The sequence below is a fragment of the Salminus brasiliensis genome, chromosome 7 (assembly GCF_030463535.1).
Source record: "Salminus brasiliensis chromosome 7, fSalBra1.hap2, whole genome shotgun sequence".
NCBI classification, from domain to species: Eukaryota; Metazoa; Chordata; class Actinopteri; order Characiformes; family Bryconidae; genus Salminus; species Salminus brasiliensis.
The window spans coordinates 21,818,357-21,889,081 of NC_132884.1; the positions used below are offsets into that span (position 1 = coordinate 21,818,357).

Sequence of the window (70,725 nt, forward strand, 5' to 3'; positions counted from 1 at the left end):
AAGCCTTTCAACACTCCACTGGCATCCGAATGCACTTATGATGGCCAACGATTTGTGGACCTCTGCTGTTTGCGTGTGAAAGGGAAACCAATGGGGGCCAGAAGCCTTTAGAGAGACTGAACAAGGGTCCAGCCAAGAACCCTGAGAATTGTGGAGGATTTGAGGTGAAGCATGTGGCCTTCAGCCAGGATGGCCCATCCAGTCCAAAGACAGGGAGGGAGGGATGAAGCAATGGAATCTGGCAGACTGCACATGTGAATTTGGAAACCTTACATACTCAGTCGCATGCTGCATGTGATAAAGGTCTACATCTAGATTACTGCTTAAATTGCCCTTAATTTTCGTGCTGAACCAAAATGAGTCTTGACTAGTTGATGAGCGGATACTGACTCGAACCCAACAACAATCAACCAGAGACTGAAAAACACCTGCTAAGTTATGTTAGGGAAACGCTACCTTGCAAAAGCTTTGAGGTTTAGTAAACTGTATGTAAGGCTGTGGCTGTGTTTGAAATAGACTACAACAAGTTGCTGGCAGTGATTGGAGGAATTAGGAAATGAGGCGGGTCTTGCCGAGGGTAGACTCGCCCCTTGCCTTGTACATTACATGGTATTTGTCGCATAGTTAAAATTATACAACAGTTAGTTCTGACCACACAATCTGGTTGGTTGAGAAGCATTTTAATTGTGATGATGGTGATGATGAATCGTGAACCGATAGAGCTGAGCTAAACCAAAGTCCTTACAGACTAGTCTGTTCACTCAGCGTCCATCTTTGCAACGCTGCCCTGCAGTAATTTCTAGTAACATAAGACCAGGCTCCCATCTCTATGAATGAGGAGAGATCAAAATATTGTTCGTCTTGTCCTGAATATTGTGCTTGCACACATCTTCATATTCAGGGGGGCTTTCCCCACTAACACGTCAACCCTCCTCTGCTCGCGGTGTGACTAGCAAGCTGACTGGCTCTTTTTGTTGAAGGATGGGACTTTATCTGTAAACAGATGCCATGTTGAGCATTACAAAAACTCCCATTCATATTTTAATACAAATAAAAGTAAATAATAAATAGTTAATTTATTAACTATCTATTATTTTAATATACTGTATAACAATATATTTATTTATATAATTTAGCTTCTCTGCTAAACACAAAGCCCAAAGTCCTTTATTAGGGTAGAAATATGACACCAGATAAATCCAACTTCACTGCAAGCTTCATGAAACTGAACTGAAATACAGCTATATGTGCCAAAACAGGTTTTGACAAGTTTTCAGAACCTGACATGCAAAAACCTCGGCAAACACTAGGGACTTCTCATATCATCACTACTTAAACAAGCTCAAAAGCTTACAGGAGATCAGATGACCATTGCTACAGGCGTTATGGTCAATCCACAATTGTTTGTTTCCCATCAGACTGATTAAACCAGTGCAAATAGCCAGAACCAGTTTCAATTCTCTGAATGAGAAGTTCCATGGTGCATCATCATGCTGAAGTAGACATTATAAGATGGGTAAATTGTGGCCATGGAGGGATGCACATGGTCAGTTACAATACTCAAACAGGCCATGGCATTCAACTAATGATTGATTGGTATTAATGGGTCCAAGTTTGCCAAGAAAACATTCTTGACACCTTTACACCACCTCCACCAGCCTGGACTGTTGACACAAATCAGACTGGGTTCATGGATTCATGCATATTTATAATTGCCACCAAATTCTGACCCTACCATCTGCATGCCTCAGGTTCTGTTCTTGGCTGACAGAAGTGGAACTGGTCTTCTGCTGTTGTAGCCCATCCGCCTGGAGGTTTGATGTGGTGTTGTGCATTCTGAAATGCGTTTCTGCACACCATAAGTGCACAGAGTGGTTATCTGAGTTACTGTAGCCTTTCTGTTAGCTCCAACCAGTGTAGCCATCCTCCGTTGACCTCATATCAACAATGGTGTTTCTTGCACCATTCTGAGCTAAATTGTTGAGACTTGTTGAGCTGACGATCTTAGATTGGTGGATATTGAAATACTACTTTTAATCATTCTAATGGTTGATGTGAACATTACCTGAAGCTGCTGAAAATGTATGATTTCATGCAATGCACTGCTGCCACTACAGTGGCATGAATCAGTAGGTGTACAGGTGTTGCCTCAAAATTGCTTGGTGAGTGTATACAAGAAATTCTGTCTGAACCCAACCAAACCAAGGCCCTTCAGAATCTTCATGTGATCTTGGGAGGGGGGGGTCCCCTATGGGTTCTTATATTGTTTGTTTGGTTTGTTCACTGGTGCTGGTTGCTCACTTGCTAATTCTGGGTAAGCTGGTGCACGGAGAAAGGAGAAGGCCCTTGTAAAAGCCCAGCAGGAAGTACCTTCAAAAGCCCCTCACATCATCACTCCCATCCTGCAGCGGACTGACAGACGTACAACAGGCCTTGTTAAAAACAAGTAGGCCCATGCAACGTGTCATTCCAAACTACAACATGAAACGGCGCCGTGGGCTAAAATATCAGCCAGCACCAGCCGGTTCACAAACTACAGGTAGCAAACTGTCAGCGATCACTGCAGATTCGAAATAGCAAGACGGGACAGAGCCTTTTCATCATCAAGCCATGCATGCCTTCTTCCTCTCCTGTTCATTGGCTGCGGTGACTAACGGTGTGTATTGATTTCTTCTTATGGGTCTATCTCCTTTAAGGCCCCAAAGGAGCCACCTGCTCTGAGTGGAGTTTTTGATCGTCCTAATTTAAAACAGTCTTTGTTTTCTTCGCTCAGAATTGATGTTCCTTACGGTTCTGGGATGCCTATGGTGGAATGTTTGTGATGTGATCTCAAAAGGCCTCGTTTTCTCTTTCCCGCTCTCTGTCTCTCGCTCCAGATTTTTGGATGGTTCTTTGGCAGCCCGTGACGTGTCGTCCAATAAGATGAGAGAGGTGCCTCAGGCTCAAAGCCCAGAGGAGAGCAGGGATTTAAGAAAGCAGCATAATTCTTACACATACAGATGTGTGCATGAGCAATGTGTGCGTGTGCCTATGTGTGTGTGCTAGCTTTAAGCTCATGTTTTCATTTTGGCTTCCAACATTTTTGGAAGCCATCTGTGCAAACATTTAGGGAACACCTCAGAAGAGCCTGTCAGAGAAAGAGAGGGAGAGAGAGAGGAAGACACAGAGAGAAGGAAAGAGACAGGCTGTTGCTGCTGGAGACGAGGAATGCACCCTTGAGTAAAGAATAAATATGTGAGTAAAAAGACAAAAACTGTACAGTACATGCACTGTGTGCGTGTGTGTGTGTGTTTGGTTCTGTTGAGTGAGACATAAATCCTGTGGTAGTTTGTCCTCCATCAGTATGTGTGTATGTGTGGAGGATTCCTGTGCTGGGTTTTGGCTGGGGCTCAGGGTACAGCCTGTACTCGGCCGCAGAGGAGGCTGAGTCATGACAACTTTAAACACTCAGGGCAACCAGCCACGGACTGAACACACAAACAAGTCCATCACTCTCCCACTACAACTCTCCCTCTCTCTCCCTTTCCCCCTCTCTCTGTCTGGCTGTCTCTCTCTCTGTTACTCTCTCCTGCACGTCTGAACATCGGGGAACGCATGCTTGAGGTATTTGTACAAAAGTGTTGTGCGTCATACACACCTCCCTCCCTCTTTCTTTCCTCAATCTCTCTATATCTGCACCCCCCCCCCCTTTTTCTCTTTCTCTGCCTGCCTGTCTCTCTGACTCTCTCTTTCATTTTCAGTTCTGACTTAAGTCTGTGGTGTTCTTTTTGGAATAAGGTTAGTCTGATGTTTGGAGGAGTAAAGGTAAGGTATTCAGCCCCAAGAACACTGTTCCAGCTGTTAAGCATGGTGGTGGTAGCATCATGCTCTCGGGCTGTTTTGCTGCCAGTGAAACTGGTACATTACACAAAGTGGATGGAATAATGAAGAAGGACTACCTCAGCATAAAAAGTGTTTTTTTTTTTTACACAGCAAAAAGAAATAAACCATTGTTTAGTTCATCCGGGCCAAGATCACCTCTTTTGATCGGCCCAATTTTTGGTTCTTTGGTCTGCTAAAAAATGTATGATTTTATGCACTGCTGCAACATTTGTGCCTGATTAGACAATTGCATGAATGAGTAGGTGTACATGTGTTCCTTCAAAACTGGGTGATCCATGGGTTCTTATACTGTTTGTTTAGTTATTGAATGGTGCTGGTTGCTCACTTGCTAATTCTAGGTAGGCTCTCTGGTTAAGGTGATTGGAGAAAGGAGATGGTCCAACAGGAAGCACCTTCAGAAGCCCCGCCTGCAAATGAACCAAACCATGGATTAGTTGTTCTGGGCCAAGATCACCTCTTTTGGTTGGCCCATTTTTGGTCCGGACCATGGTTCACTTTTCAAACCTGCTATTTTGGTTCGGACCACACTGAAATGTCTGAAGATCCGGACCAAACAAGGTAGATGTTAAAGCACCCTAGTTCTGTTTAAGAAAAAGAACAGTAAAAAAAAAATAAAATAAAATGATGAAGGTATATTATAATCTGACCAGCAAATCCTGATATTTAGATATCTATTCCAATTTTTTGATATTTTATTTTCTTAAACGCTGGTGTTTTGTCTTATCATTAATAAAATAATAAGCTTTAAAAATGGCTTTTACTGATTACCTTCACATTTGAATGGTTTCAGAGCCTTAAATAAATATAAAGTGTCACACTGTAGAAACAAAGTGAAAGCCAATAGGTGCTAAACCTGAATTAACAGCTTCACTTTAGAGCAAAAAAAGAAAACCACTAAAAATACTATAAAGGTAGGAGTAAGTGACTTTTAATTTGTTTAAACACAAAAACTCAAACTCAATTTTTTTCTCTTAAAATACAAGATGTACTTCTCCTTCAGGCTTGTATGTACTGTTGAAGTCATTTAACAGCCATTTTCAAGTCTGTCATCTCAAAATACTGGCTTAATCCCTCAACGTTATGGGCTCCGAATCATGGATCAGTGGACTCCGGCGCTGCCAATATGACCCTAGGATCGTTTATTCAAATCCCAGGTCATACTGCCTGCCATCAGCAGCCAGAGCTCGAGAGAATTGGCCATGTTGTCTACGGGTGAGTAGATGGCTCTTTCACTCCCTACATCACTTCAGTGTAATGTTGACTGGCATGGTCATCTGGTAGCTGATGCATCATACCCTGCGCTTTCCTCCGAGCATGTTGGTTGCCTGGTGACGTTGCATCAGTGGCAGTTCAAAAAGAGGTGGTGGTTGACTGTGCTTGTGTCGGAGGAGGCATGTCATTCCTCACCCCATTAGTGTCAGGGGCATTGGAGCATTACATGTGATAGGGGGAAAGTACTAACTATAGGGGGAGAATACTGAGTGAGTTGGGTAACTGGCTACCTAAAATTTAAAGGAAAATTGGGTAAAATAATAATAATAATAATAATAATATATGTCACAATCTTGCTTGTGTTTTGTGATGTTTTCCAGATTGCTGATATGAATATTGTATTTAAGAGCCAGTATCGGCACTAATCCTGATACAGTAACACCAGTAATTATCTTTTTTTCTGTAAGTGTATCCTTTACTTTTTCCTCAGGTTCTTCCACACTTATAGTAACATCATTCTTCTAATGCTCTTTCCCTGTGGCTTGCACTCCTGTTGTATTCCCACTCTCTCCCTTTCCATTAGCAGGAATGCTAACTGGTGTCCATTAGCATTGTGAGACTTCACTAAGTTACCATGTTGATGGGTTCCTGAAACGTTGCTGTTTATAAACAAAGATGTAGGTGGAGGTTCAGGGCCCTACTGTTCCTGATTATTTGAGCATTTTTAGTGTTTTTCTCTCTGTTGCTATGGGAACATACTGTTTTGTTTTTTTAACCCCTGTGTAAAATAAATGCACTACAAAGCTTTCCAGTCGGAGGGTGACGTCAACACTGCCACTTGTATCCAGCGTGACATGGGTATGGGGTTAACTAAATGTAGTGTCTGGCATCTTGCAGTTCACACAAACAAGATCTAGGTAGGTAGAAGCCTAGATCTAGAAGGTAACCACATACATTTGGCCACTGTTAAGAGGAAACCTCATATCGCTGTTTTTGGCAGTTTGATTTCTCTCACTCTTTTTTTCTCTCTCTGTCTCCCTCTTCCTTTTTCCCCTTTTGTTCATAAATTGAAAGCAGGTAGTTCCATGTATGCCCTCTAGGCATTTAAAGCTCCAGGAGTGAACCTTGAAGCACCAGGATCATTAGGCCAAAGCTGTGGAATATTTCTGAATGTCTGAGCCAGTATATTTTCTTCACACACACAGTACATGTACTGTACAGATAATATACTATCACACATTTTAATGTTTTTAGTGGGGGTCATGGGTGATTGGTGCTTGACCTCTTGTTGGTAGTCACAGTGGTGGCAGTGGTGGCTCAGCGATTAGAGCACCGGGCTAGTGATGATGCTTCTAAGTTCAGCCATGTCACTCCTCTGCTGCATTCTCCTCACTGGCTTCCTGTAGCTGATGCCCACATCAACTTCAAAACCCTGATGCTGGCCTACAAAGCCAAGAATGGACCAGCCCCTCCATACTTGATGGCAATGGTCAAAAGCTGATCTGTACCAAGAGCTCGACTTGATCTGCCATCCTTTAAAATCCACAAAAGACAAGCATCAAGACTTTTTTTCTGACCTGGCACCAAAGTGGTTGAACAAACTTCCCGTGGGAGTCACTCGCTGTTATAAAATGCAGACTGAAGATCCATCTCTTCCAAAAGTACTTGGGCAAAGTGTAGTGTCGAGTGAAGAAGAACATCTTCTTAATGCCTTAAATGTAAATGTAATGATGGGGCTGTGGGTTTGATACCTGGGCTCGACAAGCTGCCACTGTTTACCCTCTCTTCTCCCTGGGCGCCACAGCGATGGCTGCCCACCGCTCCGGGACATGTGCTCACTGTCACTGTGTGTGTTTGATCACTAGTGTGTGTGTGTGTGTTTACTGCACGGATGGGTGAAATGCGGAGGCCAAAACCCATATGTGTCCAACACAAATGGTGAATATGGTTTCACAAATGGTCTTGTCTTGTCAATGAATGAGCTTCTCTGCAGTTCTGATTGCACATTGTATATGTCTGTTTGAATCAACCTGCGATACCTTGGTAGCCTTAGCCTGCTTTTTTGTTGAAAGACCTTCTTTAGGTATAGCCCATAGGCCTACAACCTTTCTACAACTTTAAGATGTCTTCTTGAACACACAGAAAGACTGACATTTACTGTATCCACAAACAACTACACAACTTCATGCTCTTGGAAGGACAGATCACTGTCTCAGATTCTGAACCTGGATGTCCACCTTGCTTCTTTTTCATTTTGTTCCTTCAGCCTGAAAGAAATAATGAGACAGGCTACTGTAGTGAGTTTGGTGTTTGAGTTTGGGGGTCATACTTTCTACAGGCGAGTCAAATCCAAAACCCTATGAGATTAGTTTCAATATTAAAAGAGCCTCTTTCCCGGGACCTGCAGGAAGCACAGCAATAAATGCAGCATGTGTTTCTGGATATTTCCGTCCCTTCATCACAGCCTCGTCCCATAGGAGATAAACCTATATGAGTCAGCAGAGCAACTCCGATATTGCAACCTGAGGAGATTTTTGGTGTATTACGGTTTCACGTTGTCACACAGAGCTTGCTTTTGATTTCATCTTCTTCATACTGACCAATATCCACACTAATAGAAATTGTAGAGTGCTTATTGTGGCCAGCAATCTTAAAACCCCCTGGACTTAAAAGCAGACGCTGCACATTCATAAACTGCTCACCCTTAACACCTGTACTAATCTTATTGAAAGTAGTCCAGGTACAATGTCTGTGGATCACACATACTGTATAAACCTGCAGTGGCAGCTTCATTTCAACGAAATATGTTTTCTCTTTTAATAGACTTAGTAAACAGTTGCTGTTTTTCATTGAAAATAAACCACCCCTGATACTTCTATGGGCGTGTAATATGAGAGACATTTGTTCTAAATATTCAAAATAAACAACTGATTGTCTGTTTATGAACACTGCATTTTAACACATTTTAACACTGGCTTTGATTTCTCACTCAGGAAAGAGTTACAATTTCATAGAGAACGGACAAACAGAAATCGTAGTACTTTATCTTCAATAACACGTTAATAGTGTTTTTTCCCTTATACTGTAGAGCTACCATGAAAAGGTTGTGGGAACACTACGCTGTTCTTTGTGTTTCTAAAAAACAATGCTTATCTTTCATCTAAATATAGATTCATTTCAATTTTGTCAAAAAACAAACTAAACTAAATTCTAATAAAAAAGTTACTATTCTTTTCTGACAGAGCCGATACCTTTATATATTTGTAGTTCCAGTAATACTATATATAGTAATGTTTGTCTACCAGTTTGTCTACTAAAGAGTTTGCCCCTTCGATCTACCCTTCTTAAGATAAAATAATCCTTTTTTTAGTCCCACAGTGGGGAAATTCGCACTGTTTTTAATTGTTCTTTCTCATACGCACACCACTGCACCATAAATTTAACACAAATATTTTTGCACATTACAAATGATACCTCAGCGGTTCTCAACGTGCAACTACATCTCAGACTGGCCTCGAGAGGAGTTTGTACATAGGTGACTAAAAGACAGTATTTGTACGAAACAGCTGGACTCAACCCAGGGACATTAAAAACAAACAATTGAATAAACCAAACAGAGAATGTTACCTACACCTAAACCAAATACTAACCTAAATATATGCTAAATTTAACCTAAACTTAACCTTAACCATGGTAGGATATGAAAATCATACTGTTACTGCAGGAGCAAAACAGCGACAACAGTGGACAGGAGCTCCTTGTGCACCGTTAAATATGTATGATTATGTTTGGGCAAATGTTACCAATTTATTTTGTGTGAATATATGTATGATGTATGATTGCGAACAAAAAAATATAGTGTGTATTTCACTACATTTTAAACTAGAACATAACTTTTCACTTTTCAGGCCTATTCCCTAATGTTTATGTTTGTGCAATTTACAATCTGCAACAAACAGAATCCACAAATCCTACAAATAGGTCCATTTTTATGGCTATGGTAAAACAGGGAGGCAAAAAATCTTTAGGTAAAGACAACACAGATAAAGTTAATCTATTGCTCTGCTCTACTACTATGAGGTAATGTCTGTCTCATCTACCATAATAGTGACCCATGATGTTTTTGCTACCTATTCTTTTATTGCTTCTGTGATGGTGTTAGCAACGGCAGTGATTAGATCAATTTGAATTGGACTACTGAATTTGGATTGGAGGCCCCAACAAAACTGATGTAGTATGTGTTAGCTTAAGTCACTCATGTTATTAGGTAAGTCATGTTCTTTAAGCAGGGAAAGCATCTCTCTGTCTATTATTATGAGTTTTTACCTTTATCATGACCCCAAAATATGTGTTTCCTCAAACACATCATGCAGTCCATAAGGCTCTTAAAGATTTGCTAAGCGAATGAGTGATCAAATGTTCTGTCAAATGTTTTAGTTTAATAACACAGTGCAGGTGTGAAGGTGATTCTAGGTACAATTTATAAAAAGAAAGATACTCTTTCAAGCTGGATTTAGCTATCCCAAATAGCAGAAAATCACAGCAGAACTGCTTCTGATGCTGTAGGCTAGCCCTTAACCAGGCATACATCATATAGTTTGTCTCAGAAAAGATACAGACAGAACCTTTGCCTTTCTGGCTAAAATGTATAGATGAAGTTGGCTTGCTAAAGTACAGCAAGTTTCTTTTTGAAGGGTAGGCGTGATGAAGTGGGTTCTTTGGAGTGATGCCATGAAAGAACCCCCCAAAAAACGTTCAGTGAATGGTTCTTTAGAGAAACCTTCTGGTAAATGGGATGTGTGAGTGTGAAGAACATTTTTAAAGCTGAAAGAACCTCAGAAGAAAGTCCTTAACAATTACTATAAGGAATGATTTGAGCAGTGCCATAGAAGAACCACCAACCATTTTTGGAAAGAACAATAACAACAAAATAAGTGTAAGTGTGGAGAACGTAATGTAAATGTAAAGGTTCTGTACCATTTAAGGGTTCTCCAAAGAACATTTACATGATGTGTATGTCCTTTAAAACCTCTTTAAACTTCCGCATCTTATATATCAGAAGGTTTCTCTCCATTTACAAGTTTTTTTAGAACCAAAAGTGGTGCAAAGGCCCATTTTTGACACCTTAAAGTAAAGATCTACTCAAGAATCTTCATTTTTAAGAGTGTGTATGTAAATTGTGTTGTGAATGTAGCATGTTGTGAACAGGTACTAAGACGAGTTTCAAAAGCTTGATAATTATATGGTGAAAATATGCGGTTCTGATGGTCACTCTGTGTTAGCTTGTGATACTGTATGATGATGTTGCCCTGTTGGTGATTTGAGCTTGAATACCTGGAGTTATCACATTCACTCAGACTGATTTGCAGCATTCCACAAACATGATGGAGATGGAGAGTGAGGGGGGAGCTCGGAGAGAACATGAGAGGTGTCATTTCTCATCGCCCGGGGCAACATCATTGGTCAGAACACAATCCGACAAGCATGTCAGAGCAATCTCCTCAGCGCCCATATCTCTGACTGCCCTGGCACTGCCGGCCTGCGCTTCAACCCTGCACCAGGTCCTGGAGGGAGGGGAGCTGGGGGCTTAGCGAGAGTAACAATCCCGGCCTGCTCGCCTCACCTGCTCCAGACCACTTCGGACCCTGTAATCCCCCACCGGCACAAGCACAAACAAACTCTGCAATCAAATCTAATTTCCGGAATCAATTCTCCTAACAAATTGAAAAATCTCCTCTTTTCCCCCCATCCCTACATTTTCTTCTGTTCTGGCAAACAATGCGCATGAGTCCTAATGGAAAAAGTAGGTCATTTGGGGGCTATTTTTAGAGCCCAGTGCGCACTCTTTTACAAACGGGCAACCAGAGACTCAATTTCTGGATGAGACATCACCCGAGCACATCAGGCAAACAGACAGCGAGCCGAGATATATTCAATTTGCCGGCAAGCCGGGCGAACTATTAATCCGGTTTCAAACTTTAATGCCCTCCTGCAGGGATGAGAGGCCGTGTCAGAGTGTGTGTGAGTGCGTGTGCGTGTGTGAGGAAGGGGTTTGCCTTGTGGATTGTCTTTGATGAGTGGGTCGAGGAGACGTGTAAGGATTTGCTAAACCCTCTGTTTCTAACTGGATCCCTGTTTCATCAGCCTGCCAGCCACCTTCTCCCCCCATTTCCTGCTGACATATGTTATAATAACTCCTGCACTTACTTTGTTTAAAGAGGAGACACTCCGAGCAGTGTTCAAGCACGACCAGAACACCATACAATCAAATATTTGATGGAAAATGAAGACATAAGGCATAACCCCTGGAAAATCTTCGTTAGCTTGGGGTCCAGTTTTAGGCCTCTGGTATTTTGACCTCTGCTCTGAGAATTACACTAGAAGCGTGGTATTGTACAAGGCTGTGGGAATTTGACTGCAGTCAGTCACTAGAGCATCAGTGAGGTCTGATAAAGATAGTGGATGATTGGTCCTGGATCACAAACTCCACTCCAATCTATCCTAAAAGTACAAGAGCTCCATCACTTGAGGGAATGCAGTTCCGCTGCTTCGCAACCCAGTCATTGGCCTCAGGCTTCTGTGCTGCAGAACGCCCCATTCTGCTAAATGTGTGCTCAGTTGCTGCACTTTAGTATTCACCAATCAGAAGTGGTGTCTGGACACTTTTGGACATTAAGTAGTGTATGTCTAGATAGGTGATCAGAACCTTGAAGCACACTGTAGAATAAGTATGATGTATGCATACGTCAGAAAACTACTATCATGTAATCACCTTCACCAACTAACCCTTTAAATTTGACCTTGTACAAAGACCGAAAACACCACATTGTGCCCTAATAGAGAAACACTCGAAACTCGAAGTCATCCAAAGTGGTTTGATGTTAAATACTCAACTGAATAGAAACCTAAAAGGTGAGTATACGAACCAAACGCTCAAAGCAGTCACTTAGTGCTTCTAAAGCTCTGCACAAAGCAAAAATAAGTGTAGGAATGCCCCAGGACATGGCACCAGCCCACTGCAAGGTGCCCCACACACTTATTCATTCCCATTTAAGGCCAATTTAGCATAGCAAATTCACCTGAGGTGGAAGGAAATCTGAGTATCCACATACAGTGACTAGTGCAAGGTTCGAACCCACAACCCAAGGCCGCTGGGACTGTGCAACTGGGCCAACAACAATATACATGATATGTGCAAAAGTATTTAGACACCTGCTCTGCTTATTCATGGCTTCTTCTAAAATCAAGTGTTTTAACAAAACAAAACCAAAGAGTTTATCCTGCTTTTCCTTGAGCAGGGAAGTGTTTCTGCTAGACTTTGGAGCAATACTGTGAGGGTTTGATCGCATTCAGTGACAAGCGTGTTAATAAGGTCAGGATGTTGGATGATCCTCACACCACCTCATGCCAAAAGTATTGAATGGAGCCCCATCATTCCAGAGAACAGGCGAGCTCTGAGAGTCGAGTGTGGTGGCACACACTCACATAGCCTACAAACAACAATGGATAATGGAGATAGGTCTTTTGATTTCTCTGCTCTGGGTTGTATACACACCAGTGTTTCAGTGCAGGTAAGTGGAGCAGTGTGTTACACGCGGTTTCGGCCGTTTAGTAAGTCGTCCGCCGCCATTCCACCCAGCCCCAGACAGCAGTCCAAACACACGGAAAGCAGGCCCAGCAGAGCGGAACGTCGGCCTCCAGCCAAGCACAAAACACACTGTAATCCTATAGGCATTGCGCGGCTAATAAGCCAGCGTCCTCGGATGACTCCAGAGGTGCAATTTCAGCATCAAAAGAGTCGTTTGGAGGAATTCTTGGATGACTGCAGCCACGGCCGTGCACACAAAAGGCACCGGGGCAAATGGGGTTTCTGTTGAGCTTTTGCATTGCTCAAAAAGCCTGCCCTGTCCTCACGTAGCCCACTGAACTGATGAGCCTTCAGTCAGGATGGGCTCTCAAAGCAGAAGCAGCAGAGCAGAGTCGGGCAGTGGAGCTGCAGGGAAAAGTGTTTGAGGGGAACAGTTACTGTAACCTCAGCACAGAGAAATCTGCTTAATTGTTTGTGGCATTCACACACAATGTTGAGAGCAGGTGCGTGGGTGTGTGTAGAGTTTACTACAGCAACCCAATGGGGTTATGAGCACACAAAAACACAGACACAACAAAAGCAGCTTAACAGTGAAGGCAGTGGACAGGTGTGTGGAACCATCTGGAAGAGGGACAGAATAAGGGTCAGTGCTTGGGGCCCACCTGAGGGAAAATACACACATGCACACACGCATCTCATAGCAGGTCAACCACTAATCGCAGGGGTGCACTTAAACAAACCCCTCTTGAGGAAAACTACCTCACAAAACCTCCCTCTGCTTAATAGCCGTTTAGTTCAGTTTCCTTCCCATTTGACCCCTGAAAGGTATTTGTTTTAGCCATAAAAAAAGAAATCAGCCTTCTGGAAGAATCATACAAAAGTGAAGTGGGCTTATGCAAGAAAGAAAGAGCGCGTGGTTTATGTAGGCAGGAGGCTCTCCGACTCCCCGCTGGATTTTCTGAGCTGGAAAAACCACTCCAGAGAAGAAATGTGGGGCAAAGCAATAAGGAGGCGGCCACAAGGAAATGAGGCCGAAATCAGGACCTTAAGACAAAATCTGATCAAAAATTCTTGAAAAAAAAAGGGTTAAGAGGTCAGGCATGAGTGCAGCTTTTAGACGATAGTGTATTACCTGTATTGAGGAAAGATGCTGAGGAGCACAGCATATGCAGATAAGTCATTGATAGGAAACTGTAGGTCCAGGCCACAGTATACACAAGTCACACCAAGACAACACATAATCAATTACCAATGCGTGGAAGTGTGGAAGATCCACTTGACCCGAGAAGCTCTACTTCATTAGAAGAGGTAAAGTTATGGTGTAGGGGGCAGTAGGGTAAACTGCACTCTCCGGAAATGATCTGGAACTCTCTCCTGAGGGAATGCTGAGTGCAGTGAGAAGTCAAAGACAACACTTCAGCTTTAAAGGAACATCATGTAGCAACAACTTCTTTAAATAACAGCTTTAAAATCATTTGAGGATAAACTGAAGAAGAATGTCGTCTCTGTCAATGTCGGAATGCCAGCAACTCTACCACCTCAGTCCACATGCTTTTTCCACATGCTTATTCTGTACCTCTCAAGTTGTCAACAAATGCATGTGTAAAGCTGTCCATGAGGGGGCACACAAAGCACAATTAGAATTTTCAGCAGTGGAGTAAAAGTGAAATACACTCTACAGCTGTAGGGGGAGCCCAGGAGCAAAATCTATATAATTTCTTGCATGGAGCTACTTTAAGTTTCCCAGTACCCCAAACACAGCTGTTTTGTCAACTGCAAAGGTCTTTGCAAGGCCACTTTGGAACTAAGGTGTTAGGATGTACAATTTACCTACTCATCTTTAACTGACAATGATGCATCCTGCCTCATCACAGCTCCACTTTTTCACATTTTAATATGCTTGATATTGGATGAGTGACTTTGGATTTATGATTGCAGTTTGCTGATGAAACAGACAGACAAAACAGACTTCAATATTGCACAACTGGGCAGCGACAGCTGTTTCAGACAAATACTTCAGATTCCAACATCCAGCATGCAGATTCCAATGCAGAGTTGCAAAAGATGGGATTCTACGGCACAAGCTTATAAAGTGTTAGTAAAGTGTTCACTGTTCTGCAAGTAAAGCCAGGTAGATAATAATAAATGTAAGGGAAATAGAGAAACAGATGGACAGGGCCTCCGTTGAGGGCCTCAAGTCCAGACTAATAATCCAGTAAATGGCAAGGTGCCAATCTTTCAAGCTGCCTGAGAAGTTAAAGAATGTAAAGGCACCCCTCTAAATCTGGTGGCTGTTGCACAGTTCCTTTCTTGATTCAGAATTGAAGTGAAACACACAGGAACATTCCTGGTGAGGAACTGTGTACTACAGCAGAGTTGTATGTTAAAAAAAAGATCTTCCCAGCCCTGTTTTGCCATAAAAAGTTAAATATGCGGGGCCGATTTCCTCAACTCTCCCTCAACTCTTTCATCCTTGCTGAGCAAGCTTATCATGAGAGCTCACAGCAATCTATATGTCATCCAACATTTTGACAAGAGAGTATCATTAGTAATGTAAAGTTATGCTCCACGCATGGATTCCTTTGACCTACCTACATCTCTCCCACAGCAGCCTCTCAACAAATCAAAGCACATCATCACGGCAGTGGTTTGATCCATTGAGGTCAATGAGAGTCAACGTTCATGGCTGCAGGCAGCACTGTAGGATTTTACAGACGCACTTGAGCAGATGCCCCAGCGTCTCGGAGCGTGGTGGTGGGTTAATCTTGATGGGACACTGCCACCTTGTGACGAGAATGGACTGCACTGATACACTGCTGAGGCTTCTTTCTCTCTCTCTCTCTCTGTATGTATGTCAGAACTGACCGTGGCTGTAGAATGCACTCCCTGATCTTTAATGACTGCGTCTTGACTGCAGTGTTCAGCACAGGCCTCATAATGTGGCTGTGTTGAGGTCAGTGTGGGAATCAAAAGCTGCAAGACATCTTTCATGTAGATGTTGACATCCCCATTCACCCATTCAGTGGCTTTGTGTGAATACTGAAACAGTGAGAGCTGGAAAGTGTGTCAGGGTTTTTCTATTCTTTAATCTTTTGATCTAAATGGTAACAGAGTGTTCTTTTAATATCGGTGAGATGTCTCCTCAGGAGATTTGGTCCTCACGTACAATCGCCTTCCTTGGGAAACCTTTCATATTAAAAGAAGAGGGGAAAAAAAAAGAAAAGGTAGATTGTAGGTTTCAGTGGAAAATGTTCCACTGGTATTTCCACTAATGGCAATGACGCATTCAAAGCAGTACTTAAAGCATTTTTCAGCCTAATTGAACCGCTGAACATCTGTATTACCATGGAAAAGCATTTCCGTCTCTCTGTACCCTGCATTTAGAAAAGAACCGAAAACCTGTTGACACACTTTTAATAGAAGCCAATGAGCAGAAGCCTTATTTCTTTAAGAGACTAGTAAGACACATGCCTTTGACTCAGTTATTGTTTCCTTGTGCTGCATTTGACCTAATTCAGCACCTGCAGGCTATTTCTGATGTCACGCAGCCCTGTAAGCCATTTGTGTCTTACTTGGACTGGCGGACAGTGAGGAGATGCAGTTGTCTGCGGTCATTTGAAAGATGCCCCTGTGGGCTCAGAGCAGCATGGCCGGGGTCAAGTGGCTCAGGACCTCGCTCTCTGGAGACTGCGCGTGTGCCTCCTCACGCAATCCAGCTGGCCTGCCGCTGCTCCGGTGATGTGAAGCAGATGATTGGTCTCCAGCTGAATGAGCACCCTTTAGATCCTGCAGACTGAAAGGACAAAGAGGCAGGTGAGTGAGCGGTCAGGACACTTGGAGCAGAATGGAGATGGCAGAGGTCTAAGGCGTCCAAGACTTATTATTCAGTCGTTATTTGGAAGACTTCCTGTTTAGTAACTACTACAAGATATTACTATACAGTAACTACTTCAGATTATCACGATCATGAAAAGCTGGAGTGTTCCATGTTAGTCCATGGAATGCGATTTTTTATCAAGCCATTTTGGACCATTTGTATTGGTCCATTTATCATGACATTTGCACAGCTTGTGTTTGAAATGTATGTACAACACCCTTCACAAAATGCTGTTGTTCCGACAGTGAAGACACTGGTTAAGGTACTTAAAGGGGTTAAACTGCATGCTAGTCATTCGATTATAAATCATAAGACTTATTTTTTTCATTAATAACTATGTGGATTGACCTGTCCATCGCTCCAAATAATGTGCATTGCACCACGCATTTTTTAAAAAAGGGGCTTCCAGAGTGATGCAACTGTCTAAACGTACTATCATTGGGGGATCGCAAATATGTTCCCTGGTGATGCCACAGCCATCTATATCTGAGGGTCTAAAGATATATATATATATATTATTTATTATACCCATATATTTAATATGATATATATATATATAATATATAAAATTGATGGTGGCCTGGTGGGAACAATTGCCTTCCCTCTTCTACCATCACTCAGAGTGCTGCTAGCCAATGTGGACATTAAGCATTCTCCTCCAAGCGTGTCAAGCTGCATAATAAAGGTGAGTTAGCAGCAGTTTGAAAAGCTGTGACGATGTTTCACTTGCCCCAGTGGAAGCACCCCCCCCCATCTCGTATGTTTAGCATGGAATTGGATGAAATTGACCAGGGCTCAAAAAAAAAATGGTTACAAATAAAAAAGGAGGTTCTGTACACCCCCACAACTCCTGTGCAATATGCTGGCAAAAGACCTAAGGCTAATGTACCGCTGCTTCACATAAGAGGTTAACCATGGTATTGCTTCATGTCTAGTTTGCAACACAATTTACTGCAATAGTTATTGTATTTCCTGGAGGCCGTTCCTGGAAGTAGTGACAGTGTTTTATGGTCACTGGTGTTTAAAACATTCTCCTCCTTCTTTGCTGTGAAATTCTGAGAAATATTGCAGCAAAAGCAGCACTCTGTCCACCTCCACTTCATTCCTCAATGCCAGTATGGATGACTGTACACTCCCACAGGGACACACACACACACTTGGAAAAAAATGCTGAATCATGTTGTAATGCACTCTCATTCAGAAAGGCCTGTCTCAGCAGGTTGCTGTATCTGTGCTTAGAGAGCAGCTTTTAAATCATGTCTCCAGACAGAGTTGGGAGTTGGGCTTGGTTGCATCATGCGACCGCTGTGAAGCACACTGTTAAACAGGCGGTGTGTGTTGTGTATGGCTTCTTGTTGGAAGAGTGGTGTTACTGCTGTACATTTGGAGGTTTTTCCAGCTCATCGCTCCTCTGACCATAACACTACCAGTCCAGCATTGTCGGCTGGGCAGGAATGCCACACGGTCATCCACCAGAGATACACTGATCCACACACACACACACACACACACACACACACACACATCAAACACCAAACACCATGCTTATACTGTCTGCTATGCACACCCATAACAAACTCATGACCACATACCATAATCTACACACACACACACACACACTTTTACAAACATGCACAGTGCTTTCCATCTTTCACTAAACCCCACCCGTAAATGCCTTCTTTCCAGTCATAGCTCGACATACAGGTGCCACAGAAGCTCTACTGTGCTATGCTAAAGTATTTAAAATGGGACTTGCCATATTTAAATACATTTCCATATTTTATGAACTATTAAGACAAAGCATAAATCAGTATTTTTTACTTTTTTAAATCAATGCACCTCTCTGTTTGCACAGAATCTGTGTACATTGTCCACTCCTGCACATCACAATCAATCACACACAAGCATACACAATTTCATCATGTCCTTAAGCTTTATGCCTCTGCATAGTGTCAGTAGGCTTCCCAGTCCTGCCTGTTCTCAAACTGTCTGGACTCCAATTCCCATAATGCACCTGTCAAAGTTTTTTCTACACCAATTACCATAAATCAGTTTCCACATCATTGGCAACTGAATACTAATCATGTTCACCTGTTCGCCTGTGCATATGGCTGTGTCCTGTGGAGGTAGCTAGCTGACTTGATGACTTGCTGTCCACACTGCCTCAGAAGGCGGTGTAGTGATGAAGGTCCCAGTAAGAATACGTCCTGATGTTGCCCAGGTCAGCTAGGACAGCTCACTGCTAGATATGTCTTCATTATCCATTAGCATTTCTCCCAATTAAGTAGATGGACAATTCAGACATGACTCACAATCCTGTCTGAGTAGGCAGCATTTAGTCCATTTCAGACACAGCCTATAAGCCTGTTTGTTTGGTAACCTCTATGCAAACTAATGTTTCTCTCATGTTTCTGCCTCTCCATGTTTTGACCTCTCTATATATCTCGTTTTTGCCTTAGCCCCCTTTCGCTGAGTTCGCTTGTATTTGTTACCTGATTTTGACCTCAGCCTGTTCACTCGCTCTGCCTTCATGCCTTTACCCTCTAGCTATGTATTGACTGTCCTGGTTCTGACTCTGCTCTGTTTTGACTACTCTGATTTGGATTGCCCTTTTTAAAATAATAAACCTTCTGGTTTATCTGACCTTTGCAAGCGCCTGATTCTGTGACAAGTCGTTACACATGGCCACTAAACTGCTGTTGTTGGGAAGCAATTGTCCCAAAACACTTCTGATTCACACAAAACCTCTTCCCATGCAGGGGAGGACAGTGCACAACCTCAAATATTTTATACATGAAAGTACACTTGTTCAAACGTTTGTGGATACCCCTTCTAATTAATGCATTCAGCTACTTTATGTTGCACATATTGCTGACACAGATGTGTAATGCACACACACAGTTTGTCTAGTCCATGTAGAGGAGTATTGCCAATAGAAGCAGATAAACATGGAGCAGATGTGCATGACATCAAAGACGGTGAAAGTATTTTCCCAAATCAAAATAAAAAAAAAATCATTAAAAATGGTTGAAAACATAAATTAAATTGTTTATTTTCATGACATATTTAGTACCTGATGAATGTTTAGATTATTAAAATGAACATGGGGGGGGGGGGTATGGAATTCTCACATTGTTTTTTTATTAGGAAATTTAGTCGTATAAAATGTGTAGTATATGGCCGCTGTATTTCAGCATATTTTAAAATGAATCTATACTGCACCCAGCAAGAGGCTGATTACCATAATATAGATCTGACTTCTGTGACTTATGCACATACCTCATTAATCAAACACACTTATCATGAAAAATGTCTTCAGGGTAAATCTGGAGAAACGCCTGTGCAAATGCCATCAAAATTGTGAGGATGTTGCTTTATGAATATGAAAACATGACAAAAGGCATGATTTACTCTGCAGACAGTATCCACGTAGAGTTTGTCCCCAGTTTCAGACATAGCAAGCCAGTTTAATGCGTAGCAGAATGGGTTTAATGTGTATCTGAACCTGACACAAAAGGCTTAGTACATCTGGTCCTCAGTGTTTTGCACACACTCACACATGAAAAGACACAGATGTTGGAGCCCCAGGTGAGACAAGGTTGTATAACATCTGCTGAACCACCGTCTGAAGGTTGGTGCAACAAATATTAATGTAGCCAAGCGTAATTGAATTACACGTTCTCTTCTTCACACAGAGGGAGATGAAGCCCCATTCTGTTGCGCTCAGCACTGGGGCCATTTGAGTGGCAAGTGTGCACATTGATTTTCCAAAGGATCGGGGTTGTTGCTATCAATATAGTAGCTATTTACAACACACACAATACAACAGCAGATTCACATGCAAATGGAAGCCTTTGCAGAATCGCTTCCTTACAACTGAGCGAAGTCTGGAGGAGAATGCAGCAGAATTACGCTCCTGCGTGACTGACAGCGAAGCCAGGACATGACACATTTAATTCCAAATGATCGTGAGGCCATTGTTTTCTGTAGGACAGGGCCGCGATGTGATAGTATTCCCTTATGCACACGCAGCCGAGTAACTCTAATGCAAGTTATGAGCTCCAGACCAAGAAACTCTTAACAACTGTGGTGGGCAGATGGAAGGTCATAGTCCAGCAAGTTCAGAGATTATTCAGTTGCACGGAACGAGCTTTTTACAGCTTTCTGATTCACTGCTCGAAAGCACAGGCATGGGAGGTCACATGTAAACTGTTGTCACTTATTTGAGCCTTTCAAAACATGTTGTGCATGTTTATAGATGTCTTAGACACTAGTTTACTACTGGTTTACGTGGGTAGAGACATTAACTCTGGATATGCTTGTGCAAATGTAAACAACTCTGCCCACACACAAAGATCTCAATCAGACATCAGTGGGTGTGAACTGTGCTCTATGTATGCACAACTGTAGTAAAGGTTTTGCCCTCAACGTTTTTAAAGTGCATCAGGCTTGTTTAGATGTGCCTTTGAAAACGCCTGATGCTTAATGTTATAGTGAGAACGCAGGTAAGGTGTTCTTCTGATGACTTTTCTTGGAAGGTCATGTTTGTGCAGGTGTTGCTGCACAGTAGAACAGTGCACCACCCCTCCAGAGTTTACTAAATCTTCTCGAAATCTTCCTTTTGCAGTCTGGGCTTTAAATTTTATGTAGACCGAGATTTTTGCCACTGCTGGTAGACCTATATGACCCTACACTTTGATACACCTGCACATTCAGCTACTTTCTTTACACTGCGGCCTATGTCATGCCCAAATGCAATCACTCCTTCATTAACATTTGCTTTGCAACTCATTTTCCACACATCCAACAAGACATTCACTGCACTGTTTCACCTCTTCTCAATCTATGAATCCCATTGCACATCACACAGGTATTCATAGTCCGATTATGCATGTGCAATGCAATCTGCAGGAGCCTGAAGTTACTACCACCTTAAACACGCAAGATGACTCATTTCCTGTCTGAGGAGCTTACTATAGCTGTCTGTTCCAGATGCAGGGTCGGGAATGTAACTTTCAAAATGTATTCCATTCCAGATTTCTGGTTACCTGTTCAACAATGTATTCCAAATGATTGCTATATTAAAAGTAACATCTTCTGATTACTTTCTTTTACTTTTTGATACTTGTGTGTTTAAAACCATATATATAAATATAGAGACAAAAAAACATAACATATACATTTCCAAGAACAATCTTTCTTTATTTCATTCTTCATGAAATGTTCAAACATCTGGCTGAAACAGACAGCTTAGACCATCATGAATTCCATGTTCATTTAAAATCTAATCAGATTTATGCTGGTCTGGTTTGTGATTATGCTGGTTTGTCTAGCAGGGCAGTGTGTAAAGGGCTGCTGGCTTTTTTAGGTTATGTAAAAAATAAACAAAACAGAAGGTTTCATCATGTCAGTGAAGATGCAGCATGCAATTTATTGCCATTGATATATTACTACAAAAACACATTACACTTAAAGACACCTGCACACTCACATAGCAACATAAAGCAACACAGCAGTGCCCGCAATCAGCTAATCATATAGCAGCGCTAGCTACATGGATTCAACTATTTTCTTACCTTCAAATGTTTCTTTAAGTTTGAGTGGAGAATATTTACTGCTGGAAGGCAGAATTTACGCTGGACACTGATGTTCCTTTACTTTTAGTTTTCAAACATGAGCTTCTTTTGCAATTTCCGTTTCTATTTTACAGCACGCTAAAAAAAATTGAGCCTAAGATGCTCCACCGAGGGGCGCTGTAACGCTCAACTAGGTCTGTTTGTGCCATTAGAAAAGATAAGAAAGTAGTCGCCACAATCAACATCAGCGACACCATTGTTTTACAAACAGGCTGGCCTACTCGATTAAAAATAAACATGGTAAGAGACAAACATGGTGATCCTTTTTAAGCTGTAATTAAGGATTGGGGTGGAACGAGGGTTTTAAACCAGTAACACAATGAAAGCCAAAAATGGTTCAATGCTTCACACAGCTCTACTACACCACCTGTTGTGCAAATAAAAATAATACACCACCATTGCTTGTTTCACTTGTGTGTGTTGATATGCTTTGTCCAAACTAAAGCTGAGCACCATGCAGTAATGTCGGCATGTTTTTCTTATTTTAATTAAATGCTTAATTAAAATCACCTGAGAGCTTATTTATTTTTTTCTCCTTGTTTACAAAATAATCACATTTGATACTGTGAAAAAGACCATTGTTAAAAATGCATGTACACCACTGGTGGGCAACAGAGGCCGAAGTCCAGCATAGTTTGTTCATTTCCCTGTTCTAACAGACTAAACCTGGTAATTAACAGGTGAGCTGAATCAGGTGTGGTTGAGCAGGAAAAGCACAAAACCGTGCAGGAATCCAGTCCTCCAGGATCGGAATAACCCACCTCTGATGTAGACTGTCCATCGAACACAGAAAATGTTTTATTATTTTTTTTTTTATTCAAGATAATTTTACACCGTCTCCCATTAAAAACCTTCGACTTTGAGTTTTGGCAGTTTGGAAACAAGACCTGACATCAAATTACTATATGCATGTTTTGTTATATTTCAAATAGAAATTTAACCAAAGACACACATTTTATATTTATTTATATTTAAATTTTATTCAAGTACCCATACTACATTTTATGTTTAGTTCATTGTGCTCAGCTCTACATCGAACTACTCGCTGTTAATTTGAAAGAGACTTAGAACCCATGTTTGGAAATAGTACTACAGTTACTGTTGTTCTCAATCCTGATTACAAAACGCTGTTACAGGGATTCCATTCCTACCCAACCCTGTACAGATGTGAGAGGACAGCATCTCATCCACCTTTAAACCAACACTGCCTGAACTGACCCACTACTCTACCACTAGTTCAACATTTCCAACAACTGCATCTGGCCAACTTCTTGCCCATCTAATGGTATATGGGCCACTAGTAAATGCCAGATGAGACCCAATGCTCGGGCCATGTTAGTGTTGCTCTCAGTCCTAATAGAACATTTGTCAGAATTAAGGTTTGTTTTTAAACTGCAGATTTTTTTTTACAGCTCTGCTCTTATAATGATGGATCCCACTGTTCTCAAAATTCAACAAATCCTAAATAAAAAAACACTGGTGAATGTCAGAATTTTCATGAAAACTTTGTAAATGGGTTTTCAGATTTTCAGAAACCCATTAAGAACAGTTTGCAAAAGCAGATTTTTGGATGCAGTGCAAATTTGAAACCAACCATGTTTTGGCTGATGAACTACTTTTGGGCTAAAGAGAAAATAGTTGTTTTTTAGCTGTTTTTCTTTGAATAACTGTGAATACATTTCATTTGAACTCAGTCAGTGAGTCTTTACATCCAGGTGTGATCATGCTAGCAAAGAGAGGCTGCTTTGCCTGGCCTTCTTCCTAGAAACCTGTGAGCTACGTCAGTCTGACAGATTGCTGTATTAGTGTATTAGAAGCCACACAACAGAAAAGCACTATTAACGCACCATTGTGAAGTGCGGCTTGCAGACTAATAAGACGTGATGACTATTTGGGCCTCAGCCAGATGTTAAGCCTTCTGTAAGCGAGTGCACGATGACTGCTGAGGGTATTAGCTATAAAGATGCTGTGTCTGAAAATAGTGTTGGAAAATATCATGTGTGGGCACAGAACAAAGAACCCATTTCAAATACACCCCCCTTATTCTAAAGGCACTGTTAATATGCCTGTGATGGAGTGGAATTATAAATGCAATGGGTTTATTTAACTTCCATCCAGCGTGTGTGAATAGTTCCCTCTCACGGAGCGGCTCTAGGAGGATCCGTGGCCTCGAAGCGTGTCACGGCAAAGGCGATTAGCGGGAATAGAAATTGACGCCTAAATGGTGAAAGCTTTGGATGCATTGTGGGAGGGAAAGACTATAATTCTCGTGGAACAATCCACAGCATCCCACTCAACAAATTGTTGGAGGTACCATTGGAAGGCTATTGCTGCGTGAGGTAAAGGTATTTTTAGGACAGTGTGGCTGAGCTGGAACATGAGCGTAAAATAGGAGTAGCCAGCACAATGTGTTTGTGGCCAGTATGTCTGAAAAGCATGTAGGACAAATTGTTGTCTAAATCGCTGAAGCTCCATGTCCCTCTCTTCAAAGGCAGGGATGAGTGTGAAGAGAATGCTGTCTAGAAAAATACAGATACCAGCTTTAGGCTCATTGTCCAGCTACAGCTGTGGGTGGTTGAGATGTTCCTTCTTTTCTTTCTGTCTTTCTCTCCTTATTTGCTTCTTAATTTCAGGTACACTCTTAAAAATAAATGTTCCTCAGTGATTCTTGGCTTGGACATACAGTTCTAGGAAAAATCCTAAAAACTAACTGGTGTTAGACTTTTACTTAAAAAAAAGTCCAAGTCCGTAAAAGTCCAGTGGAGCTTCTGGGACAGTTATTTTTTAAACTTTAAAAATGGTCCTTTACACTTTCAATTTACATTGAAAGGTTCACTATATAGGCCTCTTAAACAATACCTGCATATGCTGCCTCTCTATGCTAAAATTGCCTCATCTTCTGTTAGTTTGTTGAAAGATTAGTTTGGCCATGACTGTCTGAGACAATTAGCAGGACTGACATCTCTCTCTCTCTTCATATGTATTTTACTAAGGAGAGGCTTCTGTCTGGACACTCTGCCATAAAGCCCAGATTGGAGGAGTGCTGCAGTGATGATTCGCTGCAGTGATGGTTAGTTTGGTGAGGCTGCCAGCTCTAGGAGGAGTCCTGGTTGTTCCAAACTGTTTCCATTTAAGATTTATGGAGGCCACTGCGCTCCTGGGAACTTTCACTGCAGCAGAAAAGTGATTTAGCCTTCTTCAGATCTGTGCGTCCACACAATCCTGTCTCTGAGCTCCACAGGCAGCTCTTTCCTCCCCATGGCTGTTTTTGCTCTGATTTGCATCTGTGTCAAGTCAAGTCAAATTTATTTGTATAGCGCTTTTTACAACTGTTGTCGTCACAAAGCAGTTTTACATAATTAGTACTTAATAAAGGACAGAGACAGAGAAGAAAGAAGAAAAGGGTCAAAGACCCCCGTGAGCAAGCCAACGGCGACAGTGGCAAGGAAAAACTCCCTCAGAGCTGGAGGACGAAACCTTGGGAGGAACCAAGACTCACAAGGGGGACCCATCCTCCTCTGGCCAGACTATTTAAACATTAATGATAAAAATTACCAAAGCAGATACAACAGAAAGTTGATAGTGGTGTCAGCTGTGAGATCTTATATAGACAGGTGTGTATCTTTTCAAGCGATATCCGAACAACTGAATTTACCACAGATGGACTCCAATCAAGGTATAGACACTCAAAGACATCTAAATCTACTGAATACTACATTTTTAGTTTTTTACTTTCTTAATAAATTTGCAAACAACATTTAAAAAGTCTGTTTTCACTTCTTGAAAATCCTATTCCTGAAGTGAAAGGGTCTGATGACATTGTGAATGCATGCATTGTGCATGTATGTATGTATGTATGTATATATATAGACACACATACATATATAGACCGTAGACCGCCCATTCACATTCTTGTTATAGTAATGTTATTATGGCGCTCATTGAAGATATAAGGGGTGTCAATAAAGGGCAACCAATCATTTACATATTTTTGTCTGAATGCACAGTACCAGCTTGTTTCAGTACAAAGTAATACATCAGCCCTGCCATTCTTTTTTTAAGCCTTCAAAAATGGATCTTATATCGTATCACCTTAAAACAACCTTTTCTTGCACTTTCATTTCAACTCTAGTGGATATGATCCCTCAAACAGGGCCAAAGGTCTGTCTCGGCAAATAAACTGCTGGAGTGTCCTAGGCAGCTGAATACCGTGTCCCTGCTGCTGCTGCTGCATCTGAGGTTGGCCTATTTGTTTTGCTTTTGTCTTTCCTCCACCCACTGGTTAAACTGGCTCACAGAATCACGGAAGCAGGAAATCGTGTGTCATGCACCTGCCTCTAACTAACGCAATCCACTCTTTATGCAGCTTAACTCTCTTCAGTTTCAATAAACTGCTGTTCCCCAGGCTCCGGTAAGCCACCACTTTTCATTGCATTATTATAAAAAAGGTGTTTGAATCTGCTCAGGAATAAAGATGAAGAAGTAATTCAACAACTCTTCCTGAAACACTATATATCTGCATATCTGCACTTTGTACTGCGGTAGGCAGGGTTGTGTGTTGTGGGGAGCGTGCAGAACACATTTTAGTTTCAGTTTTTTTTCTTTCCTGGATGAACTGAAACATGTGTCCGCTCTAGCCATGTGTAGGTCTTCTCCGGGGGGCACGTACTGTAATAGTAACTTGGGAGTTGTAGTGTTTAGTGAGCTTTGGTCCTTGTTCAACATTAAAAGGCACAGCCATTTAGACTCATGGTTTGTGGGTGTATGCCCCCATACATCCGGCTTGTCAGGCAATCAAAACATACCTGTCCTCACAGACAAAAGGATGTCGCAAACAGATGAGGAGTCGTTTAAGGCTGTGCAGCTTGACCAATCGGCCGCAAACCAGTCCACTAAACCAGAGCCGGAGGCCCTTCAGGTTGATTCGAGTGAAGCCGACCCAGCCAGATCTGAGGCTCCAGAAACAGGAGAAAGGACACCAGCCTCCAGTGAAACTGACCAAGCAGGGAGGTGGAGCTCTGCTGTGGATCAGTTCAAGCTCAAGAGATTTTTCGTCCTTCGGGTACTGCAAGACAACATCTCATTCTTGTTAAATCAAAATCTCAACCTGTGCACTCTTTAAAATAAACATGCTTCAGAGATATCTGCCAGCACTTTTCCCCTAAAGAACAATGTTTGGAAAAGAGAAGTGTGAATGTGAAGGACCCTTTATTTGGCTAGAGATTAAAAATCCAGGCCCAGAAATTTAAAATCTGCCCCATGATTTTGTTCCAGTTGCCTGGGCAGCTCTGTTGCTACTCAGATTTTCCAAGATTAGCAAAGAACATTTCCATCTGGTCTGGGTTCTTTAGGCCTTTAAAAGGTTCTTCACACTCATCTTTATTTGAAACATTTTTCTTCATGGAACCAAAAGTGGTTGTTGTATGGCATCCTTCACAGAACCATTTGAAGACCCTTTGTTTTTAAGAGTGTACAGTGGGGAAACTAGAGGTTACTCAATGGTTCTTGGCTTGAACATACAGTTCCAGCACAAAAACCTTTGGCATTATATGCTGTTGACTTCAAAATTTCTAAAAAAAAAAAACAATCTGTTCTTGTAGTTTTTATAGTAATGCAGATAAATAAGCAAATTGACCTTTAGTTCCACAAAATCAGTTACAGGAATAGAATCAATCACATTTTGCGTTTAAGTCCAGCTCAAGTTTTCAATCAATGCCAACACTTCCATTTTTTTATTGAGTAAATTCCCATTGTACATGGTTATCGATTGTATTATAAGATTGTCGCAATGGCAAACTCATTGCGTTCCAATAGTGACCGCGCCTACTGTAAATGTTTACTCACATGATAAACTAACAGTAAGGCCAAAACTCTAGCCTTTTTGTACTTATTTTTGCAGCCTAACACTAGTCTAGAGACAGCTGTGGCAGCTGACCTGAGAATATTTGCTTAGCAAATTCTGAACGTATGGCAGCTCACACACTGAGACATTGTTCAGTGTGCAGAGTGCACTCAAAGTTCAAGAGAAAATGCTGTCACAGGAGCGCTCAGGGGCCTACTGAGCCATTTCTGTTAAAATATTAAAAGGCATTTGTAGTAGAGGCTTGTCATTAAACAGAGCTCAGAGGACACAACCGGCAAGTTGATGTCATATCTTTACTGACTTACTGTTTATCTAAAGCTAATCACTCCCATTTTATTTGCTGCAATTAAGTATGCTGTATTTTGTTCCTGGTTTAGCCTGGAACTCTGGATCATGCCATTGAGGATCTCAAACACCTGGTAAATCAGAAGGAGGACGGCGCTGTGCAGGGTGTTTGGCTGTTGACTGAGTATGTTTTTCACCTGTTTTTATCAGTTACATATGTGGACTAGATTAAGGCCCAGATCTCCTGTTTGTCTGCTTCTGTTTTTTTCCATTGGAAACCCAGGTTTAGTGCTTAGAAGTCACGGTCATGATTCACTAAATGGGGGTAGGGGCCCTTGACTATCCTTAATAGTCTGTTAAAACTGTCACACCCCCACACTGAACAGTTGTCACCCTGGAATGTGGGAGTGTCATGCTTTGCTTGAACATGAAGCACAAAGGTAATGAATGAGTGGGCTAACACAGACTCAAGGTCATTCGTACTGTACCTGGCAGGATTTATGCAGTTATTGAAGCAAGGGTTTTAGAGAAGTAGTGATGCAGACATCTCATTTTTGCTCCTGGGAGCTTTGATGCACTGCACACAGCCAAGAGCTCACATTCACTACCAGTATAATCATACAGTACCCAAAGGAGAATTAATTCATCAGGGATGATTTTTTTTAACAATGCTCTTTTCCAATGAGCTCAACACCAAATGAACACAGCACAGCTCATTTCACAGCTTATTAATCAGTGTTTCTGGGGATACAGGTGTTCTCTGTGGAAGGATGTTGTGGATGGAGGGGCTTCAAGTAGGCCCAAGTTGTAAGACCAAAGCAATGTGTTTGTGTGAAGTACATGAATACCATTAAAACATACATTAGCACATTAAGCTTGATTTACAAAGACCAAAAAATAGTGTAATTGGTCAACTTTCAGTTTGTTTCATAAAACTGAAAAAGTCTTCATGGTCTGTATGACACATTGCAACTATGCAACATTAATAATTTGATCGATTCAGACATCCAAATATTTGGCCCACTTGGCTCTGTGACTGATGTGCATTTTGTTGCTGTGCAGTAATAGAAACTTTTATTTTCCCCAGTCAAACTCAACAAACATTTTGAATTAATGAACACAAATGTAGCTACAGATTGACCCAAAAACATGAATGTCATGAAACAAAGGGTTTCATTTTACTTTGCTCAGGTATTCACTACAAAGTTGTACCTGCATTCATTCAGACTGCCTCTTTTCAGAGAAACAGGAAGATGTTGAGCCAGAAGTCCTGATGTTTTCAGCATAAACATGTTTATAGTAATGCCTTACAACTGGATAAGCCTCATGTCCAAATAAGCTATGCAATTCAGTACTTTTTTCAGTACACACTTTTTACTAGCTTGCATTTGAGGCCCTGTCCACACATAATAATGTTAAACATAACTTTTTTTTTGCATTTTTGGCACATTGTTCTAGTTGACAAAAAAATGCAGGGTTTAATTTACTATACCGACAAAACATTCTGCACTACAAAAACTCTAGGTGTGTGTGGATGATTCAGCGACTAGGGTACAGAGGATCAATAACATGGCATTTTATGTGCCAGTAAAAAATAAAAAAAAAGGAAGAGAGAAATATGCTTTATTTAAAAACACAATCACATGCTACATTTGCAGTGTTCTCATACCATGCATCAAACAATAGCACCAAATACAGAAACACAAGATAACCACACACACCTGCCCAGAATCAAGATATATTAATACAAAAAATAAAAACAAAAAGGTAACTCCTCTTTACTACCATTAACCAAACTACACCAGGCAGTGCTTGCTCTAGCATAGGGAACAGAGCAGGATGTATAGGTGCACCTTTCTTATCTGTTCAAAACCCCAGGTGTTACAATCAAAGCTGTTCTAAAACAGCTTGGATCTATGGGTAAAATACCACCTTAAAAAGAAAAGCACATCCTCAACTCCTCTAAAGTAAAGTTAAGAAGTGCACAAGTACAATACCTAGCCCACAGGCTAAAAAAAGTAATAAAACCACAGCCCATTACATGTCCCTGTAGCAGCCATCTTGATCCCTGTCTTTAAATGGTTGGCTCCTCCCCTCTTACTCCAGCAAGGACTCTCATTGGGCAGTAGGATTCTACCTGCTGAAGGCTAGTGAGCATGACTATCTATGGAGGAGGAGCTAGAGAGAGAAACACACACACAAATACAAAAACCGAGTGCTTGCACATTACACTGTGAATCATCTTTGCATTGTATTTGGGTCTATTTGGGACATTATGCTCGCTTCCTGAAGAAATTCACATCAGCGCCCCCTTGCTTCCTCTAAAAGATTAGCAGAAATGCGGCTGAAGACATGGGGAAAAACTATGTTAGAGGGCTGTATGGTTGGTGTTGTGTAGCGTAGTGGGTAATAACACTGCCTTCTCCTAGGTTGTGACTCTCTGGCCTGGCAAGCACACCACCTTCGCCTACCTATGTAACCTGTTTCAGATGTAAGTCACTCTGGATAAGAGCTCAGCCAAATGCCATAAATGTAAATGCAAAGCAGCTAGCCACTGGTGAAAGATGTGATTCAGCTCACTATGAGGAAAGGTTCTGCATTCATTGAAACATACAAACCACAAAAAATACGAAACACCCTAAAACCAGCATAGCCAAGTCTCTACAACGTACAGATGTTTTTTAGCAGAATTTTTTAGCAGCTGCAGTTACACAATCCTGAAATCCCCCCCCCCCCCACACACACACACACACTTGCTATTCCCTGCCTCTTCTAGTAAATCTGCTTCAGCATATCAGGAAGGCAAACTTACTAATTCCATGTCTTTTATGCTGCTCAAATCAACACACGTGCTCAAATATTTATGTGCCTCCTTTTCCAATACAATCACGGCATGAAACTAACAATCTGCTTGTCTGATAGCGTGGATTGATTCCCGTTACAGTCCGTAGACTGCCAGATGTGTCTGTTTTGGAATTGAACCAAACACGTTAATGGCTTGACACGCTATCCATGCCATTCTTTGTAGTCTTTCACTCATTCCTCGGAGGAAGATTGCACTATAGAGGCTCAGGTTCTGCATTGAGAAACTGTGTTAACTGCCTGTGCTTTCAGAGGACTTCCTCTTCATTACTTCACCATGCACCTTGTCAAACTGCCTGTACTGCCTGTATAACTGCCTGCGCTTTCAGAGGACTTCCTCTTCGTTACTTCACCATGTACCTTGCAAAACACCATGCATCATAACGTCTGTTAGACTTGTGTCACTTACTGAGGGGAAGAAGCTCAGATGTAAATGGCAAACAAATCAGTGTGTGCCGGCCATCAACTCAACATCAAGCTGGCTTATAATGTGATCGCCCTGCGTTACTGTTGCCGAAGCAAGTGCAAGACAAAGAGACCACTTTACACAAGCATCTTGGAGATGCCACACTGTGGAATGGCTGAAGCTAGAGGTCCATTATTGTAGCCTTTGCTCTGTAACTAAGTAAGATGTGCAGGAAATTATTAAAGTGAAATAAACAGGCAGCAAAACAGGGCTGCTGGAGGACGCTTTGCTAAATGCGCTGGCGGATGTCAGCTCCTATCTGTCGGGATGCAGGCTTTCAGGAAACTCTTTTAAGACCTTACCACGTGAGGATGAATAATATATCTCATTTTCCTCGGCCCAACACACACACACACACACACACATACACACACAAAAACTTATTCCCTGCAATGTCTGAGCAGTTCTGTGGCTTGAGTTTGAATACTTGCCATCATGTATGTAGCATATATATTTATGTAATGCCAAAAACCTTTATCTCCAAAATAGCACTTTACAGAAAAAGCAAAAAACTTCATTGACATCACCAGGTGCTGAGTATATTCTTTGATGATGCTTTGCCAAGCCTCTAATGTAACCATCATCAGCTCTTGCATGTTTCAGAGCCTTGTTCCCTTATGTTTCCACTCCAGCATATAGAATGCATGCACAGTTATTTAACACCGGGTCACTGGCAAGAGCTTTTAATTTTTTTACTTTGAAAAACACCTGCATTGGGATCATTATCTTGCTGTAGGATGAAGTGCCAACCAATGAGCAGATAAGAAGTTCCTATATACCCCAGAATTCTTTGTGCTACTGCCTTCAGCAATCAGTCAATGATCAGTGCCAGTGCCAGCCATACATACCCAAGCCATGACACCCCTTCACCAGGTTTCACAGATGAGGGGGTATGCTTTTGATCTTTGGCAGTCCATATTTTGCTCTACTCTGATACAGGTTCATCTTGGTCTCATCTGTCCACAAGACCTTTTCCAGAATTCTGCAGCCTCTTATAAGTACCTTTTTTTTTGCTGTATTCTCATTATTCTGTTTAGTGGTTTTCATCTTGCAGTGTAGCCTCTGTATTTCTGTTCATGTAGTCATCTGCATATAGGTGTCTATGACAAATACAGACCCGTCTCATGAAGGCTGTTTCTAATCTGTCAGACAGATAACTGAGAATTTGTTTGGCTGGCATATTTTTGGGCGGGGCCTGTATAATCTTTTTGTCAAAAATTAGAAAAAACATGGCAAATACAAACAGGGATTTCCATCTTCCACGTAATTCTATATTTTTTTCACTTGTTTGACTCATGCAATTGTTTTCATATGTGATTATTCACATTTTAAATACATGTGTTTTTTCTTTAAGTGTAATTTAAGTGTGGCTCAGCTTTCCACTGTAAGCTTAAGTACCTTAGAAGAAAACATCCTGCTGTGGTTTATGAGAAAGACTGCTGCAGCAGTACCCTGAGGTACAGTCAGTAAATGTCAGCTTTCCCCATCACCATGCCGGCGCACTGACAAACTGAACTCTTCCCTGAGGAAACAGAGTGTAAACTGGCTCCTGCTAATGTAGACACCTTTACTAAAATCTCTAAAGGCTTAGAGCCTTGAAGAACCTTCAATTGATGTAAGGGCTCTTCACCCATTGAACGGTTCTTCACAGTCACACATCTCTATTAGGCTTTTTAGTGAACCAAAAAAATGGTTCTAGCACAAAGAATCTTTTGTAGCACCTTCATGTTTAAGAGTGTAGTTGAGAGTCCGAATTTGCCTTCCGAGCTGTGTGTGTGTGGGTGTGTGTGTGTGTGTGTGTGTGTGGGGGGGGGTCCTGAGGGTTACTCTGTTTACAGTATCACACTCACAGTCCCCCAAGGCACCTCAAGAGAAAATGGGTCAATGTGTTTTAGTGTGTGTGTGTCCTTTCACACCTCTATTCCCTAGACCCTCTAATGTCTGGCTATGTAGCCCTGCATGATGAAGAATCTGCACTTCCAAGTCTTTTTAAGTTTGTTCTGACAGACATTCTATCACTCGGGATGAATCTCTGTATCAATCCGCCTTGCTCACCTGTAACCTAGCAACTACCAGATGGTGTGATTTTTCTTTTAGGTTTAAAATGACAGTTAATGACCCTGCTGTGAAGAACTAACATAACTGTCACACCGTGTCCCGACAGCAAGCGCCGCATGCACAATGCAACCACAAAACCCAGAACTGCCATTACAATGAAGCTCTCTATACTCTCCACCAGCAGCTGAGCACCACTATTGGCAGACACTGTTTCTCTGCTTTCATGTCTTTTATTTATATGTATAGCGTTATATATTCATGAAAACATAGTTACGCTCGCCAAACACAGACAAGGAGAAACTTATAAGAGCTGTATGATCCTCACTGTTTGACTGGAGCAGCTCTTGATTACAGATCAGAGCTATTTTTCTCTGCGGATGTAAGAGTGTAAACCTTCATTTTTAGCAGTTTTGTGTCTTAATTGTCTGAAAATCGAATACACTAACGCTATCAAGATCGCTGAAATAATACACTCAAGGCTGTGCTATACCCTGAATATTTGCATGGGTGTGCTTATCTTGGGCCTAGTGCCTACAACTGCGACACACTCGTACCAAAATCTCCAGTAGTTTTATTTAAAAATGGTGTATGATATACCACCACTGGCCTTCTCACTTGCTCATAGCTCAAGAGCAATATATCTGTAAATTTGAGTTGCTGGGTTTTTATTTATCAGCATAATGCCTGTATTTACACTCAATTATAGTATGATATTGTAATCTGCTTATTTCATTGTTAAGTTGCCACTGAATTGATGATTTCAAACACATGGTATCAGTGAAGGTTCAGAACCCACACTTCCAACAGAATGTCTCTTCTGGATTCAATAGACCTCTAAAGTTATTCTGAAGTCTGTGAGATGCCATGTATTAGGACCCCTGGGTCTGAGCTGAATCACGCTGTAGTAAATATAAGCGTTCTTAACATGTATATCTTTCTCAAAATTGCAACAGAATCCTCTGAATTGCAAGGTGAATTTTGCTATGAGAACTCACACTGCTGCAAACTGCCATCCTCACCAAAATACCTTAAAACAAACCTTTCTCAAATGTGCCTAGTTACATTTCTTTAGCAGTAGTGGAGCACGGCTTCAGTAGGTAGTGTAGTTATATTTTGGTATTTTCTATTAGTAAGTTTAGCTTTTAGGGGCAGCTGTGACCTAAAGGTTAGAGAAGCAGGCTTTGACCAGCAGGAAAAAGGGCTTGATCAGGTTCACATCCGGACACATCAACCGTCACATGTCCTCCAGGCTCCCTGCTGAGAGACACTCCAAGAAAAGATTTAATAGAGCTGGGAAGGTAATAGAGTTGTTTTCCACTCTAAAACTGTCTTGTCTTTTGCATGTTCTTTCTAAATCACACTTTCTTTCTCTCCTCTGCCCCACAGCTCTCCTTAACACACACACTCACCTGCAGCAGTGACAAACTGAAGCTAAATCGCTCGAGAGTGAGAGCTCGCAAGCCGTCCGTGTTTGGTGTTTGTTTCAAAAGAAGGTCATTCATATTCAGGGCTCATGTGTCACTGATTCGTTTTCTGAACTCGTCTTTCTTCCTTGTGTCGGCGGAGCGTTTGGGACCTGAAGATGCAGGCATTCATATTTGATGAGGTTTTTGCCAAAGGCAATTCTTGAAATTTTGAAGCTTTTAGAATATGTACATAATTGAGAGGCTTTTGCGCTTTTGTCTTACCTCAAAATAACTCGCACAAAATCCGCTCTGCTCCGTCAAAATATGCCACCCACAACTGCAGAATTAGACAGACGTGTGCGCAAACTCCTCAAGCAAATGCTGTACAGGCCCCATGAACATTCACTATACGCCCAAGACACCGGTGCTTTCTTAATTTCTAAGAATTATAGTGCAGCCAGCTAAGCGTTTTCCTGTGATCTTATTGTTTTCAGTGATTTATTTTAATGCACGATGTGGATCACTCCTTCTTGGGATCACAGCTTGAGATGTAATTACTCTGTTTGCGCTGAATTTATTCATGACGCCCTAAGCACAAAGCCAAATAGATTGAAACCCTGCGCATTTCTCATGCGTTTAATTCCCCTGGTCCTGTCGCTGATACCCAGGTGCCTAATCCGTCATTCTCTACTTTAATTTTCAGCAGCGTTTTTATTTTGTTTCAGAGTCTTTGCTGAAAACAAGAGCTGGTTGGGTTAACAGGCGGCTTGGTGTGAATATAGGCCAGTGTTGGCGGAGCCAGGCTAATGTATGCAGCTCTGAGAGGAGCTCTGGAGTCAGGCAGGTCCAGCAGGAGCCCACAGAACCCACGCTAATACGCTGAGTACTCTGAGCTTAGCCCTGCTAACTCCTGGTGGAGAAAGAAAGAGTTCTTAAAAGTCTGCCCCTCAACACTTTAAGCTGTTCTTACTAAGATAGGAGTGGTAAGATGTGTTTTCATATGGATGCATAACACCAACAATTTATTAGTATTTCTGTACAATTCAACTGAAATGCATCCAAAGTCATTTTAAGTGTTTTGATTTTAAATGGTTCTTTATTAAAACACTTAACCGCTTGGATTTCTTTAGAGTGAGAGTGTTGGAAACCAGGAGTCCAAATGTCAACAACACAATTATAGGCATTTTATTCACTAAAATAAACATTGAACCACTGTGACATCTGGTTATTATACAGTAGCAAGAAAAAGTTCTTTAGAATTTTAGTTTTCTGCATTAATTTGTCAAAAAATGTAATCTGATCCTCATCCAAGCGAAGCATATTGACAAATATAATGTGCCTAAAATAATGTTTTTTTTGTGTTATTTTATATATTTCACATTATATTTGCCAATACGTTTGACTTAGATGAGAATCAGATCACATCTAATGACAAATGAATACAGAACACCATAAAACTCCAAAGTTATCACATACTTTTTCTTGACACTGTATGCAGGCCTAATGTTGATGGTGAAGTTCCCTTTTGTAAAAATCCCTGCATGGACTGTTCATCATGAATGTACTTAAAATAAAGGTCTTCGGCTAAAACCTTCTATCAAAAACGTTCATGAAACATCAATTTTTAAGATCTATATTTTAGGTCTATATTTAGGTCTATTTTGGGCATTACGCATGCTTTTTTGACATGAAACATTCTAAGGTATTACTGCCCCCTGCTGGGCTGGCATAATGGCAGTGGTGTTTTAGGGCTGTTTTTGCTGCCCCACCTCCAACATTTTTGGTGTTACTGGAATACCAGCTTGAAAGCTGCATGGGACCAGTGCCCCCACTTCTCCTAATTTAGATGACAATGGTTAAACTGAGAGCAGACAGTCTTTTATATTTTTGGGTAGCTGTTTTAATTCCTTGATACCTCTATCTCTCACTATCTCTCTATAACTATCTATCTATCTATCTATCTATCTATCTATCTATCTCAGTTCTATAACTGAACTGAGCTTCCAAATTTCACTGAATCCAACTGGATTTAACTGCAACACTTACTACGACATAAAATGTTGCTCATTTGCACTATGATTATTTGCACAGCTGTACAGATGTTCATTTTCTGTAAATGTTTATATCATCTGTAACTTTCTGTACATAACAGTATGTGTATATATGTCTATTTAGGCTACTTGTGGATACGTAGTGTTTGTGCCTGTATAAGTACAGATTTAAGTACGAAGTACGAAGATCTCTCTTAGCTTCCTCAGCTTGTAGTATTTTTTAAAATTAATTGTTTAGTGTACTTTTCACTGTTAGTGTAATACTTGTTAATAGTCATACTGTCATACTTGTGTTGCTCTCACCCAGTAAAATTCCTTGTATGTGTAACATATTTGGTGAAATAAAGAGATTCTGATTCTGATTCTCTCCCTCGCCCTACCTAGGATTGATCACTGGAACAATGAGAAAGAGCGGTTGGTGTTCATCACGGAGAACTCTCTCCTCATCTGCAAGTATGACTTTATCATGCTGAACTGTGAGCAGATCCAGAGGGTTCCTCTCAACTTTGTGGACCGCATTACCCATGGTGCCTTCACCTTCCCCCCTCGGTCCCTCCTCAAGTGAGTAAATGTCTGTGTCTCTATACCGTCACGTCTTCAGTCAAAGGTCAGAATCCAGCATCGTGCTTAATCTCCATAGAGGCACCCTTTCTCCAGAAGTCGCAATTAGGCTCTTAGCAAAGTGGGGCCTGTGTTCCCCAAATGTCCTAATGCTTTTTGAGCAATTTTACACCTGTTACTCATGGGTAATGAAAGTGCCAGCAGGGTGAAGGCTAGCATGTACTTCCTGAAAGTCATGAAGACATGAAACAAGCCACTGCATCTTTTCCAACTGCCACTAACACAACTGGATCACTGGATAGCTGAACACATTTGGTAGCTACATAGGCTAACAGATGCCCACATGGGGCTGAGTGATGAGGAAGAGTGAGGGCAATCCTACACGTCAGAGAGAGCGAGGCCAATTATGCTCTCTGAAACTTCCAGCTACCACTAGGGATGCCACAGCGCTCTCCCAGCGATCCCAGCAATCTCCCAGCGATCTCCTGATGATGAGTCAATGTTGTCAAGAGTTCATAACAACAAGAGACATAATTAGATAAGAACCAACAGATCTGCACGTACATACATTTAAAACACTATTCACTGCAATGGTTGCTTTGCTAAATGTTGATGAGTATCCTACAGCTTTCACATTTCATGGCTATTATCGGGGCACACTTAAGGTTAGCATGGTGAAGCAAATACAGAACAGGACTTCCAGAAGAACAAAGTTGTGACTTATTTATCTCACCCGTATGAGCCCTGTGCTGGACTGTTCTTTAGAACTGCTTAAATTACCGTAAGCCATCTCAGCTCCATTTCAGATCCATTCTGAGTCATAGCATTTACTAGCAGTGACTATTACAGTGGAAGTGTGTTGCTTTGTGCATTCATGCTCACTATAATGGGCAGTGGTGGCTCAGCGGTTAGAGCGCCGGGATATCGATAACAGGGTTGTGGGTTCGATTCCCAGGCTCGGCAAGCTGCCTTTACCCTCTCTGCTCCCCGGGCGCTGGAGTTGGCTGCCCACCGCTCTGGGTGTGTGTGTGTGTACTCACTGCCCCTAACACATGTGTGAGTGTGTGTTCACTACCAGATGGGTTAAATGCGGAGGACACATTTCGCTGTACAGTGACAAATAAGTGCACCTTTACCTTTATAATGAACACTAGATGACTTTACTAAGTTCTCTTTCCTCACTATGAAGGTGTGCTGAATTTTTGTATCAGAATTTCTTCATTAAAGGAATACTTCAGTGTTTTTGTCAACTATCTCTGTCTGCTACGTCTACAGTATACAGTACCACCAATGACCTTGCACAAGCATTTCATACGTTTTCTGCTATTAGAAAAAATTATATGTTGTGAAATATGTTAACAAAGCCGGTCTTACAAAATTCTATCCAACTTTAAAACTTATGGCTTCTTGATTATGTTTTTTTCCCCTGGTATCCATGAAAACATCTGCCAACTTAGAAAGTTAGAAAGATCAGACACAGATTTGTAACTTCATTTTTACAGTTTTGCCTTGTATCTCCAAAATGGTATCTTTTAGAAGAATGGAAAAAAACCTTCCTAACTTTTAATGAAAGTCAGTGTAGAAAGATTAATGTAAGCCATCATGAAATTGTGATACAACAAAAAAAGAACAAATGCCAGTTTCAGTGACACACATGGAAATACAAGGTTTTTACTTGAAAGCAACAATATTCATAAACACTCACCGACAGAACCCAGTAACTAACCACTGGCTTCTGTTATACAAGCTTTGTGTGGCAGCGGGTATTTTTTTGGCGTATGACGGACGGCGGGTGGTGGACGTGTTAAAGCTAATGTCTACAAATGCAGCAGGCAGAGATTAGGTTGATGTTAAATCCTGGAGTATTGCTTAATGCACATTTTATAGCTCTTTTATGGCTTTTTTACTCCACTTAGTCATTAAAGACGCCCTGATTAACCTTGGCCTGTTATTTTCCATGCTCTGTACACAGCAGCTTTGATCTTCTTGCTTCCTTTCTTTTCCCCTCTGTCCTCATTGTGGGACTAAAATATATACTGGAGAATGGCATGAATTATTTACCCCAGCAGTAGTAGCGCTATTGAAAAGGTACCAGTGGGCACAGCGCAATAGGAATTAAGCAGTGACAGCACCGCGGAAGGAGGCCAGCGCCTTCTCTTTGACTCCCCTCCCCTCCCCTCCCTCCCTTTTTTTTAGTTGCTTGTCTTTTTTTCTGGAGGAGGATTATGTGGAAGTGAATTGGATGTGAGCAGGGCTTTTATGAAGCAGGGTGGAGGGGGGGGAGTTTGTCAGAAGGGCTCCACAGCCACGCTCTTGTGTAAGTGATTAGTGGCAGAAATTAATGTAGGCCTTTCATCCGAACCTTTTAAAGCTGGCTCAGGGGACACCAACCCAAGTAAAACTAATTTGATGAATAAAGCGTAACGCGGCGTGAAGCGCTTAGGAGAGGCAGGCCGTATTGGAGGAGCTTTATCTCCGCACATTACATTCAATTATAAATAAAACGCCAGTGAAAACCAGTGCAAAGTGCTGAAGGGAAGGAAAAGCCGGCCTCCAACCAGAGACTCTCTCTATTTCCCTCCCTTCCTCTTCTTTTCTTCCCTTTCCTCCCTTCTTTCTTAACTCCCCGTCATGTCTTTCCATCGCTGCCTTTCACTTTTTGTTTTTCACCCCCTCTTGATCTCAATCTCTCCTGACAAATCTCCACTTATCTGAAATCTCTCTACACGCAAAACATCATGGTCTACTCCGTCACGTAGGCCCACAGTCCTCACAAATCATCTTTATTGATCCAAACCCCTGCCTACCCCACCCCTGAAATTTCACTGCTGCCAATCACTATAATTGATAAAGTCTCAGTTCTTCTGTTATCAGTCATCTTGCTAATCATACCTCACTGATACTGTCCACTCAGGACCTTTAGCTCCCCTTAGCGACGCCTAGAAACCTTGTACAATTCTACAGTGGCGCGGCCTCGGTTGGACCTAATTTCTTTATACCATCAAACAGCATCATTCAAATGAATAATTAAGTGAACAGAGTGCCTCTTTGTTCCCTGGCCTCTTCCAAAGTGCACCCCATGTCAGCATGTATAAATTGAGCTGTCTCTGCGCTATACATGCATACATTTCCTCCGTCTATTTCCTGAATCCAACCTGAAGTGACCCTTGTCTTATTCATGCAGCTCTCTGAAGTACCTCTGAGGAGGAGATTATGAGTGATGAATCGTTTGCTATAGCTGAGGGCCATGAATCATTTTATTTGAACGGTGACTCATTTTCAGGTATAGTGTAATGATTAATCAGATATGACTAGTATTAGAGGGAGTGGTTTTGTGTGTGTGTTTTAGGGACATAAAAACGGAGGCAAACAGGCTTTGTAAATGTATTTGTATTCTTTTGTAAATGTATTTTTTCACCTTATAAACTGTGTGACTTTTATTATCTCCAAAGATTGACATTCAGTCATTCAGATACTCAGTAAATTAAAAAAACAAATGCAGGTTCATTACTACATTGTAAGCGTGCAATGCAATACAAGCCTGTAAACACTGTTGGTTTTGTTTAGATAGGTAAATTTAATACACATGTAATACACATGGGACATAACAACACTCTATGTACACTTTATGTAGGCCAACATTTCATTACTATCATAATTTACATCACTTTTATAGGCCCTAAAATACAACCCTGCGCCACACCACAACATCTGGTATAAGAAACGGCGATACAGTTTATACAGACCTAGGATTTATATAGTTATTTATTAAAAAAACAAACCTATGTGCATGTTTGTAGGTAAGAGCGTGAGTGTTTATTTTCAACAGAGCATATAGAAAAGGTTGTGTCCGCCGTCCTTTTCTCTTCTTTTAATATCTAGTCCATTTGGGACACCTCATCCTTTTCCCATGACTCATGGAGGTGGGCCTGCTCTCCAGTGACCTCACGAAGTGAAAGAACTTTGCTTATTTAGATGTATTGTGGTTGATTTGAGGTTGCACCTCCATCGTGCCTTAGTCACTGAATGGTTAATGGTAAAGCTTCAACGCTGCTCTTCTAGAAGCCCTGGAACCGTTTCAGTTAACCTGTGCTAATGTTTCATTGTGCTTTGCAGTCACCCCCATTATTTCTTAAAGTCGCTCACCGTGCCGGTGTGAGGCAGAGCGAGCCGAGTGTGTTTCAGATGGGGAGTCAGGGATGTGTTTTTGAAAAGTGCTTCTCTCTCAAACCGTCTAGACGAGGTAATTACCCAGTTACCCTGCACATCACTCACTTCTTCTTTTATCCCTGCCGAGGAGAGCTTGTTGTGAGGATTTCAAAGAACAGCTCTATCCTGAACAATTCAATTTCAGCAAATTGAGTGTAAGAAAATGGTTCGGAACAGACTCGCCTCGCTCTCTTTTCCGTTCTCTTTTTTCTCAACCTTTTTGCGGGCAGAGAAGTGAAGAATTCCGAGATGAATACACAGAAGTTTATGCTTTAAATGATTCAGTGTGCAGCTTGCTTATTATCAGATATCTTTAAGAGCAGGACTCACGGTATGGTACCTGCTGTAAAAGGAGAGGCTGTGTTTCTCTCCCATTTTCCTGAGTGTTAGATATTTGAGCAGTACAGTGTGATGTAATGTGACGTCTTTTAGCACTTTTCGGACTGCAGGCACCCCTAAACAGTGCTTATAATGCTTGTTATCATTGTATTTTCGATTAGGCAGCCGGCGGCAGCTAAGAAAAAAAAGCACTAAAAAATCCTGATCCATCCCTCTAGATAATTCCTGTTAACATGCAACTGGTCCACCTTTATACAATTTATCTTCTACCACTTTTGTTCCTCTTACATTTTTATATGAGCCGTTCATGTCACAGGAAAGCCTTAAAGCTCCTTAGCTATTATTTTTCACACCACTTATAAACATCAGCTGTCCTTTAGACGCTGTTCACACCTGGTCACATCATGTCACTACTATCTGGATTGTATCCTGATAAGATTTTAGCCACATGCATTTACACTCGGTTGTCAAATGCGTCTCTGGTTAGTTAGACTGAAATCTGCTTGCTGTGTTGGACAGAATATGCACATTCACTCATTAGACAGCAATTATTACTGGTGTTTTGGTTGAACTGGGAGGGGTTTTGTTGTCAAATTTTTAAATGTGTCTTTGGTGTGTTTACACTCGCATCTTTATGTGGCTTGGCCTTATAATTATAATCCTGATTCAGATGAAGTGACCAGGTGAAAACAGGGTCATTGATCATTGATCATAGTCAGAAATGATGGATAACAGAAATTTAGAAAATCAAAGCTTTCAGGTTATCAAGTTACATTCAACAAATTCCATCAATTTCTTAACAATTCTGCATAATTCGGTGGTTGCAATGTAAACATTCAAGACATTCAAAGTGGTTCGTTAAAAAATATTCTGCAGTGAAGTAGTGGTAAACCAGGGTTTACAGTGTCCGCAGTGCAAATATAGGCATGTTATTTACTTTCCAAAACCACCAGTGAACCTGTAAGTGAATCTGTAAAAAAAAAAGAAGACTTATCTTTGGGGACTATTTTACCATATAATGCCTTGCATGTTCATCTCTGTTAAATATATTTAGGTTAAACCTTTATCTTACAAATATCATAAAACAAGATCTTGGTCATCGGGCAGTGTATTCATAAACATTTAGTGTAATACCTTCTGTAGCTTGATGTAACTTTAGCTTTTTTGTAGCTTGGTGTAACTTTTTTCAGAGGCTTTAACTCTCCAGACATCTGATTTCATTCACCACCACTGTGAAAATCTGAATATGTACATTTGTCCAGGACTTGCACTTTACATAGATACGTTTGCAGACATAAATCAGTGGAATTCACCTTTTATAGATGTTTCTTCCCATATTATAAAGTCACTCCTTTGTAGATAAAAGGCTTGACTGGGATAGGGCAAAATACTGCCAGACAGTGTTCTTTTTTCTGCTGTTTCTGATCATTTGTGAGGTGCAAAGCAGCACTCGGGGGTGTTATTGTACAAAATAATGTCAATTATCAATGGAATACTCATTTTTTAATGATTCTGGTGTTGATGTGTGAATCCAGGCTTGTACTGCCTTCTACAAAAACAAAAAAACTCACTCTCCCCCTGGGTCTGTTGTTATAGTCTGTTCGAACATGATTTTCATAAACATTCAGTTGTACCGCCTTGGCCTTCAGTACCAATTTGTAAGTATGAGTCTGGCCTTTCTGCTCTGACACAAACACATTAGTAAGAGCAATCTGGATGCAGAGTCTGACCTCATATTGTCATTTTTTACTCTGTGTTTGAGAAAAGCCCTAGTTTCTCATTAAGCGATCGAGATAAATGCGAGGGGACTGTTTCAAATGGTGACAATATGTGTAGCGCTGCTGTTTCTGAATGCATGCCATTTGGCTGAAAGCGCTGGTCGTCCTATATTAAAATCTCCATCAGCGCTAATGCAAGGTCACCAGTGAGAATGAATAGATAGATATAGGTCGAAGGGCCCAGAGGCTTGAGAACCCCTTTATCTAATGGGCTTTAACATTAATTTGCAAATATAAGGTTTCCTTAAAAAACCATGCTCATTTGCAGCAATTAAATGGTGGTAACTGGTCTGCACATTGTTTATCTGATTGAAATGATTAGATGCATGCTGACAGCAATTATGCTCTAGCAGCATTTTGTTAGAATGGCCATTCCCAATGTGACCAGCAGAGGGCAACACATATTTGTACTTGGAGTCTCACAAGGCCTCACACATGCAGTACACTCTACTTTTTCTACATTGCATTGTAACAGGAATGGTAACCAAAAGCTGTTGAACAAGTCTAATACATTGTAATGTGTGAAATCTCCTCCGTACAGTCAGTCTGTACTGTTCACACAAAGTGTGTAGGTGGAGTGTGAACAAAACTAACAAAGCGCTGCCCCACAGTGGTGAATGCGGTAGACTTCCTGATATGGAATGGAAGGGATTAGCCTTGTTTCTTTTGGATTTGTTAACCACTTCTTTTCAGCAAGCATCTGCTTGTCATACATTTAGTGGTATTGAGGCATATCTTGTGTGTTGTATGAATACAGAAACATGGGGCCCAGTGCAGAGCACAGTGTGGAGAGGAGTGGCCTTCTAGATTAGGTTGTTGGATGCTGGTAAGATCGCATTTGTGGTCAGATGACCTTGAATACGCTCTTAAAATTAAAGGTACTACAAAGTGTTCTTGGACCCACAAAGTGATTCTTTGGTTCCACAAAGAATCATTTTTGTAAAAGAAACCTGATGGTGGAAAGAACCTTTAAAAGAGTTAATAAAGCTTCACTAAAGGATCTTCACACATTTGGTTCACATTCTATGGTCTCTTCAGAATTCTGTTATTTAGCCAAAGTTGATATGCATTGTTGTTCAAAAGTTTGGAACCACTTGTTATATATATATTTTTATGTACTGTATATGAAGCAATATGAAGTTATTTAAATGTAAAACAATATTTTTGTCATATTAGCAATCTTAATATTTAACCACAACACACAGCTTTTGTAATATAAGGCATTCTGAACATTCATTTGCCCTTTTCATTTACAGCTTCCTACTAATGATCTGAAACCTGTGACAAAAGTAGCATAGGACCAACATATACAATATTTTATTAATAATAATTGTATGTAAATATATACTGATCATACATATGTGTATACATATATGTATTATTATATATGTTGTATATATATAATTATATATGTTATTATATATATTTATTAACTTATTAACTGTTCTAATGTGATATAAGTAATAAAGCATTATTGCTATTATTGGATCAATTAAATAAATTATGTGATTAGATGCCTAAAACTTTTACACATGACTATATATAAATGTATATGTGTATATATAAAAACTATATGTTTTTGTCGTTGCTATCACTTAAAAACCTTCTGCAAGAAAAGATAATCATCTTCTTAACTTTTAATGGGAGTTTTATTCCAGTGCATTTTGCCATTTAGCTGCCACTTTTATCCAGAGCGACTTACAAGGTTACTTGTATTACAGAGTTGGACTGATGTAGCATTAAGAGTCTTTCCCAAGAACTCTTATTGGTGTAATACAGCACTGTCACCCATATGGGAAATTGAACCCCAGTCTTCCACATGGTGTGGTAGTTTACCAGCAAGTAGTGGTGTTAGTTATCAGCCACACCAACCACATTGGTCATATTGGTCCATTCATTATGGCATTTTGACACAATGTAAAGGACTGCTGCCAGACTTAAGATATGTAGAAAACAAAACAAAACAAAACAAAAAAACCTGACAGTATCTACTATCTTATGTAAATGTAGATTTACTATCTGTGTTGTATATTTACAATATAACATTCCATGTCCTTTTTTCCTGTCTCACTCATATGTGACACCATATGTGCCTTAATGTAAACATCAACATGTGGATCTGCATATTCCTTCACTCACCTTTACACCTGTGTTAATGTGATGTGAAAATCAAAGGTGATTTGATTTGGTTTTACTTTACAAAAGACTGATTCCAAACTTTTAAACATTCCTTACAAACTTATTCATTGTGGTCTTAGTTAGAAAAATACATATTTAATATTTCAGATGCCTTGTCTTTACAGTATTGCACAAGAAAATGTCAATGTTTGTACTTCTTGAAGTACTTTCCCCCCACAGTTTGGCATGGAATAGGTACTGGAAAAGGGCCACTCACTTTCCTCATCTCTGAAATGAGCTCACTGTTTTCCCTCCCTTTCTAAAGAATATATTGGACAACCTTTCCCCTGCAGCCATGTTCACATATTTCCTCCTCACATTCTACCCCCACCCCCTCCTTTTTCTCCTTGTCCCTCTCTCATCTCGCTGGGTTTGCGCTCTTATCCTGTGTGGTCAGTGCGATGCCTCTGGCTGGAGAATGGCCTGCTATAGTGTGTGGCTCACTCTGGGGATCCATTGAGCAATCTGAGGATTTGTTTGTTGGCTCTGGCGCTGTGTGAGCCACTTGCCGTGACAGCTGGAGCAGGCCACTGATATTTATCTGCTGTGTTGACTTACTAGTCCTCAACCACACAGAGAGCACTCAACCTCTGCAGGAATTTCCAGACGCTGTCCCATAGCTTAGCTAAGAATACACCGGAGTGTGCATGTGTGTTTATGCGTCTGTGTTTATGCGTCTGTGTTTGTGTGTGTGTGTGTGTGTGTGTGTGTGTGTGTGTGTCTTTGTACTGCATTCAAGACAGTCCTACTGAGGTTAAGATTAGAGTTAGGTTTAGAACACTAGATACGGATGGGAAATATAACCAAATATAACTTATTACTAATACACACTTGCACACAGGACAGTAAAAAAGTCTTACACACCTTATCTGGATAGCAAGAATTTATTTTATATTCACAATAACAATGTTTTTTTTTTTTATTTACAATTACAATGTATTTAATGTTACATTAAATACAAACCACATTAATGCAATAGGTTATGATTTTATGTTGGTCAAACCTCTCTTTAAGGTAGCCCAGATGATACCTGCAGTACCTGGAAATTTGTAATAACACTTTTTGGCCCTGTCCTGAGTGCAAGTGGGCCATAGGCTGTTAATTAGGTGTTGCTGCTGGTGGTAAAATATGACTACTCAAAGACTGAAGATAAATTTAACTAGCTCAAATGTGCATATTTATAATAATACACAGTTCTGTGCAAATGCCTCTAGGGACTTAAATTACTGTGACATTAGAACCTGAGCAGTAAGTGTTTATTTGCTCAGTAAAACACCAATTTTAGAATAAATACAAACAACATTCATTGAAAAAATAGTGGGTTTAGATTTATGTAGGTTGCTGTTTAATACACTTCTCCAAAGCTCTCCTCACAGGATTCTAATATATCTACACAAGGTTTGGTAAATCAGCGCTAAATGATGATAAATCAGGTGACCTCGTGATAGAATTGAACACATCCACACGCTGAGTGGTGACGTCCAGGAGAAATCGAGAACCAAACTGTGTTCAAATTCCAAACTACTTTCTTTAACATAAGACATTCTTGCTGCTTTTTACTGTATTTATGTTTACCTGCATCTGTTCTAACGTGAACTGGATTATTATAAGCAAAACCCACTTACTCCCAAAATTAATGCTTTTTTTGAGATAAAAACCAGCTTCTCTCTCTCTCTCTCTCTCTATATATATATATATATATATATAATATACAGTTTCATAAAGAGAGAGAATAGTCATGCTGTATGAGTGTATGTGAAAGAGAAGATCGCCTGCATGTACATAGAGATGTGAGTGAGAGACAGACTACACAGTTAAGTATGTGTGTTATAAAGTATGTGTGTGTGTGTGTGTGTGTGTGTGTGTGTGTGCGCGTGCCTCGTGGCAGTAATCAGTGAAAGCACTATTTTGCACTATAAAAAGTGTGTGAGTGTGTGTGTGTGTGTGAGCGAGCACTTAATGTGCAGCCCAACTCTCTTTTACCTGTCTCAACTGGCCCTCCAATTCTGATAGCTTACCTAGAATCATCTGAAGATCTCTCTCTATCTCTCTCTCCCCACTTTCTCTCCCTCTCTTTACACACACACACACACACACTTTCTCTCACACCCTAAACATGTGTGTTTCAACACACCTCACACAATGCACACATACATTATACACCCTTTTTTTTTCTGCATGTGTACAGCGGGCACTGGAGCGTACAGCACCCCCCCCCCCCCCCCCCACACACACACACACACAACACCCCTAACTAATAATATTAATATCCAGAAAGTGGTGATGTACTCTAGAGCCAGATAACTTGACAAAAATGGTTGTAAACAGACAATTACAGTACACTATTCAACATTTAATGCATTCCTGTTATTTTCAGTAATATTTCACAGTTACATTTCACATCATATATGGTATTACCATATGTCAAGCCTCCATAAGAGATTTTTAATAAGTAACATGAATCCAAACTTGTGAATGGTTGTGCACATCCAGAAAACGCCTAGTTTTTCTCCACCTGACAGACAACCCTTTTTTTTTGTGTCACACCCCTGAATGTGAAGTGTGCAGTGATTATTTAGGGCCTTTCTCTGAGTCAGGCCTCAATTCACCTTTCTCCCATTTCTCTGAGCGAGTGTGTGTATGTGTGTGTGCACAGGGGCTTACTCAGGGTGGAGCCAGCCAGGCCTCAGCACTCATTGTAAACGCTGTGAAAGCTCTAGTGTAAACAGCGGGAGAAACAGTGGCCTGCTCCTGCCAGGCTCAGTGCATTGCCCCAGGCTGTGTGTTTGCTCTGGCAGGAAATGCTCCCCCGTAAGGTGTGTTCAGCAGGATGGTGCTTTTCGTCAGGCTATGGCTCACCTCCGCATGCTACGCACACCATGCATACAGCTCTCCTCCCATGGCAAACACGCTCTAGCAGACTACCGTGTGTTGAAAAAGGGAATTTGTCTTCATGTGTGACTATAAGAGCTGATTTATCAGCGTGCAGATCACTGCCTTCTGTGTACACTGAAAACAAGGCCCTGCGAATCAATGACAGTGAGAGAAATGAACGAACCCATCTTCTGTTGTTAAACATTGCATAGGTGAGATTAATGCATCTGTGGCTTTTAAAGTCAAGTGTCTTACATTTCACTACTGTTGTAGGAAAACACCGCAGTGGTGCAGCCAACAAGGGTTCGTTTTTATTTTTATTTAACTTTTCTTCTGCACCCTGGAACTTGCATTGGAGATGGTGGTGGTTCACTGGTTTAATCACTGGGTTACTGATCACAGGGTTACAGGGTTCGATACGTAGGTCTACTAAACTGCTATTGAGCCCTTGAGCAAGGCCCCTAACCTTTCCTCTCCTGGGGTGCTGTAGCATGGCTGACCATGGATTCTCATAGGCTTTCTAGGCTTAAATATGCAAAGAGAGTAATTTCCCTGTACTAAATAAGGCCTCATCCACATGTATCCATATATTAATAAAAACGGAGGTGTAAACTCAGTGTTCTCGTGAGGAATATATAATGGATACATATAGGGTACCCAATATGGATACATATAGGGTACTAAATATGGGGAACTATGGGGAATCAGACAACTTCAATGTTGACACACAGAGAGCACTAGATTGCAGATTTATACATATGAATAAATGTTAACAGTGTTATAAAAATCTATAATGTTCTATTTACATTTAGAATCTATAATTTAGTGACTTGCATAGGGCACTGCATACGGAATAGGATGAAACAAATGCAAAGTGCTTTGCATTTTGATGTTTCTCTGTATGAGGTTCTGTCACCCTGTATGTAAGGCTAGCATGCTAATGCAAGTCTTTTAATCTCTTTCATGTGGACGCGATACAGTATGTTCAGAAATAGAAAGAGAAATCTCTGTTTTAAAAAATATACTTATATATGACTAGCAAAGTGGCAATGTCTTTGGCCAGGAAAACTGTCATTCTTGCCTATTTAAACAGTGGGTCTCCCATTCTCTCAGCACATTTGAAAAAAGCAATTAAAACACTCAATAACAAACAATTACAAACGTGTGGAGGTGGGGTTTGATGGAATCATAGGCTTTTCTATTTCATATGTTGCCATTGTAACCAGTGGGTATGGTTGGTATAGTAAAGGCTATAATAGACTTTTTTTAATAAACTACACTATTTTATCATTAATTGAGTTATAAATGTAGCAAAATGAATTTTCAACCTCTTGGAGGCACACTAGCCAGGTTTGGAAGCAATATTTACTGCAAAGAGGCTGTTTACACCTTGCATCAGCACATGTATTCAGTGATTAGATGATCTTTACCTGAATGCACGTAAAGCCAGGTGTAAACACACTCAGGACGGATTCTGATCAGACCACTCAAAACACCTCTGAAGGTGGTTAGAGGTGGATCTTCACCACATTCAACACAGGGGTAAACAGAATTTAATGTAAATGCTGCACTTTTCCACAAATTATGTCCAGCATGACGTAAAGTGAAACCAGGCACAGTGTCATGGTACTGCAGAAACTCCTACAGCTGAATCACAACCTTCTACTCCACTATCTTCGCTGCCTGTTCTAAAAAGTAAAAGTGTAACAGTGCCAATATAAATTACGTCAAATTACGTCACAACCTTTTGTTAGAGGTGAAGCAGCAGCATTCAAAACATCATAAACGCTGTGCTTGATACACTGATACACTATACACACTGTCATGCCAACAGCAAGTCACTGTCATTATTGAAAATGGTCCATCACTCCAACCAGATCTGGTCAACAGCGAGCTGTGTTCAGAAACGGACAAATTATGAATGGGATAGATAGGGGTCTGGCAGCAGTGGAGAAAGGTGTTTGTCATAGAGTGGATAGTGAGTGTAAATGATTACAGTTCTCACTTAATAATAATAACTGGGCTGCTGTCATGCTGTATTTTTTTTGCTATGAATAAGAGAAGCATACATACTTGAAAAATGTTTTTAATAGAAGCCACTGGGCAGATGTAGTTAGTGATTTCTATTAGGCTTATGTTTTGGTGGCAACTTTGGGCCAATAACAGATGGCACATTTTTTCAGTGCTCTGTCTTTGCTTGGCAATTCTCTTTGTGAAATCATTCAAAACTATGATAAGGCCAAAAATGTATACAAGAATTGCACTTAACTTAGGGGTGCGCTATATGCATATATTATTTTTATTGTGATACGTGATCAGTGCTTAAAGAACACTGATCAACTGCATGTTTCAGTGTAATTAGTCCTCTTTAATTGGACAAAGTGCAGCAAATATTGAATGAACAGCAATGTGTCCCTGATACCAACCACAAGATTATGCTGATGATTTTTTAATATTTGTGGCTGGAAAAAGTCTGTTTAGGAGGTTTTACAACTTGCCCTTTTATCTTAGTCATAAGTCATTGTTTAGTTAAAAGTAACATAGACAAGCTTGTTCAAAAGGGCAGTGTGCCAGTCTGCCAATGTGGAGAACCACTGGATGATAACAATATTAGACATCATCTGTGCAGAATATAATTATTATTATAAATAATTACCTAATATTAAACAGTTGGTAATTATATTATCTTCAGGGAAAAATGCAAGCTGGTTCTGTAATGCTCAACTGCATATCATGACAATATTATTTAAGATAATAATTCTGAAGACGACAATCATTAGTCTGAATTCATTAGATCACTTCTCAAGCATAATAGATGAACTTTCTGTTCTTTCACTTTCTACAGGAAAATGTGTCAAGGCTGTGTCAATAGTAATTGGCCATATAATACAGATACAGATGTGTGTGTGTGTGTGTGTGTTATGGCTTGAGAGACAAGCATCTGACACTGAAAAATGGAATTGATGATGAACCGATCCCCGTCAGCTGAAACAAGAGCACAGCATTTGGGTGAAGTGCAGTAACAGAGTGACAGGGCGAAGAGGCAAAATGCAGAATGGGCGAGAGACATTGGAACTGAGAGTTAGAGAAAAGTAGAGATGACAAAGGCCTGCGGCTGAACAAGCTCATCGACCTGCTCTAAAAACAAAAGGTTCTGTTGCTGAGCTCTCCTGCGGCAGACTTGTTATGCTCTTCAGTGAAAACACTACCCCATGCAGAATTTTACCTGAAGCTCAGTCTGTCTGCAGGAGAGGAGGAGTAGACCTGAGGGCCGAGCTGCCAGAGCTTCAACCTTGCCCTGATGGGAACGTCAGTCTCCACAACACACAGACATTCTTGGCTTAAAGTGATAGTTTAACCAAAAATCAAGTTCACATAATTTCTCCCTTACCCCAATCAGGCAAGCTTTGCTTTGTTCTTTAGTTTGCACTGGAGCTGTAGTGTAGCTTATAAGTAATGGAAATTGTAGTGACCAGTTTAGCACTGTGTAAACAGCATGCCTAAATCATCACATCACACCTGATACAACACACATAATTCAAAATTGTTTATTACTTTATCTTAGCAGTGCAACATAGATTTGTCCATTCCATTCATGGTGTATGCCATTAAAAAACAAATAACAAATACAACTGCTAACTATGTACTGTGTTATAAACCTGCATTACTTGTATTTTATTTCTAGAGCAAACTATAGAAATCAGTTAAACTAGTTTAATTCCAATGTGAAAGTAACAATAAGAGTTTGTCATTTCATTGCAAAGCTGAAGGTATCATTTCATTGCAAAACTGAAGCAGTAAGTAGTATCTTTGCTAAAGAAGTTAGTAGTGTTAGTAAAACTAAATATATCATTTCCTTTTCTCCAGTGTAAAACTAAAGAAGTTACTAAAATTTGTAGTTATAAAACAAACCTAAAGAAGTTAGTAGTTCTAGTGTAAAGTAAAGACATAATTATTAGTTTCTTGGCAAAACTAAACTGAGTCATTCTAGAATACATGTATTTTGAAGTTTCTTTGCAAAACTAAAGAGCTTAGTAGTTTTGATGTAAAACTAGAATAATTATTTGCTTATTTCCAGTGTAAAAAATGTTGGTAGTTCTAGTGCAAAATGAGCAAAGTATGTAGTTACAGGAATTTGTAGTGTGTAGAGGGCTGATTTATTTGAGGCTTATTTTATTCCTGTTAAGAATATCTCTAAGAAACAAGGATGTGTTGGCATATTATGTGTTGGCATATTACGCATGAGCAGTTCTGGTGCAGGTATTTGCTTGTTCTTTGGAAAATGTCACACTAATTTAGGAGAAAGAAAATGTGTTTCACTTTTCAGAGAAATGTACCAACTTACAGAAAAACATGGCACTGCACTGCTAAACTGGAAACTCTTCCAGTTCATACCACCTTAAGGCTGGTATTTGAGCTTTGAAAAAGGTCAAAAGAACCAGCATGAGTAAGGAACAACATTTCACACATACATGACATTAATCTGGTGTGTGTTTTCCTTCATTTAGTTTCAGTGGAATTGCCATAAGAAAAGAAGCTTTTGAAAGGTGTCCGTATACAATGTGAACAAATCAGTGCATAAGCACAACAGGCAAGCTATGCCAACTTGTTGCGCATCCTATAGACTATTACAGAAATCAGTGCATTCACCAGCCATGATTGATGGACAAACTGTAAATAGTGCATTGTGAAAGATCTTTGAAAATGGAAGGGTGCCAGCATGATTTCAAAGCCTGAATGTGGAAAGGTTTTAAAGCTGTGTGTTTGCTGCCAGGCATTCACATGTCTTCTGGGGTTTCATCAGCCTGGAAAAAAAGACGTGGCCTCTGGGTGTTTCATTAAAATCTATTTACTTAAAATGGCAAAGAGAAAAGCACAGGGAGTGAAAGCAAATCTGATGAACAAGGGGAATTGCCTTTAAGCTTAGTAAACATCAGATTGGCTTTCGCATAAAGGAGGCGCACTAGAGAGGAACAGTGCCGATTTTGGCAGTGAGGGAGGCTTGTTGACGGGGTTTGAGAGGTCAAGCTGACCTATTTGCGGCCAGCGTGTAAATCAGTGAATCAGTGAGCAGAAAATGCAGGCTGATGGTAAACGCTGGCGGATGTGTTGCTTGTTCGCTATTCATTATGTGCATTCGGATGTTTAACATTTTCATGCATGCCTGGATGATTCTTGCTACAAAACCCACAATAGTTGATTCTCATCCATGTTTACATAAGAGCAGTTTGATTCAAAACACTTTACATTAAATACCTCACTAAATAAACACGGCCTTCCTTCTTTATGGCCTTTTTATGATGTTTTATTGTCATTCATGGCAGGAAACAAGCAAAGCATATAAAAAAGGAATCCGTCACTCAACACAGCTACAGTATGTCCAAAATCTAGTTCACTAGGATGCTTGAAACACAACTTTCATCCATCATCCTGTGTCCAAATACAGCTGCAGTAACATTTAGTAGTCAAAAAAATAACCTATAATGCTGAGATAACACTGAATAATTCAAAACTGACAGCAGAATGTTAATTTGTCTAATTATTCATTTTAATAATAAACATTATATTTGTCTTATTTGTTGTACTCACTGTTATGCAAAGGTTTGGAATCACATTTTAAAAAGTTTTGAATCAGTGTTTTTCAGTTTGGTTGCAGATAAATGTTTAAACTAAATTAACTGTATTAGTCCTGAGCAACTTTATAGTTTTCAAAAATTAGTAGAAAAAAAAATTTGAAATGTGTCCAGAAATCTCCAGAATGACATAATAAATAATACACATTTTGTGCTTAATATTTAAAACAAATGTCCAAAAATGTTGTAAAAAGATACTAACAGTTATATGGTTATTAGTTTATTCAAAATCTCAAAATCACTAAAATACCTAACATCGCCCTGTGGTGTCTAGTTTAGTAATATTTCACTGTTTCACATTATTGTAACATACATTTTTTTACTTTAACAAGTGATTCCAAATTTGGAAATTATTGTGTATAGTAGTGTACAGTAGGCCACTGTAAAGTCCTATTTATGTACTTAAATGTATGTTTACTCCTCTGTTTGTGTGTGTGTGTGTCTCTGTTTCAGGCGTGAGGGCGAAGGTGTGCGTGTGTTCTGGGACAGGCTTAGGGAACCCTCTTTCTCGTCCCGTTGGAACCCTTTTGCTGTTGACTACCCCTACACTACACTGACCTACCATCCGGTCCGAAGCGTAAATGACAAGCTGACCAGACTGTGCGAGGTATAGAGATATACACAATTTTATATGAAGGTGTGGGCATCCATTTTTTTCACTGAGAAGTAGTAAACACAGCATATATAAATAATCCAACAAAAAACACAATACTTTCATGTTACCAACTATACAATTAGGAACTGTCAGCTGAATCAAATGTCCAAGTTTTTTTAAAGCAATTATGTAAGGATCAAAAAGCAAAGGGTATTAATGCTCACAAGGCAGGAGAAGACTATAAAAAGATAGCAGAGCATTTTCCAGTTTGTGGTTTCTGCAGTGTGAAATGTTATTTAAAAATTGTCAGAACTGCAGAGGTCAAAATGAGATCTGGAAGTCAAAGATAACTATTTATGTACTGGTACAACAGGCGAATCAGACCCCCATATTACTTCCAAGAACCTATAGGAAGGTTTAGCAGAGTCCAGAGTGGTGGTGCACTGTTGCACAAACATAATGTTTATGGAAGAGTCATAAGAAGGAAATCTTACCTGTGACCTTGTCATGAAACTCAATACTTGGAATATGCCACAGAACATGCAGACCATCCAGATGAGTTCTGGAAACAAGTGATGTGGACTGATGAGGTCGAAATAGAATCCTGGGCCACAATCTGTAAAGGTAGTAGATAGTAGTGGATCTATCATGTTTTGGGTCTGTGCCCTGTCAGTGGGCTTGACATTACTGTGCAAGTGGAGGGAAGAATAGGTTTTACAAAACAGAAAATCCTGAATGCAAATGTCAAACCACCTGCTAAAAGGCTAAAGGTAAAAAGAGGATAGCTTCTACACTAACTAGACACATACTGAAGCAAAAAACTAGACCATAAACAAGCTGTGCCTGAATATCTCAGAACCATAGGCCTTCTACAAAGAAAAGTGCGGAAAAAATCCAGCTTCATGAACTGAAAGTGTTTTATATGACAAAAAGAAAGAGTTTGTACATGCATGTTAACTACCTCTCAATGAAGAAATTCATACATTTCAAAAATTCCTCTTGCACAAATTTTACACATTACTTTTCCCCAGGTCATTTGACAGGATACTACCTTTACAGCATTTGTGCAATTTGATGAGTCAGAAATGAAAGCAACCCACCTGCCCAACGTATGCAGTTGTGTAAGAGTTGCGTGGGTGGATTTCCTTTTCACACAGGATTGTGTATCATCTTGGTGGAATTTAGATTTTTTTTTGCAAACTGCCTCTCTGTGGAAGTATATTTGTTGTTTATAGATATACTATCTAAATTCCGTCATTAAGGAGATCACATTTTTAGATATTTCCATTTTTGTAATAGTTAGAAAAGTATTTAAATCATTGGGCCTGATTCACAATATCTTCCTGAAAATGTCTTAAATTAGTATTTGCGAAAAGCCCTTCACTAAAAATCTGCGTCAGATTTAAACTGCAGAATTGGTCAGAGCTATACTCTTAAAGTGATGGATCCCACTGTCCCCATAAATTGAACAAATCCCAAATAAGAAAACAATGTAAAACACCAGAATCTTCATGAAAAGTGCTAAAGTGGATATTAAGAAGATTTATTTCCTTTTTAGAATGACTGGTTAATAAGACTTTCAAGGGAAAACAACCCATCCACCTAGATCATTAGCAAACACTCTGTTTACATTACTAAAAACATGTACGTTTTCTCCCTAAAAATCTAACATTACTCTTAAAGTCAAGTTGTTGTAATGTGTCCTCAAACTTTTAATTGGCAGAAAAAATGTATGGACCAATCTGATGAGCACTTAAAAGTGTTTTATAACAAAGAAACTGAATTCATTGGCATTATATGATTTGTATGATATGTTTGATCTGTAATTTAGCCCATAGGGACAGGTTTGGGGCAGCCTAGGCTTCTTTTTCCGGACAGAATGTGCCTGACAGTTGCTCATCCTTGCCAGCCCTGATGAGAACACACCTTTTCTGAATGTCACAGTGAGTGTGGGTGGGGCGTGGAGGCCTATACAGGTGACCCCACAGATCACGTAACTGCTCATTTAAAAAGGCAGGGTGTCAAAGCTTCTGGCCCCAATCCCATTCCACACATTCCACCACACCTACAGAGGAAAAGCGGAGAGAGGGGAGGAAAATGAGAAGAAATAAAACGTTTAATGAGACTGTTTTGACAGCCCATTAAACAATGGCTAGTCTAAGTGAGAGCTGTTAGAAAATGACATATTAGACCTTTATGGTCTGGTTCTATCATGTTTTGTAATGTTTCCATGGAATTCATTCTCATGCTTTTTTTTCGTCTCTTAGATCAACACGTTCAGAGAGCAGCTGACCGCAGCAGCGCAGAAAGCCCACGCTCAGAATCCAGTTCCAGGGAAAGCTAATGGAGTTTTGGTTTTGAATCAGCCCATCGTCATTGAGGCATATGTGGGGCTCATGTCTGTCCTAGGCAACCAGAACAAGCTGGGCTACTGCCTGGCAAGAGGCAATGTCGGCTTCTGAGCGGAGAGGCTAGAGAGAAATGCTTGTAAATCAGAAGGACAGTTTATAAAGTTTATATTCTTGCTGTTGTAACAGTACTTTGTGTCTTGAATACGTCAGTTTATATGAAGGGAAATAAAAAAAGATATATTCTATTTCTAATCTATTTACTGCATGCAATAGGAGATAGATACACATTTTATTTTCAGTCATTTGTCTTACTGGAAATGCATAATTGATAGGAATATAAAATGTTGTTTCAATAATTAGGTGTATTTTACATTTTGTATTTATCTTGCATCAACATATTGTAATGAAACTGTAAACTGCAATGCATACAATGTGAATAAACCAGAAAACACCTACCCAAATATTCCCTATCCAGGCATTATAAATAATGTAATATGTAAATATGAATAAATGTTTTAATATTAATTCATAAATTAATATAAACAAATAACTTTGACAAAGCCATCAGCTTGGAATGGAACAATATTATGGACATTAGAATGTCTGATGTTTCTGATGCTCAGTTTATGCATTGCAATTTCAATTGTTTTTCTAAAAAAAAAAATCATGACAAAGTATTTCATGATGCACATAAAGCCTTCAGTTTTCTACAAAAAATATAAAAAGGGACTTTTATAGTATAATCAGGCAAAATAAATAAAATAAAAGGTAAAAGTCATTGTTGAAAGGTGGCAAAGGCATGCAGTCCTGTAGCAAAGTGTTTACCTTGAATGTAAGTGAATGTAAGATTTTATTTGAAGTGTTTCTGGGTTGTTTAATAAAGTAATTTTGATATGATGGTGACGAAATGCTTGTTTTAAATGTTTGCATAATTTTGCCTAAAAAGCCATTTGCTCATAGTTAAAAACACAATAGCTTCAAATAGCTCCAACACCTCATAAAAAAAAAAGCATGGCGTTATGTGACATCTTTCAGAATTATTTACCTCAAGTACTGCAGCTTGTTTAAAGAGATATTAGTAAAGCTTCAAGAAACAAACCTGAAGCGGTTAAGAGGCAGTGAACACAACAACACTGGGGCCACTAGCAACCTGAGTTAGCTAGTTGTTAGAATGGTTAGCTGCAGTTGACCAGTATTACATTGCTTAAAGGAGGTTCACCCAAAGCTCAACTCCTTTTGCTACGTGGGATCTGTCAAACAACTCAACGGCGCATTATACATGGATTTACATACGTGTTTACATACCTGTAACATTCCTTTTCTGTTTGAAATAAGCTCTTTCAGTGTTGACTCCTGTTTAGCGTTTCTTGTGGTGAAGTTTTTTTGCCCACAGCAATACAGATAACTGACCAGCTTTCTCCATGTGTGTGAGCAAAACAGATGGAGATGAGGGTGGAGTAATGCAGTGCTAATAGCCTCTCATACAGACTGACAGGAGTCTGGGTCGCATCACTAATTGCTAAAATAACCATTCTGTTTTCCTGATGCTCTACATACACTACGTCCAAATATCTGTAGACACCCCTTCTAATGAATGCATTCTGGTACTGTAAGTTGTACCCATTGCTGATACAGATGTGCAAATGTGTGCACATACAGTTTGTCTAGTCCCCATAGAGAAGATAAATCAGGTGTGGGCTAAAGGGGTATAAAGCCCCTACGAAGCAGTTGGGGAGTTGCGGGTGAGGTGAGGTGGTGATCACCCCACATCCTGACCTCACCAATGCTCCTGTCGCTGAATGCAATCAAATCCTCACATCAATGCTCCAAAATGTAGTATTGATACATCTAGACAGTCTTTTTAATACCCTTGATTTCAGAAGAAACAATGAGTAAGCTAGTGTCCCAATACTTTTGTGTTGAATTGGTAATAGTGAGAGAAAATCGACTGACGCTCATTTAAGGTGTGGCTCCCTCTGTTGAAATTGGCTTTTTGATGACTTCCTTTGTTGTCATTAGGACGTTCTTTGTAATCAGTACATTTTCAGTAGGTTGTCATTTCCTTCAGTTGAGTCACGGCACATAATGAACGTAACCGCACTTCCCACCCTTCTGTGAGCGCGTTCATAAAAACACTGATTGGCCATGTTTTTGCGTGCGTGTTTTACCGTCAGTGGCAGCAATCTGGTAAATTCCTGCTGATTGTAATAGAGGCATTAGAATAGGGAGTTTCTGTTTCTGATGCCCCTTCATTACTCTCTCCTTCCAGCGTCCTCTGTTTCTTTTCTTCTCCTCCAGAACCATTCTGTCAACAGCCCATCCCCCTCAACCTGCGCTCCTTACAGGCTCCCTGAAGCATGAAGGTGCATATGTCATATTTGTTTGATGATCTGGAGTGTGTTATTACAGTTGAGCGCCATGCTGGAATTTCCCAGATTTTGTAATTGCAGCTTGCATTCAGTGCTGCTTGTTTGCTGCTCCAGCAGATTGGCCATGCTGAACAAACTCTTGCTCTGAGTCTTGCTCAGTGTAAAGCTGTTGGAGAAATATGCTTGTTTTCATTGCTGCTGATTCTACATTTCATTGCCCTGTTCAGAGTCAGCGAACATATAGATATAGAGATATATAGAAACAAAGAGATATGTTTTATGATGGGAATCATTGTCTTATTCATGCCATGCATTTCTGTTCATCTCACTCTCTACCAAGTGGCAAACAGATTGTGAGTAACACCACCGACGTATTCTTTTAGGTGTGCTTAAAACATTACATGTATTTTATGGACTGTCAGTGTTTCAGCTAAATTTATCGATATATATATATATATATATATATATATATATATATATATATATATATATATATATATATATATATATAAATAAACACACACACATATATATATATATATATATATATAAACACATTTCCATTTTTTGACTTCTTAGAGTCTGCAGAGTCTGACTTATAACTCCCTCAACTCATCATAAAAGTAGGACTTGGTGGCAATATGTTCATGCTTATCCGCTCTGGAGTCGTATTCTATTGGCAGTACTTTCTTACAGGGACTAGAAAAGCTGTGTGAGTGCATTTGCACATCTGTGTCAGCAATAGCTGCGACTTAAAGTAGCCTAATGAATTCATTTGAAGGGGTGCCTGGAACTCAGCAGTTTACTTACCTTTGACAATAATTATGTTGATGTAATCTACCTTAAATGTCCAAATGTTTGTGGACACCCCTTGTAATGAATGCTCTCAGCTACTTAAGGTTGCACCCATTGCTGACACACATGCCTGTCTAGAAAAAGAAAAGCACTGCCTGCCAGTAGAATGTGTCTCTGAAGCAGATAAACATGAACCTATTGGCACCATGCCTAATGCCAGACATGTGTAAGCCCCCCCCAGCATTGAGCTATGGAACAGTGGAACTGTGTTCTCTGGAATGATGGTGCTCCATCCAATACTTTTGGGACCAGTTAGGAAGTTGGAAACGGGGTGGGGTGATCATCCAACATCCTGCCCTCACTGACACTCTTGTCGCAGAATGCCATCAAATCCTCACAGCAAAACATAGTAGAAAGACTTCCATGGACAGTAAAGACAGTTACACCAACAAAATCAGGATAAACTATTTTTAGTGCTCTTGATTTCAAAAGAAACAATGAACAAGCATGTGTCCCAATACTTTTGTCCATTCAGTTTACTTCAAAGTTTTGAATTGATAAATAAGAGAGAAAATCAACTCATTTTTTGTGAATAGGAAAATCGTGTTCACTTTTGAATAGAGTAAATCAAATGCTTCACTTTTTCAGTGTAAGTTCACATAATAAAGCTGTCATAAAGTCTGGTCCAGGTGATGCAATCATTTCTCAATTGCATGGTGGTGGGTGGATTTCATTCATGTGTGATTCCTCTCCAGATGCAGGAAATGAGTTATTCATATGCAGTGTGCTGCATGCCTGCTGCTTTAAAGGACAACTTGTCACTCGCAACTTTCATTTTCTGTAATTGCAGCCGCCTAGTGACTCATTTTCATAAAGTCTTAAATGACTAAGATGACCTAGACTAAATGAACAAGACAGGGTCATTCTGCTCTATTGCACTTGGTTCTTCATCAAAACCACATTCTTCCCCACTTCCTGTGTCTATTTCCATACAGTCAGAGTTTCTAGAAGACAAAGCATCTGAAAACACAACAGGCTGAAGGTATAGTGTGTATGCCATACGCCTGTCCTAGTGGATGTTATGCAATACGCTCTTTTTCATCTGATTACAGTTTGAGACAAACACAGTAGCTCACTGTTAATGACCACTACACAGGTCTCCAACACACTTCTCTATAATGTGGCCATTCCTTTTTTTTTTTAAGTCAACCTCCCAGGGTGGCAGCTTACATGCTCATAGCCTACAGAGTAGCACATGTTATTACATGATGCATACTGCTTAGTTTGATCTTTAGGACACCTGAAGATACACCTTTCAGACCACTGTGCCCCACACACTATTGCTGTTACAATGCAACAACACAACTACCACACTGCTACCATGTTGGTATCACGGTTTTAAGTTGAACCTGCTTTGGGTCACCGTCTTCTGTGTCTAAAATACACCTAAGTGTATTTTAAACACTTAGGTGTGTATGTTAGTCACCAAATTCCCACATGTATGATTTTGAAGCATTATAAACAATTCATATAGCCTGTTGACACCTAGCATGTCTTTCTGGATAGCATCTGAATATACTTTGACCAGATTCAGTTTACACTAAAATGTGTCCCCAGTGTCACCAGATGAGATCCGATTTTGCTTTCACTTTCTACTTTCACTTTACATCATCTCTGTTTGCCTTTCTGTAAACAACGCTTTCTCAACAAAATGATCTTGCTCCGGGAGACTGTGAACAATTTAGAGGAAAAGTGGTGGTTCTACAACACTGGGGAACAATAGATTCTATAGGTTCTCACATTACCATAACAGCTTTATCAGAAAAGGCAACTCTGTAACACTGCTCACATCTACTGGTAAATAAGCATAATCGTGAGCACAAACACACACACACATACAACAAGAGAAACAGAGAAGCCAAGTTCCATGGTAATCATTACTCATACCAACGTTTTCTTTTTTTTGACAGACATATATGAGAAGAGAAGTCCATATCTGCCCCATTTACTCTAGGTTTAAATAGAGGACATAAAGGATTGGACGTTAATTCCAAGTGTTGAATTTGCATTTGATAGCTGTTCATCATTCAAAGAAAATTAGGTTGATAAAGCCCTATCAAGGGGATCTAGTCAGAGATCAATTCTAGAAAATAGGGAGAGGTTGGGCGTATCATTGTCACAGTCACCCCAATCACAGTCTTCAATCAACAAAGTCTTTACGACTTTAAATATATAGCTTTATGTCGAGATGCATACCACTGGTAACACTCATAAACAGAAAGGTCAGATTACACTGCTAGAAGCATCTTCAAAAAGCCTGTCCAATTTTTGGTTCACATTTTTTTCTGAAACCCAAGGGTTGAATGTCTTGAAAGAGCCACATTCACTTTCTGAAATATAGAACTGGAGTCAAACACTCATTCAGATTCTGACTGGAGGGGTTAATAATGTAACTCTTGTGAGAGTAGGGAAGTGTCTTATCATCAAACACAGGGGAGTTGCTGTGCCCTGCAGGCATGGCATGTGTTTTCAGTTCAGCGTTAGGTCGTAAAGACTTAGGTCGAAGAAGACACTAGGTGTCCTGCCAGCGAAAGTATAGTGTTGTGTTATAACACATGTATAAAAAAGGCAAGCAGCTGAATTTCACAATGGCTGCTCAGGGTGTGCTACAGCAATCTTGCACAAGTAAAAGCAATGAAAGAAACTCCTCTTGATGACAGCATCTATATTAATGGGATGGTTTAGCCAGAAGCGTTAATATGACTCATTATGAGTTGAAGGCGTTTGTTGGCTTTCATGGCCTGATACTTTAGTTGAGCCTTGCTAGCATTTTTGGACAAGATGGACTGGATATTATGAGGAATGAACTAGAGAGCACCAGAGAGCACCAAGCAAAAGAGCTCTCATATGACTTTTACCAAGGTCTCAGATGTTAATTAGCTTGGTCTAAGTTGTAAGGCTATGACTTGTTCCCACAACATTGGAAAAGACCAGATCAGAAGCTATGGGTTCCTCTGAGAAACCTAGCACCTGCCTAAAATTGACAATTAAGAGAATGCATGCCCACAAAGTAGGAGAAGTCTATTAGAAGATGGCAAAACTGTTTCCCCAATTCATAATGTAATTAAGAAATGGCAGTTAACAGAAATGGTGGGGTCACATTTAGGTCTGGAAGACCAAAGAAACATTCAGAAAGAACTGCTTGTAGGATTTCTAGAAAGACAAATCCTAAGCAAGACCTTTGGTCAGCTGCAAAAGACCTTCAGCAAAATTGGTGGAGTGGCAGTGCACTATTCTACTGTGCAGTGACACCTGTACAAATATGACCTTAATGAAAGAGTCATCAGAGGAAGGACTGATGAAGTGAACGTAGGACTGTTTGGCCAAAATGAGCCAAAATGAGGTACAGCTTGTAGAAATGATGATGAGAAATTTCACATATAAAGGGCCATGGTCCTCACAGTACCCCAAATGTTTGGTTCAGGCCCTTTTCCTTTTTCGTTGCTTTGTTAAATTTGTTCAAAATGGTCTTCTTTAACATTATGATATTTGAAAAAGGTCATCCTGTACTCACTTAGTCATTCACAGTAACATATTTTTTTAAACAGGGGTGCCCAAACATTTGTATACCACTCTGCAGTGGATTGTCCCAAGTATTTGAGCTACCTCTAGGCCAATGACTTTAGGCTTATCAAGGCCCCAAGCAGCTCTTGGGCACTGCCTCCACTGACCTGGTCTACAATCCATTCCTGGATAGAACATATGATTGTGACATTCAAGGATCACTGGAATGACATTATACTGGAGTGACTGTTTAGTCTTTTTGAGGTCTGAAATGTATGCTTCCATACATTCACTTTTCCACCATAGTCTAGCTGTGCTTCTTTTGTCAGCAGGCTTGCAATGTGTCTATGCACTGTTGTGTGTTTTAGAACATTTCTCCATGGAGAGCGGAGTAATGCTATTTAGTCATCTTGCTTAACCAGGGTTTAGTGTCTCTATTAAAAAGGTGTGTCACTGTGCAGCATAACAAATTACAGTAGGAATGACAGTAGATAGTTAGAGTAGATAGGAAAATACAAAAGCGGCCTCATTCCAAACTAATTCATCGTTGGACATCGGTGGTAGCGGTGGGCTTGGTAATTTCAGCTGCTTGTTGAAGATTTCAAGTGTGGTTGTTTAAAGGCATGTTTAAATGATCATAATCGGCTTCTGAAAACTCTCTAAATGCTTTAACAAGCTTGTCTCGGATTAACTCTGTTTGCTCCGAGCTACGGTGTAAATTCAGAGGATTTAACTCTTTGATCTTTTTCCTGTCTTTATAGAGACATTTAATCTCCAGCAGATCCTTTGTTCTGACATATAGATTACTTTACATTACTGATATAAAACTTGTACCTGGAGGCCAATACCACAGCCCTTGACACACCTCTTTCAGTGCTTGTTTAGACAGTTGCTTACAAGCGTCACATGCACTGAATAATTCTTCTACATCCGGGTCCAGCTCACTGTGGATGCACTCAAGGGTGGACATAGCCAGGATAGATATATATATATGCACTGCAGTAATGTCAGAGGTATGGCTGTTTTTGATGGGTGATGCTGCACAGAGTCACTAAATGAATCATCTTGAGAGCACTATCTCCCTGCATTCCACTGTGAGGAGGTAAAACAGTGCCTAAGGCGACACAATCCACCCTCTGCAGCCCCTCCTACTTTCAATTATTAACGCAAAGACCATCACAGGTCAAGCGACTGTTTCTCTTTCTCTCTTTTTTTCTCTCTCTCACTCTCTCTCTCTCAATAAATTCAGTTCAGTTGTACATTAATTAGAGATTGCAAAGAAAGATAGATTGGATCCAATTCTGTAATAAATCTATACAGCTAGCTAGAATAGTGATGTCATTTTGTTAGATGTACAGTATGATGATCTACTTTTAGATACTTTTAGATCTTAAGAGATGTTCTTCAACTAAATTCTGCTAAATTTAAAGCTTAGACGTTCTTAAAATAAAAACAAAGGACTGTACTCAAGAAAATATGGCCGATACTCAAAAATTAATTACGGGTATCAGTATCAGAAAAAATATCATGCCATCTCTAGGCAGTAATCAAAAATTTAATGGCAAATTATTGTTGCACACACAGCATTGCATTCCTTTACATTTCACATTTTTTTCACTATTTTGACATAAAAAAACAGAAACTGAATATAAAATAAAAATAATTTATCACATTTCATTTTGTCACAAATTATAGTGTCAATCTACAGTGTCACCTATAAAATTCATGCTTGAATTAACATTTATGACGTTTGGCTGATGCTCTTATTCAGAGTGACATGTTACACATATTGGCAAATATAGTTTTAGGAGAATGACGTTATACTGGAGTGACTGTTTAGTCTTTTTGAGGTCTGAAATGTATGCTTCCATACATTCACTTTTCCACCATGGTCTAGCTGTGCTTCTTTTGTCAGCAGGCTTGCAATGTGTGTGTGTCTATGTGAATGAGTGTGTCTATGTGGGCTTTGCAAATTAGTCCCATTGTTACAGGCCGCCTTAATCTTACATGGGTCCCATCTAGGCCCTGTGTGCAGTGTACAACCCAGATGGGACCCTTGCATCCATATGTGGGGCCAACATGAAACCTATTGACAAAATGTTCTTTTCCCAGTTGGGCTTACCAAACAGGCCCCATATGGACGTCAAACCCTAGGTTTTGTTACTCACTACGCCACACCAACTACAATATTGTTGACAAACTCTCTCAAATCTTATGAGTTCAATATCAACAGAGTTGGGGTTGGGTTTAAGTTTTGGATTGATGTCAAACGGGCCCTAGAACAGAAAACTGTATTTACCTTGGCATAGTTGAAAAATAAGAGTTTGGTACTTGAAACTCACATACTGCTTACCTGAAACACAGAGCTATAAAACCGTTTTAATTATAACAGTATAATTCCCAAACCCCCTAACTGTTCCATAACAGTCTTAACTTGTTATATTTACAGAAATCCATCTCACTAGTGAAAGCTTAAATTACAGCTGGCAAAACAGTAAAACACAACTGCGACTACAGGCAAATACGGTGTTGTTGATACTAGAAAGCAGCACATCTACACTATATGTGAATAGGGGTTACCAAGCAAACTAGGCTTCATGGTCATGACCTTTCCTGTGTCAGTGTCCGAAGAAAGGGAGCTCAAACTTGGCACATAATGAATCGAAAGCTGCAGGTGCAAATGGGAATCCATGTTAGGCTCAATAAAAATGCACTAGACTTTTACTATCTTTACCACTTCTCTCAATAACAATCAGGGCTGCCTCAGCTGACTACCAAACTGGTGTTAAACACTTAACACACCAAGGCTTATTACACACTAGGCGTATTACTCAGTAACTACAGGGACATCTGTACAATCTGGTAGGGCTCTTTGGTAATATGGGCCGACGGTAGGCCATAGGTTGTTTAAAAACACACATCAGGAGGGAAAGTACCTTTTTTTTACTGGTAAGACTCGAGAATGTGAAACCCAGGGAAGTGACCGGGGGCTTGGCTAAAAGAAAACCAGATGCAATCTCATCAGCTTGCAAAGCACACTGAGAGGACACTACATCAGCACTATCTGATAAGACTCTTAAGGTTAGGATTATGTAACCCAATTGTCCTCCCCAATTTTAGGTAGCCAATTTTCCCACCAGTTACCCAGCTCTAAAGCATTGTGCTAGCCAGAAGCTGGCAACTGAAGTAATGTGGGGAGAGAGAGTGATCAACCCACCCTCTCTGGGGCTGATGACAAGATGATCTACAAAGGATCTACACTAGACTATCACCATCAAGAGTTTCCAAATCAACTTACTATACAATTAGTGATGCACATTTGCAATTTAATTTAAATAACTAAGTACCTTAGTTGAAGTATCAGATAGTAAAAATGACACTGGATCTAGAATTCTGTAATTGAATTCATTCAAAGCCATCAGATCACTGAAAATAGACGATAAGAACAAAACCAACAAAATGCAGATTTCAATTTTGTCTTCATGATAATGACTCAATGTATAATTTACTGTTTACTTCATTTTTGTTGCTGTTGTTAATGCAGCAACATTTAGCCTCTGTAGAACACACATTCAGAGGCTTGTATATGTGTTGTTACTGGGACCCAGTTGGGCTTGGGTTCTATTGTCACAGCCTGGCTTAATCTCACATGGGTCCCATCTAGGCCCTCTGTGCAGTGTACAATCCAGATGGTGCCCATGTTTAACCCCTCCCGGTTCCATCACTGACCCTAGTGGGACCCTGGGTGGACCCTGGTGGGCATCCATATGTGAGGTTCACAGTTGAGCTCACCATACAGGTCCCACATAAGAATTAAACCCTAGTCTTTTACAGGGAAGGTGGATGGTGTTGTTACCCACTACACTACACCAACCACAAAATTGTTAACAAAATAAATATCAACAGAGTTGGGGTTAAACCCTACATCTAAAACTACAATTACAAATCTAGAAATCTGTAATTGAATACATCCAAACTATCAGTTCACTGAAAATAAGAACAACGACAAAATGCAGACAAAGTTTTTACACTCATTTCAATTCTATCATCATGACTCAATGTATAATTTACTGTTTACTTCATTATTGTTGCTGTTGTTCATGCAGCAACATTTAGTCTCCATAGAACACACATTCAGAGTCTCCAATTTCAGGTCACATAAGCCCATAAGAGCTGTGTTTGGCAGATTTGTACCTTGCGGGTGCCCCGTGTGGTCGCACAGGTTAAGCTGTAGTGGAAGGGGAAATGGTGTCTCTGTAGACAGGTGGTTTGCTGAGTTTATTGTGATGTGAAATGAGGTTCCTCGTTGCCCCGGAGTGATATTTGACTGGCAAAGTGGGAGCTGGGTGGAGGGGCTTGGAGAAACTTTCCAAGCGCCCATGACCCCAAATGACCCAGCTAACAGCAGAGCTGAACAGCATGCCTGAGGCGAGTAACACTAGACACACTGCAGCACTCGCCTGCCAGCCTGAGATGGCACCCGGCCTGCGGCTCCCTCGGTGTCTATAGCAGTAGCTGAAGACTGAGTGTTGAAGTGCTGGAGAGGAAGCAGCTACATGTAGCGTAGGCCCTGTCCAAAAATCACACATATTCCACATCACTCGGCTGCTGTCCTAATCCGGGGATTGGTGGAGCAATCCACCGATGATGCTTTCATCCATAGGACTGAGTCTACTTGTTTTTCACTTGCAGACTTACAAAGCATATAATTTGTAATTCTTGGCCATGAAGTGTGGCTGTGTAAGTTTTATAGCTGAAATAACAATGGATGAAACAAGTTCACTGAAAAAGAGGAAAATTCTGTAGAATTGTTTTTTTCTTTTGTGATTGTGCTCTTACTTTGTATTTTTTATTTTATTTTTTTAAAGTCAAAAGCATTTTTAATAATGACAACCCACAAGTATAGGGTAGGCGAGGGCAGTGGAGCCCTGGAACTACATTCTCTGGAATGATGGAGCATCATCAAATACCATTGGGATGAGCCAGAGTGGCATTTGGTTGGTATAGTTTAGAAAGCAATTCCACTGTGTCTGACTGGGGATCAGTTCCACTCCCAGGCAAGAACGCCACAAGACTCCCTGGGTAAGATTCCCTACAGTCACTTCTGTAACATGATGACACTGTAAATCACTTCTGTCAGATAATGTTAATGTCATGCATGATCCAGAACTCTTTTCTACAATGGCCATTGCTTTTTACCACATCACAGCATTAGTTGCACAGGCTTTTCTCTAATCATCATCATTAGTACAAAAAGAGGGGGTGCCTGGCTTCATATATATATATATATATATATATATATATATATATATATATATATATATATATATATATCAGAGGAGTCATGTGCTAAGTCCTTACCCTCCTAGTGTCGGGAGCATCGCTTGCACTTCTGGCAGTTTTAAATGGGTGGGTTAAGAGGTAGGTTAACTGGCAGTGGAAAATTGGGAGAAAAATATATATGTATATATATAGATCTCATTAATGCTATTCACACTGCATTAGGCCTCATTCACCAACAGTTCTTAAGAAGAATTTCTTCTTAAAACCTACACTTGGATATGTTCAATTGACATCATTATAAGAGCAGAGCTGTGAACAATTCAATGCTTCGAAGACACATCTTGAACCTGGCGTAAACTTTTTGTTAGGATATTTCTCAAGAACAAACGAAGAAATTCTTAGAAACATACCTGTGAAAAAGCCCACTGTTCTTCCATCTAGTGTAAAGTCTTCACAGAACATCAAAAAAAATGTTACTGCAGCAAAGGAGAGACAAACTCCCAAATAATGCCCTTGATTTCAGAAGAAACATTGGACGATCAGGTGTCTTCTGACAGGTCATGTAGTTTAGTATATAGCACTGTACACTATATTCCATAGGGGTAGGCTGTTTAGGTTATCTAAAAATAATGATACGACTGTTTTCATTTCTGAACTAGTGTTGAAGGCTCATATTGAAAATCTTCTGGGCCAAACATGGTTTCAACAGCTGAAGGGTTTGAATGTTGATGAGTGCTGACATCACAACAAGGACATAAAATGTGTGGGCTTTGGCCTTAGTCCTAAAGTAGTAGTGTCACAGACACACGTGTGAGATTGAGTTCCAGAAAATAAACAGTCTTTCAGTACTTTCAGTACTGCACATTCTCTTCAGTACGTGAAGCTGCTGAGGTTAGATTTCTGGTTCATTTTTGCATTGGGGCTCAGAAGATCCTTAACGTGCCACTAAGCTGGTGTGTGAGTTTAGAGGAGGGCTGGGGGCAGGGTTTAGGGATTAAGTATGCTGTGGC

The 70,725-nt window shown here is 40.3% G+C and overlaps 1 protein-coding gene across 1 annotated transcript; it reads left to right on the plus strand.

The window, feature by feature from the left end:
- The first annotated feature begins 26,520 nt into the window (after window positions 1-26,520).
- tprg1 (tumor protein p63 regulated 1) lies at window positions 26,521-58,612 on the plus strand. Its single transcript, XM_072682991.1, has 6 exons — window positions 26,521-26,606; window positions 27,013-27,257; window positions 28,436-28,527; window positions 37,571-37,747; window positions 55,212-55,365; window positions 57,621-58,612. Exons 2-6 carry the CDS (start codon window positions 27,021-27,023, stop codon window positions 57,813-57,815), a joined length of 855 nt encoding a protein of 284 aa, XP_072539092.1. The 5' UTR covers window positions 26,521-26,606; window positions 27,013-27,020; the 3' UTR covers window positions 57,816-58,612.
- Window positions 58,613-70,725: the final 12,113 nt, after the last annotated feature.

Bases quoted from the DNA above. Each gene is read 5' to 3' on its own strand.
- tprg1 (XM_072682991.1), top strand. From the start codon at position 27,021: ATGTCGCAAACAGATGAGGAGTCGTTTAAGGCTGTGCAGCTTGACCAA. The intron at 27,258-28,435 runs GTACTGCAAGAC...TTCCTGGTTTAG, and splicing joins AGAGATTTTTCGTCCTTCGG to CCTGGAACTCTGGATCATGC. The intron at 28,528-37,570 runs GTATGTTTTTCA...CGCCCTACCTAG, and splicing joins GGTGTTTGGCTGTTGACTGA to GATTGATCACTGGAACAATG.